This window comes from Equus caballus, chromosome 21 (genome assembly GCF_041296265.1).
Source record: "Equus caballus isolate H_3958 breed thoroughbred chromosome 21, TB-T2T, whole genome shotgun sequence".
Classification (NCBI taxonomy): domain Eukaryota; kingdom Metazoa; phylum Chordata; class Mammalia; order Perissodactyla; family Equidae; genus Equus; species Equus caballus.
Genome location: NC_091704.1, coordinates 32221690 through 32293778, shown reverse-complemented (window position 1 = coordinate 32293778; position 72089 = coordinate 32221690). Strand labels below are relative to the sequence as shown.

General features: G+C 43.1%; 2 long non-coding RNA genes across 2 annotated transcripts in view; one reads left to right on the top strand and one right to left on the bottom strand.

The window, feature by feature from the left end:
* Nucleotides 1-734, top strand: part of LOC138919797 (uncharacterized) — a 1587-nt gene extending 853 nt beyond the window's left edge. Inside the window, exon 2 of the long non-coding RNA XR_011430377.1 lies at nt 1-734. This exon is cut by the window's left edge and continues 44 nt beyond it. This is a non-coding gene — a long non-coding RNA (uncharacterized lncRNA).
* Nucleotides 735-24499: 23765 nt separating this feature from the next.
* Nucleotides 24500-62999, bottom strand: LOC138919796 (uncharacterized). Its single transcript, XR_011430376.1, has 2 exons — nt 62838-62999; nt 24500-25226 (listed from the first exon to the last, which is right to left on the bottom strand). It is a non-coding gene; the product is annotated as an uncharacterized lncRNA (long non-coding RNA).
* Nucleotides 63000-72089: the final 9090 nt, after the last annotated feature.

The following is a 72089-nucleotide window of genomic DNA, read 5'->3' as shown; positions in this document are numbered from 1 at the left end:
TGATGAAAGAAGACCTCATCCATGACAGGGTAACGTGAGCATCAACGCCTCCTGACGCGAAGCTCTGAGAAGGAGTCAGCATCTCTCATGGCATTCCTGCCCAAAACACACAACCTGAATCTGATCCTGAGGAGACATCAGATAAAACCAAGCTGAGGGACATTCCACAAAAAACTGGCCTGTTCTCTTCAAAAAAGGGCACAGTCACAAAAGTCAACATGACTACAGAATGGTTCCAGGTTAAAGGAGACTAAAGACACCTGATAACAATATGCTATGTTTTATGCTGTGAATTTCTTTTCTTTTTCTTTCTTTTCTTTTTTTTTTTTTTTTTTTTTGCTATAGAGGACATTATTGAAACAACTTGTGAGATGTGAATAAGGTCTACAGATTATGTAACATCATTGTACTAATGTTAATTTCATGATTTTGAAAATTATACTGTGGTTATAAAAGAGAAAGTCCTTGTTTTTAGGAAACATACACTGAGGAATTTACAGGTAAGGGGGCATCATGTCTGCACCTGGCTCTCAAAATTTCAGAAGTGTGTGTGTGTGTGCGCGCGCGCACGCACGCATGTGTGAAGAGTAAATGATAAGTGAAAGGCAGTTAAATAACTTTTGGGGAATACGGATGAAAAGTGTATGGGAATTCTTTGTACTCTTTTGCAATTGTTCTGTAAGTCTGAAATTATTTTAAAATAAAAAGTTAAGTAAAAATAATAATTTAAAAAAGTAAATCCTGTGGTGTTTTACTATATCATCTTCAAGAATGGATCAACAGTCCCTTTTCTCTGATGACCCAGTATACGCAGAATTGGGGAAGGAACCCACAAATGCCTTGAGCAATCTGAAAGCAACAAGTGGTCATTTCCTATCCTGATATGGTCCCCCCCACCTGCAACTTGGTCCATTGCTCTAGGACTTTAACAAGGCTGTATTCCTACCTGGCCTACAAATGGGTGGATATGTAGTTCCAAATCTTAGACCTTCTGATGGTAGTGCTTTCATTTAGAGGGACAATATAATTACATCCCTTGGCTCTCTGAGGTCTAAACCTTCTGATCTCATATCCTTGATTCCTATAGAACCACAAAGAAAAACATTTGTCAGAGGCAAAAGAGATGGATTTGGTTCTAAGAAGGCCAGGAGTCCTACTGACTTTTCTGTGATGGGTTAAAGTTGACAGCTGAGAGGCTGCTGAGATGCTCAGAGAAGTTGGGAATTTCGGGAACTCCTCTCCCTCCTGTCAATCACAGGGTAGTTGGTAGCAGAGCTGGGACCAGAAGCCAGATCTCTAGTCTTGCAGATAGGAGCTCTTTCTCTCACAGCACTTTACTGGGGCCTCTTCGGCTCCAACTGCCTGAATTACTACTCTTCTTTCTCCGAGGAGGAAAGGAATGCTTATGAATATGAAAATGGAAGCAGAAGAGTACAGTGGAATTTGAACCTTGGAGTAATCAGACCTAAATTCAAATATGAATGCTACCAACTTTCAGCTCTGTGGCTTTTATGCAAGTCATGTCATCGTTTTGAGCCTCCATGTCTGCATTAAAATATAGAATAATATCTCATTTACAGATATGCATTTGACCTAATCAGTCTATTCTTACATCAATGTACAAAATGGCAGGCCCTGGGTATTTCTAGGTCTTTCAAGAAAGCATATAAGTCCTCACTGACCAATTTCTTACTAGGACAACAGGGGATTCTGGTTAAGATGGAAGGCTATACTCACTTTTTTTTTTTTTTTTTTTTTTGATGAGGAAGATTGTCCCTGAGCTAACATCTGTGCCAATCTCCCTCTATTTTTTGTATGTGGGACTCTGACACAGCATGGCTTGATGAGCAGTGTGTAGGTCCTTGCCCAGGTTCTGAACCTGCGAACTCTAGGCTGCTGAAGCAGAGCACACAAACTTAACCACTATGCCACTGGGCCAGCCCTCCTATACTCATTTTTTATAGTGAATCATGGCTTGAGAATATCAAGCAATCGGGAAGTTCTAAAACATGCCTAATAAAATAAATATTTTCCCATTAAAAACAAAAGAATTTGTAGTCTGGAATCTTGGCACGTATTTCAGGAGCTTACCTCTGGTTGCTTTGTAGATAAGTATTAGCTCACCATCTATACTTGGCATTTCAATAAATATTTGTTTAATGAATAAATAAACTACTTAAAAAGTGCTTTACAAAATTTAATTATAAAGTGTATATTTATATAACAAAGCTGTAGAAATAAGTCAGTGCAAGACATTTCTTACCCATTTATTTAGCAAAAACACATGGACAGTACCTAAATTTATTGAGGTCTAAATATGTGCCAGGCACCCTGCTGGGCACATTATGTAACTCATTTGATTTAATTTTGTTTTAAGGGGGCCTGTTATGCTCAGTTAACAGATTAAAAAAAAAACCTGAGGCTCAGAAAATTTAAATAATTCACCCATAGCCAACAAGTGGGAGAGCCCAGTTTTTGACCTAGTCCCGTGTGACTCCAGACTTCATGCTTTTCCCATTACACTGATGCTAGAGTGTGGAAAACTCAGTGAGACTCAGGCAACCAAGAAATTCACAAGACATGCACTCCAACCCGAAGGAGTCTAATAACGTGGAACATCAGTTGGTAGGTAGAACTAGGGCTGACAAATGCCATTTTATGGTCTGGCCTGGCTAGGATACAGTCACTATTGGCCAGAGTTTCTAATGATTCAAAGAAATAGCTCATTCTCTATACTGTACTTATTAGAAATGGCAAGTTAAAGACAAGCAGTATTCCAGTTCTTCTTTACAACTGCCATTATAGATCAGATAGAGACTTCCTCATAAGACACTGGGGGAAAGAGGTTAGGATTGAGGGGAAAGGAGTTCTCACCTGGCTCCAGGCTGAAGGCAATCCCTTTCTTGGCCCAAAGGTGACTAGCAGATACCTTCTTTCTTAAGGCTAAGCTTTTTTAAATTCGGAGGCAGAGAGCTCAGGGCCATTACCAGTGCCCTTGGGTGAACCCAGGGATGAAGTAGGAGCTCTGATATACCACACTTGGTGGTATCAACTGTGACATGGAATCAATTTTTTCCCTAAAATCATGTATACATTCCACAGACCCACAAAATTACATGTGGACAGGACTGAGTGTTATGAGAATAAAATTGTCAAACTTGGCCAAAAGACAGGGCTAGAATGCTCTGGAGCATATCTTGATTCTGAGGGTCTTTTTAAATACAGCTCCCTATGATTCTGATAAGAAAACCGGAGCTTTATACTGATCCTTCCCACAGTGGGGTCTCATAGTCAACCACAGCTTTGAAACTCCCACTGGAGAGGAGAGTAATCGAATTATCCTAGGATCAGCTGGGAGAAGGGGAAGGCAGAGAGGGAGACATGGAGTCTACTCACTTGATTCTCCACAACCTGATGGCTTTGCCAAAGGTCCAAGTCTCTGGACAGGACAACGGTTGGCCAGAAGGTGCAGGGGAAAGGGAACTGGCCAAAAAATCTCTATCTTGAGCAGATATTCATGGGGAAAGGAGACTCTGGAAGGCCAAACAATTCAAAAATTTAGTCCCTAATGTTCTGTGTGAATTTACCAAAATGTCCTCACAGCTAAGATTCAGAAGACAACAAGATCCTGCGCTCCTGAAGGATGAGCTCAGAGAAATGCCTCCTCTCTATGCGCCCTTTCTTCTTTCCATCACAATGGGCAATATTATGTTTGCCGAGAGCAGCCTGGCATAGAGGGTTCTAGGTTCCTAGAAGAGGTCAGAAGTCCATGGCAGCCAGGATGCCACAGTTTAGAGGGTGCCCAGGTAGCACGCTAAATAAAGTGGGACTCGGTTAAGTCCCAGGAGTGATTCCTCTTAGTGGGAATGAGTAGCAGAGGCATTTTAGGAAACCTGAGTTCCTCAATGCTGATTTCTGCAAATCAGAAATGAACAACTGAAAACCAGGTCCAAATAATTATCCATGCTCCACCATGACTGGGTCAGTCTCTGCATAAAAATACTAAACAAAAACCTTTTCGAGGAGCCAGACAATACATTCATCTACAGCCCTACCTGGCAGAGAGGTCCAAATCCACATTTATATAGAAGTAAACAGAGATTCTTATGGGGCTTATGCCATTACAAGCATGGAGACCTTCCATAAAACTAGCAAATGATTGGGGGCCAGCCCACTGGTGCAGCGGTTAAGTGCGCACATCCCAGTTCGGTGGCCTGGGGTTCGCCAGTTCAGATCCCGGGTGCGGACACGGCACCGCTTGGCACACCATGCTGTGGGAGGCGTCCTACATATAAAGTGGAGGAAGATGGGCACGGATGTTAGCTCAGGGCCAGTCTTTCTTGGAAAAAAGAGGAGGATTGGCAGATGTTAGCTCAGGGCTAATCTTCCTCAAAAAAGAAAAAAAAAACCCTACCAAATGAGATTGTGTAAAAGGTGATTCATCAGGAAACAGCAGGAGGTAGTAGGGACATCTTGCCTGCGTTAGATACGAGTGTAGTAGGCTAGAAATGCCCTCCAAAGATTTCAGATCTGAATCCCTCAAGCCTGTGAATGTTACCTTATCCAGCAAAGACTCTGCAGACGTAATCAAGATTCTGAGATTGAAAGATTACCCTAAATTATCCAGGTGGGCCCTAACTTTAATCACATACATCCTTACAAGAAGGAGGCAGAGGGATGTTTGACACAGACAGAAGAGGAGGAGGCAATGTGACCACGGAGGCAGAGACTGAAATGAGGCAGCCACACGCCAACAAAGGCAGTCAGCACCACCAGAAGTTGGAAGAGTCAAGGAAGGAATCCTCCCCTCAAGACTCCAGCAGGACCCAGACCCTGCTGAGACCTCGATACCAGCCTGGTGAAGTGGAGCTCCAGCTTCCTGCCTCCAGAACTGTGAGAGAATAAAGTTCTCCTATTTTAAGCCACCATGCTATGGTAATTTACTAGAGCAGCCATCGGAAATTAATACAAGAAGAAAGGATAAACCACTCTCACTGAAATGGGAATTAGCTCTATCTGCTTTTTTCAAAGAAAGAGCCAACAGTTCTAAGAGAATGGGACATTTTTGGTTATTCAAAGCCGTTGGGCCAGGACCCATCAGCCAATTTCCAGTTTGAACAACGAACAGATAACTAAGCGACAATGCAATACAATAGTTCCTATACATGGAAAAATACGTTAGCACCTAATTCAGTGAGCTGTAACAGTCAAACCAAAATTGCCAAAACAAAAAGCTGGTGGAAAATGTGTGAAATGACTCCTGAGTCTGGTGGCCACTGAGCTCGCTACTGAAGAGACCCCAAGAAGCAGGGGTGGGGGTGGGGCGGCAGTGATCAGAAACACAAAGACGCTGATCCTTCCCTACTCAGAAAATTAAAGGACCAAGGTTTAATGACCCCATTGTGCTCTCCATTAAGTTGTAATAAATTAATTTCTATCTTATGGGAAATGTGTTCAGAGTTTCTTAAAATGTAGGTGTTGTCTTGAGCAATAAACCCAGACTCTGGGAGAAGAGGTAATTAGACAAAACTCCTAACCCAGAATCAATCGTACTATTTCCTCAGTGTGGCCCTGGAAACCTGTATCTCTGCGGCAGCAGCAGCAGCAGAGACTAAGATGGATGATCTTCCCCGACACCAGCACAATGGTTCAAATGCAATTATTGGCTTTAGGGAGAAGGAACAAGGCCAAGCGTCATAAACCTCAAAACCAGAACACTCCACTTTTCAATGATCCTGAATGATCTAAGCTAGCACTAGAATGAAAATCACTCAGTTAGCCTTGTGCTCTACTTGGCAGAGATCAGTGCCTTATAGAATCCAATTCTTACTTTGTTCATACATTCCTTGAAATGAACAATAATTTCTCTAAATCTGTAAAAAGCTTTCATTTCATTTTAGAACTTGATGATTCATTGTCTCTGTGGATTCATATGTTTAATTCTTCAGGATATAAAATTTTCAGCCCAAGTTTTTGTGGTTTAGCTTTTCCCTTTTAGATAGACGTCATATTATGGTGAAAAACAAGAATGTTACTTGTTTATCTTGGTAGGTCGACATGGTATAGTTTGAAAAAACAGTGAATTTATTCTGGAATAAGAAAATAGTTTGAGCTGTAATACAATAAATGTTTTCCCCACAATTATCTTGTCAAAGTATGATATTAGGCGTAACAGAGAATGTTTAGATTTCTTTCACAAGCTCTACCCATCCAGAGTCACTGATTAAAATGGTCATTTTTGTTTAGCCATCAAAAGCAAGAAAGGGTGTGGGTTTTTTTTGCAAATGACACAGTGGTTTTGCCTCCTCCAGCTGAGGATGGTAGTGGCTGGAAACAATTTAGTCCTTTGAGGTTAAGGTGTGACAGAAGACTCGACCATCAACTGCCTAAAACACTCTCTCAGTTGGATGCTTAGCGGGTTATTGGCTGGAACCGACTCTTGAAATTAGAAAAACTGGTTTAGGAAGCCAAACAAACAATCGCAGACATTTGATTATGTGTACAGGGCTGGGTAGTTCTGAACTCCTTTTACAATTGAAATCGATTCCTGAGTAATCTCTCTTTCCACCAACCAGATTGCAGAGGACATAACATATGCTCAATAACTGTCTTCACTGAGCAATTTCAGAGAGAAGGTTTTGATCATCTTCACCATCTCCAAAGCATGTCTCCACGATTTTTTTTTTGTTGTTTTTTTTTACTTCCTAAAATGTTCTGCAGCTGCTGGGTAGTAAATCTGAGGCATCATAAAACGGCTGAGAGTTGACCAAGCTCCTATTTGACAGAGGCCATAAAATTACAGATTTTAGCAAAAGATTCACATTCCATTTGCATGTGAAAAAGGAGACAGGCTCTGCAAAGGGGAAAGCCAGGACAATAAATAATAGGTTTCTTCCTCTTCGCAAGTCACAAATAAAAATGTGCGTTTTTGAACACACAAGCTAAACAGAATTGGAATGCCTTCTGGCTATCTCCAATTGTACTGAATTGAATGATGATACCCTGCTCTTTTTTAATATAAATTTATTGCTTTAAGTTTTACTCATTTTAGTTTCACAATGTGGTGTTCATACTCAGAACACACACGCTGAAAGTGCTAGAATTAGCATTTGGGTTTCTATCCTTGCAGAGTTTTCTCAACACACCCTCTCTTCTCCCCATGTAATGGATGTTCTTTATGACTGTTAAAGAGGAAGAGGAGACAGGGTATCCCAATGAAATTTATTTATAGAACTTTAGTCAAACATATCCTGCAGAAACATCTCAACTTTGTTACAGTAGCTCTCAGCTGCTCTGGTGAGGAGTCCTTCCAGTGGGGCCTCCTTGTTCTGAGCCACTGGGGCGGGTTTTTGGAGCCCCCCCCCAATCCCAGACCTCCTTCTGCCTCCAGCCTGTGCTCTGCCTAAGAATGATGTGCTCGATGCAGGCATGAGGCCCCCTATCGTTTTCTTCAGCCCCCTCCTCTCATCCTCACTCAGGTAAATGTATTCCAGAACACCAGGGACTCTCCCCCAAAGGGAAACAATAAGTGGGCTACCAAGTAAAGCAAATGTCATTCTCCTCCACCAACCTCGTTTCATTTATTAAATTACTGCAGCGTATTAGGGTAAACGGCGGCCAGTCCTAGTGTCCCAGAAAATTGCCTTCTCCTGTGAAACTAGTCTTTTGGCTACTATAAGAGGGAAAGGACCTCTCACACTTCCAAGAACAAAAAGATAATAATAGCAGCCTTAGCTACCATTTGGCTCATGTCTGCTATGTGTGGAGCAGTGTGCTAAGCATTTTGTATTCATTATCCAGGTTAATCCACACACAATCCCCATGAGGAAAGTACAGTCTAGTGGACAGGAGCATGACCTGGAGTCAGAGGCCCTGGGTTCAAATCCTGGCTCTGCTACTTCCAAGCTGTGCAACTGTGGGTAAGTTGCTTGACCTCCCTGTGCTTTAAGGTCCAAGCCCGTAAAGTGAGATAATGAGTAGTACAGAAAAAAGCTTAGAACAGCACCTGAGACACGGTGAATGTTCAAAATGGTTTCAATTATCTTTACTACTATTTTCCCCATTTTACAGATGAGGATACTGACGTTTAAAAGATGTGTCATTTGCCGTAACTCACGGAGCTAATCTAGATCTTCTGACTTTAGAGGCCAAGGGACTTGTCCTCAGTCACGAGTAGTCAGCAGTAGATCAAGGAGCAGCAACAGGGCACCTGGTCCCTAAATGATATGCTGTCTCCACACTCACACCAGAGACAGAGAGTGCGGGCTGCTAGGGTGAATTTCTATAGACTCTAAACACTTCTTAGATGCTGCTTTAGGGGCACAGGAATTGTCACATTCAGAAGTGTATTCACATAAAAGGCAAGGTACACAGTCTGAGGCCTTGTATACAACAAAAGGAGCTCTCTTTTGTCCTTTGAGTCAGAGCACTGGCCAGGCCACTGGCACAGTGGGTGCCTGCTTTGCAGAGGGAAGGGCTGTGCGTGGTGAGAAGAGCTCACCCCGAGAAGGAGGATGGAACCCCTCTCTTACCACACCTGACTTGTGGCACTTCCCCTCCTTGTGGAGCCTGCCCCTGTCTCTACAAGGACCAATAGTTGGGTCAAAGGTCCCTCATCCCAGACACCCCTGTGCCAGTCCCTTATGTAAGACATCACCTGTTATGGCTAATACCTGCCATTGCTAATATGTTTTCTTGATACTTGCCTCTTTGTTCTTAAAGTAGAAGGAATAATGAAAGAAAAAAGAAAACCTTAAAATAATTGGATTTTAATTAATCAGTTAATTTAATTAATCAATTTTGCCTTCCCTGGGCCTTATAACTAGCTTGGGGTTTTAGTTCCTGTTTACAAATGTGTTGTATTATAACAGTGGTTTGTTTTCATAGGAAAAGTCACACTCTAAATGTATTATAAACAGTTTCCCGATTACCAGGCTGTGGCAGATTGTTCTCTTGTTCCAATTACTCAGGGCCTCCTCCCTGTGAGACGATTATCCTCCCCCAGCCCACTGACATCAGGCTTGCTCACGTGACTTTCTTTTGTCAATGAGATGTGAGCACAAGTGATACATGGCACTTCTGAGCACAAACTTTAAGAGTCATCACGTGATGTCTTTTCCCTCTGCTGCAAACACAGCAGCGCCCAAGAGAGGAGCTGCTCCTTCAACTTGGATCACGGAATAAAGGAGAGATGTCGAGCAGACCCACAGCCGACCCACAGCCCACACACAACAGGAGTGAGAAATACACTTTGTTACTAAGCCCTTGAGATTTGAGAGTTGTTTGTTACTGCAGCACATCCTAGTGGATCCTGGCTACCATATCCACTAAAGCCTATTTAGACCAAATTCATCTAAAATACTGTATATTTGCAATGAAAAGTAGTGGAAACTGATGCTTGAAATGATCACTGTTAAAAATTTTTTTAAGAACTAGGGCTAGAGGTAAGGCATCTTTACATGACCAATAGCATTCTTGTCAGTTTGTATTTTGGTTTTGATGCCTTGGGACACATTAAGCTCCCACAGAAGGTAGTTTCCATCCTAATCCTTTCTTTCTTCCTCTATGGTGCATCTGTGAACTAGAGAATTCACCCTTCCTCTTCTCAGTGTCACACTCAGAGCTTTTGCTAGCCTCATGATCTGCTCCTTTAAATGCATTCCGGACAGAAGCGATTGCAAAGCAAAAGCCAAATTCAATCCTGCACATCCCACTGCAGAGAAACGGCTCAACGGTTAAAGGCAGACATGTGGTTCACTCTTGCTATTTCCTCTAAACCCGACTTCAGATTTTTTTATTCCTTAGTCATGTAAAGCTATAGCCAAATCAGCTCTCAGATCCATGGACACTGTTTAGAAAAAGAAGGTGGAATGGCAAACGAGAAACAGTTATATTCAAGAAGACCATTGGGAAATGTAGACTTTTAGAAAATGAAATCACATGTAAGCAAACATGCTCAGTCAGTCAAATTCCTAGGATGCAGGAGGAAAAAGATCGAAAGGTTTGAAGGTTTATCTATTAAAATAAATAAGGCATGTGGAAGGTGGTGGGGGTAAAGTACCAGTGAAGTTTAAAACTGATGGCTCTGGATACAGATTAAATACACACACACATACATATGTATATATACACATATAACTACAGTATGTTAAATAATGGATATAATTTTATGTACTAAATCTAAATGTACACAGACATATCCTGCAGGATTTACTCATGCAACTCTGCTTTGAGTTTCCTTTTAAATCCATCTTTAGTGATAAAAGGATCCCTTTTTATTTATTAGACACAGCTTGAATTTGCTTAGTGTTTTCTGACAATTGTGTCTATCCTGTGCTCACTACAAAGTGTCTGGTTTTAAAACCAGCAGTACTGAAATGAGTAACTGCCTGGGCAAAGGAGCACGTCTGTTTGGCTTAACAGGATGAAGACAAGCGAGGGGCTGGCCCCGCAGAGACGCCCAGCTCTGCCCAGCTGCGCCGACAGCAGGACTCACCAGATTCTGAGTAAACACGGAAACGTCCTCCGTGCTGTTGTCAGAATTCACGCGCACCAATCTTCTAAGTCTGGCGGAACTTAAAATCGTAAAAGTTATAGTTCTGTTTCCTGCACTGTTCACGTCATTGGTCACAGTTCTCAGGCGGTGAGATGAAAGGGGCTCCATGGAACCTAAGTGAAGTTTAAAACACACACGTAAGGAGAAAGCATATGAAGGCTGCCAGTTAATGAAATGATCTTTATAGACCCCTGAAAACTCTGGAAAACACACATGGTTACATATGGGTGGACTGGCTAGCTCTAATTTGAAATTGGGCTGTGAGGCGCTAGTGATCCTCAAGGTATCTATTTATGGGCGTGATTTACTACTGGGGCTGGAGAAGGAAAATCAGAGGAGGTGGGGTCCTCAACCCCTACCCGGTCTTGGGTATCTAACTGATTCCAAGAAAGAGAAGGCAACGCCCGTGCATGAGGCTCCCAACTCAGCAGGAAGTGGAAGCTGACTGTGTGCACTGAGAGAACTAGAGACAGCACCCTCCCCTGGGAGGGCACGCGCGTCCTGGCCTGATGGCGGCTGCAGGTGCTCAATGGAGCGTCCATCTGGGGACTCCTGGGGGGAGAGGTTGGCTCTTAAGCAAACGTGAGACGTCTCCAGAGGACCCCCAGACATGCAGGCTGCACTGACATTGTGGGGAGGGAAGGGCTCGTGTGTGCTACTGTGACCTCATTGGCAACCAAAGGCCAGAGAGGCTTGAGAACCCTCAGGTTAGAGCAGTACTTCTCAAACGCTCGGGGAAGGATCAGTGTCCGCCCTCCAATCCATTGTGGGCTAATTTTACAAAATACAATAAAATGCTGCAGCAATGTCAAATTGCTATAAAACTTTCTAAACACTTCTTTCACTTTCCGTTCTTATCAGTTCACAGACCAGAAGGTCTGTGGACCACAATTTGAGGAGCACAGGTTGGAGTACACCTCCCTTTACTCTGCAGTGATTCAGGGAATATCCCCAACCTTATAGGATGGCAGGTGGGGGGAGAGATTCACATAGTCACCTCGGCCCAGAATCTTATCTTTTCGGTTTTGGCCCTTGCTAAAGGGCTTTAGCATTAGGCCTCTGCAGGGCAGCCCTTGGAGTAAGCCCTTTATAAATTGTTTATGAAGTTGAATCAACCACCCAAAAATAACTAAGCCTCCTGAATGACATCCATTTTGCTTTCCTTACTCAGCCTCTGTAGCTTTGGAGAGCGAAGGCCACTGGTTGTGGTGTTTAAACCACATTAGGCACTTAAAAGTGGGACCCAAGGGGAAGCCAGCTCTGGGTAAGATTTTCAAATGTCCAAGGATTGTTCTGAGCCTTCAATTAGGAGGCTCCATTTAAAATTCCTAACAACAAAAACAAAAACAGACAAGTAGGACCAAATCAAACTAAAAAGCATCTGCTCAGCAAAGGAAACCATCAACAAAATGAAAAGGCAAACCTATGGAATGGGAGAAAATATTTGCAAACCATATATCTGATAAGGGGTTAATATCCAAAATATACAATGATCTCATAAAACTCAATAGAAAAAAACCAAATAACCCAATTAAAAAATGGCTAAAGCACCTGAATAGACATTTTCCAAAAAGACTTACAAATAGCCAGCAGATACATGAAAAGATGCTCAACATCACATCATCAGGGAAATGCAAATCAAAACCACGATGACATAGCACCTCACAGCTGTTAGAATATCCATTATCACAAAGACGGGAGATAACAAATGCCAGTGAGGGATGTGGAGAAAAGGGAACCCTTGTGCCCTGTTGGTGGGGACGTAAATTGGTGCAGTCACTATGACAAATAGTATGGAGGTTCCTCAAGAAATTAAAAATAGGAATACCATATAATCCAACAATTCCACTCCTGGGTATTTATCCAAAGGAAACAAAATCATTATCTCAAAAAGATAACTGTGCTCCCATGTTCATTGCAGCATTATTCACAACAGCCAAGGTATGGAAACAAAGTGTCCATCAACAGATGAATGGATCAAGAAAATGTGGTAGACGTATACAATGGAATATCACTCAACCTTTAAAAAGAAGGAAATCCTGTCATTTGCAACAGCATAGATAAACCTGGAGGACATTATGCTAAGTAAAACAGCCGGACAGAGAACTGCATGGTGTCACTTATATGTGGAATCTCAAAAAAAAAAGTCAAATTCATAGAAACGGAGAGGAGAAAAGTGGTTGCCAGGGCCTAGGCGGTGGGGGAAATAGGGAGATGTTAGTAAAAGGGTAAAAACTTTCAGTTACAAGATAAATAAAGCCTGAGGGTTTAATGTACAACATGGTGACTATAGCTGATAACACCGAATTATAATTGAATTGTGCTGAGAGATTAGAACTTAAATGTTCTCACCAAACGAAAAAGAGTAAATATATGAGGTGATGGATGTGTTGATTAACTCCATGGGGGGAATGCTTTCACAATGCATACATGTATCAAATCATCACATACGCGTTGAATATCTTACAATTATATTTGCCAATTATGCCTCAATAAAGCTGAAAAATAAAACAAAACAAAATAAAATAAAATGCCTGAGCCTCTGGGATGGACTGGGTCCTGGGGCTCCTGGCGGTGAAGTAGGAGTGCTGGGAATGTCAGCTTCAGGAGCACAGCTCTGCCCCTGGTTCAAGACTGCCTTGGCACAACTCTGGTTGTTATACAAAAGGACTCATGTGATGTGTGTAAATGTCTCCCACATTTCTCTCACTTCTTGCTGCGGAAAGTTTTGCAGTCACTGCCACCTTCCAGCTTCTGGAGCTGGGGACCCAGGGTCTGAGGTCAGCCGGAGCAAGCCCAGAGGCATTATTCTGTAGTCTTAGTCAGTGTTACATGAAATCAGGTGGATTCCTGTCAGGTGGGTTATGTCTCTCGTGTGTGTAGTCTTTGGGTACCCCAACATCCAATTCCTCTACCTTCAGTTTTTCTTTAGAACTTTCTCCACTGTGCCTTCTTAATTATTTCCTTCTTATAAAGGACCCTAACTCTTCACTTATTCCTTCACCTCCAGGGTTACCTTTGGTGGATGGGAGGGTGGAAGGGATTCTTTTTTTAAAATATATCATTCCATTCATCTTTGGGGGTAGAGGACCCAACAGAGATGTTCCAGACCAAGAATCCTTTTCTCTCAGCCAAGGTCCATCAATCCCTCATTCCCTCCTCCAGCTACCTAACCCAGCAGGGTATCGAGGGCTTAATTCCTATTCAGCAGTCACCCTGGGCATGCTCAGTTGGCAAGAGTAGCTGGCCGTACATTGCAAATGCCTGACAAGCGTCTTTTACTGTCCAGCCCTATTCACCAAAAGCCAAATATCATTTTCCCCCCACCCCGCCCCATTTCATCCAAGCATTGATATTTTCATCCATGAACTCCAGGCACTAATTTGGGAAGAATTTCTTTAAGGTCCCACCCAAATCTATATCCCACTGAATGTCTGGCTGTCCTCCAGGGGTGCGGTAACAAAAGAGCTCTAAAACCATATCTGTTTGGCGAGCTCTCACTCCACATGCACTTCTTAGAGATTTGAAGAGCAAATCAGACTCTAAGTCTTGGAGTAAAGAAATCTGTTTAATCCTCCTTTTAAATACAGCATTTCTCAAACATACTTATATCTTATTGTGTTTGTTTCATGAAAAACAACCACTACCATAACAGCAAGAGTTTCATGGCCACCAGGCTAGGAGGCCTTGTGCATTTCTTCAACAGACATTATTAAGTGCCTCATATGTGACAAGCCCTACAATAAGGAGTGGAGATACACCAGGAGACATAGTCCTGCCCTTTCTTTTAGACATCATGATAATGCTAAGAAGTATATATTTGTTTCTGCATCACTAAGAAGGGATGATAAAGTTCAGAGAGGTTAAGCAACTTGCCTAATGGTCAAATGTAGGTCTCACTGACTCTGAAGTGAGTATTTTTAAGGTTGACACTGTCTTGCCTCCACCGTACTAATTGGAGCTCAGGGCCGAAATGATATCTGAGTTTGAAAAGAATATGATGGATCATTCAACAAATCCAACAGACTCTCCTCTTCACCTTCCAAACACACCCTACCTCTTCCCCGGTCTTACCTTCTGCAGCTATGCTGTCCTCTCTGGTATGCTCACCCCTCTTCATTGCCACACATCGAAATGCTACTCATTCTGCAGGGGCAGCTCAAGACCTGTTTTGGCCAACACGCTCTCCCTGACCATTCCAGCCTACGGGCAATTTCCCTGCCCTGAACTCACAGAGCTCACCCGGTCTCCACCACTCACCAGACACTCAGCATACGTGTTTTGCAGGATTAGCGTACCTTTGAGTGTAAGTCTCTTGTTTCCTTGAGGATTGACAATCTTTTCTTATAGTCCTTGGTTACTCTCACTAAGTCTTAGAATATTCAGTTGGGTGTTTTAAGACCAGCCGACTAAAAGGTTTTACAAATCTCTGCTCTAAACCCTTTAACAACATGCCGTGATTTCCTTCTTTGTCCTTTTCTCCTTAATTCCTGCCATGGAGGACAGATGGCCTATTGGTAAGACGCCATTGCCTCCATATCACGACCTAACCCCAAGGGGATTGAAGTCACACAGTTTGTTATGAACGCCCTTCACTGATGGACTACTTAACTGCGGTCTGTGCAAGCTTATATTCTAGACCAGTTTGACAAAACTCTCAAGGTCAACCCCTCTTCAACACTCTTTGTGAAAAAGCCAAGTACAATTTGTATACACAGAAAAATTCAGTTGTGAGGCCGCAGTGTGTTCTTACATGACACCACTAGAGATAAACACATTCAGTGGAAGCACTCAAGGTGAAAAACTGGTTACAAAACTCCTTTCCGGGGACTAAATGTCACAGAAACAAATGGGACCAACTTCGTTGGTGGCTGCTGCAGAAGCCGGGCTGAGCGAGGCTCAACTGGGTCCCTGGAGAGAGGACGAGGAAATGTGGTCATCAGAACCACACACACACAGGGAATTCTGATATGGAACAGGGCGGGCCACTGCTACTTGGGGATGTTAGGATAGGAAAAAATGCCAAGAACAACGGGAGCAGGAGACCCATAAGGTCCATCCTGACTCTAAAATCTGTGACTCCACAGCTCTCATTTCCACACCCACCCAAGTTGAGAGTTTGCCAAATATAAGAGCCACCTAACGGAAATGTACATGAAGTCTATCTTCCTTCCTACAGGCCAGGAGCTGGAACTGAAACAAGTCACAGTCTGGAGATAGAGAGTGACACAGAAACCAAGAATAACAGACCTAACGTGCGTGGGGGAGCTAGGAAAAAGGAGTGGCTCACTTTGAGATTTGACGATAATGTGCAAGCTCCGGTGGAGGGTTCTCGGACACAGGGAGGCCTGGTCAGGGCGCAGGGCACGTTGGAAAGGGAAAAGAGAAGTTACTCGGGGCTGTGTTCAACTGTTAAACAGAGGGCTATGAAAACTCGATGTTTTACACCGTTCTACAACGGTGACGGGAATTCTGGCCACTTTAATATACTTTTCATGCTGAACTAATATTCAGCAAAACAGGCATCAGAAACTCAAAACTTTCTAGGCTGTGGTGGCTATAACTCTAATACAACTGTCTTCATTACTAAACCAGAGTTTAGCCAGTGGAATGAAAGATATTTAGTCTTCTGTAGCAACCAGATTTACTCTGATTTTAGAACTTTTTATTTCACAGATTACTATATTTTTCAGATTATGAGGGTGCAGTAGTTTGCTTACTTTTTAAACTCTAAATGGCACCCTAATTGCCTTGAAAAATTGATAGAAGCATCACACTTATTCTCAGAGAAATATTACGGAACATAAAAGGTTTTGGAATAGAAGAATCTACGCTAATATATCTTTCACTGGATTTCGATAAAGTTTCTTTTCATGAACTCAAATGCTTAAAGCAACTAAAAATTTCAAAATGTCTCCTAAAACTTGTTGGATCTTTTTTAATAGTTACAGTGATTTCTTTCTAGGTCTAGTATAGAACAAGCGAGCTTTATCCATCGTTTACTGGTTGCACAGCCAAATTACATCATCTCCCTAAGCCACAAATCCTGCCAGCTTCCTGTGCCTATATCACCTACTTCACTTAGATGGAAGGATTAAAAGATGATCACAGTGCCTAGCCCATGGCTCTCAATCTGGCTGTACTTCAGAACCACTTGAGACTTAAAAAGTATTATGATGGCCAAGGCCCCATCCCAGAGACTCCCATTCAAGTGGTGTAAGGTAAGGCCCCGGCACTGGTATTTTTAAAAGCTTCCCAGTGGTTGAGAACAATGAACTAGAGTGACCATAGAGTAACCATAACTAATAAAATGCATAGTGTCCTTCTCTATCTATGTTTCGCTGGTAATGCATATCAATTAAATGAGTCATGATGCACAGGGGTGTTTTTTTATCTGTAATAGAAATTTTATTGTTTCATGTGTTGTCTACATCAGTGCAGTTTTTTCTGGAAACAATAAATTTAAATTTATTTTCCTCCTTTTTTATTACTCCTGCCACTGAGTAAATCTTTCCTTATTCCTGCAAAGAGAGTACCGAGCCAGAGATGCTCATTTAGATCTTTCTATCTCAGCCCGGCTGAGATTCTTGGCAAACAGCAGTACGGAGGCTTCAGGGCCCCGAAGCAAGCACTCAGGGGAATCCTTACAGTCCCGTGATGCACAGGGTTTTTATATTCAGAAAAAGAGAACCCCAAGATCTGGATGGTCACTGCACAGCCTAGCTCTCCTTGCTTCTCAAGGACCCTCGGGAGAGAGCAAGAAAAACGTGTACATGGACGAGAAAGATGGCTGCTCCAGTGACTCCTCCCCCCTCGCCCTTCACCAACATGCCCTCCGCTGAGGAACCGCAGAGGGGACAGAGAGAGAGGGTGGAAAGACCCAGCCTTGCCTTTGCTAAATTCCCACTAAGAGAGCATTCTCTCTGGGACTTTAGAACTGCTCTTGGTACCCCTCTCTGGTAAAAGATACTTTATACCATGCAGGTAGAACTTTCTAAATAAATTGAAAAACAGTTAAACCGAAACACTCACTCAAGGCAAAAAATCTCACCTGGAAAGATGCTCAGTCCTCTGTTTACTTCTAAGCTAATGATCAGAGCTTGAGCTGTGATGCTGAACTCACATCAAGGTGCAAAGTTCAAACCGTCAGTGACCTGAAAATGAAAGCTTTCTGACATCGCTCCTTCAAAGAAGAAATGACACTCGGGTCAATCTGGTTGTTCTGCAGAAGCCGCCCACTTTCACCCTCTCTCCCACCTGACCCCCTGCCCAGCGACCCTAACAACTGGAGAGCGTATTAATATAGGCGCTGAGCTCACCAAATCACATATTGCCAGAACACGAAATCAAACGAACATCAATAAAAGTCTAAAATGCATTTTCTCCCCCACCCCTCCCCCATGACACAATAAAAGAAAGCAAAGATGTCACCTCCAAGAAATTCTTTTTAAATTTTAAAACATATTCATCATCCACATTTTATTATTTTGGAATCAATTTATAACAGGAAAAGTAATGCATGCATGCAACACACACACATACGCACACGCCCTAGCAATTTCTGAAATATTGATCATACTTATTTGATAAAACTGAAAATCAAAACTAAAGGAAAGTAAATAAGACTTAGCCCCTCCCCCAAATTAATTTCTAATATGCATCTATCTCAAACTAGCTGTTTTCTGCTAAGAGCGGAAAGAGAGAATGGGGAAAGAGCCAGCTCCACTTTTGTTAAATTTCTGCAAGAGGAGAATTCTACTCTCAGGCTTCTGTCAAGGGATTAGTGATATTGGTAAAGTTATAAATTCACTTCCGTGCATAACAGAAATTGAGGCAGGCTGCCTATCGATCCAGTTCCCAGTCCAGTTACCAGTCCGACTCACAGAGCACCGGGCAAGATCACCATGTACAGAGCCGATGTCCGCATTCCCATCACCCTCTGAAAATGTTCACCCAGCAGTGAATCTGGAGGCCCAGAGGTTTTTGCATCATGTGATGGGTAGAAATGTCTCTTTGTCTCCCTCAGGGATATGTGGCAAGGAACAAAGAAGGCATGGTCAGACTCTGCAATTACAGGCAAGTACTCCCTTAATAACACCATTAAATAAAGGGTTGATCGATAGCTTAACAGTCTCACAAGTCTCTGTTATCTAAGCAAAACCACAGAGTTCTGATTCCTCACAAAAAAGGGTTACAGACTTCAAAAAATTACCCAATACACTCAAGAGTCGTCATTTAAAATGAGAGAATTCTGAGTCTGCCTGATTTAGAGTAGGGGCCTATCATCAAATTTTTGTTTTCTTGTTTTTGCTGAAAATAGCACTTCGAAAGTTGTATTTACTGAAACGTGAAATTAGGGAGAGAATGCTTTCTGCCATTAGGCCCTTTGAACATTTCATGAATCCGGAAATGATAGAAATGGAATCGAAAGGAATATATCAAAACAAATCCTAGAATAGTATACTGGGTATGCCCTGTCATGCTAGTTATGAGCAAAGAGAAGAAAGGAGGGAAACATGAAAGTCGGGTGACCTGTGGATGTTCCCCTGTGCAAGCTCGGATTCTCCTGACAGCACTCTCAGAGGGCAACCTTAAATCACTTAGCCTCTCACATCATGGCTGTATCAACCTACTTAGGTTGCTATGTGGAATAGTGAATGAGATTAATGGCAGAGCACTTTGCAGATACAAAATGCTAAGAGACTAATTAGACCTAAGCCTTTGTTTGGGGCTGACGGGGGTGGGGGGACAGATGTAGCAGGAGGACCAGCTGGTTCAGCATGTTACAGACCCATCTGCGGCTAGGCTCCAGCCACGCTGAGGGCTATTACTGCCTCCACATCCATTTAGAAAATGTAATGGATTGGCTCTCCAAGAGCTTGCTTTGAACACTCCTTCCTGCTTTTTTAGAAGAAATTATTTTCTGTACTCACCAAAAGCAAATATTGACCTGGTAGTTGACAAATAAATCAATCCAGAGAGCTAATTTTTATTTTAATCCTTGATTGCAAACAGCGACTTCAGTTCCTCAGCCTCCTCTGCCCTTCAGCGGGTGGCAGCTGGTGGAGAAAGGCCAGCTTTAGGGTCAGACCAACTTACATCCTTCTGATCCTAAACTCCTTCATCTCTAAAATGGGGTCATTACTCCCAACACACTAAGAGAAGTTCCGCAGATTAAATGAAATGGATCATGTGGTTGCACCTCCTGGGGCCTAGCAGGTGCCAGAGAATCAATAATTCCTTTCCATGGCAAACTGCATACTTTCAGAAATTCGGAATTTCCCTTGTGCAAGTCTCTAGAGCAGTTTTCTCCATTTTGAAAATATGGTAATCTTTTCATAAAAATAAAAAAACTTTCTAGTCTTTCACCTAATAATACTTGGAGTTTTGGTATCTTCTAATCAAAACCACACATAATGGGCAGAAACCTCCTATCCACTCAGTGCCTCTTTAAATAAATTGTCTTTTACTAATCAGCTCATCTGCACACATTTAAAAAATGGGAACACAGATATATAGAAAAGGTCACTCAGTCTAGAAACCATGCTTCAGCACATCTGTGAGTAGATTTAGGATATTGTTGCAATAAAAGCAACCCCATAGGTCCCCAGGCTACAGGTTCATTACCACTAGATGAGAGCATCACATAGTAAATTATTTTCAAATTACTTGGGGATTCTTTGCATTAACTGCAAAGACAATCAGGAAATTACTGCATTTGGATTTAGAAGATGTTTTATCTTTATTTTCTTCTCTACATTTTCAAAGAAGATAGTTCAAAATGGCTGAAAAGATATGACTTTTGGCTTTCCCATTCTATGTGCCTTGCTCATGCTCCCTCCATTTCCTCCCATGGGCTGGGCAGGGGCTGTTTCCTGCCAGTCCACTGACAAGGGCAACCCAGACACAAAGCCAGGCTGGACTGCGCCTTCTGCAGATTTACTGCGGCTGTTTGGCTTATTGATTTTTTGATTAACAGAAGGAGGAAAAAAAAGCCTTTTAATATCAGAGTCTCTTAGAATTATGGTTATACTCATCTGTTCATTCATTCATGTCGTCATTCATTCAACAGTTATGTTTGTTTTGTTCACTAATGTATCACTAGCACCTGGAACATTACCTGGCCCATGATAGGCATTGAATATTATTTCATTCTTTCGACAAATTTTTATTAAGCCCTTCCCATGTTGTAGTCACTGTTCTAGGTGCTGAGGACACCAGAGCAAACAAAACTCAGCTTCTGCTCCTGTAGCACTGACACTCATGGGGAACACAGACAGCAAGCAACATCAGTGTTGGGTCGTCAGGGTAGGGATGGAGAGCACCAGAGGACAAGGTGCTAGTTTATCGGGTGGTCAAGAACAGGCTCCCTGAGAAGCTTCTATTTGAGCATAGACCTTATATGACAATGTGAGAATGCCATGCGTCGGTTACAGCTACTCTCTAACGTCTGCTCTTATTAGCCTTAGTAAAACGTGCCACTTTTTAAAAAATAGAGTCTGGAAAGTTTTTAGATGGCTTGTGGTTTTCTGTCAGCAACTCTGAGGTGTGACTATCGTGTTAACCTCTGATTGAAATGCATTTGAGTTTCATGGTGTTTTTCTCTGTGACTGAATGGTGTGTACAAACACCAGCTGGCCCTCATTGATTTGAGCCTGGGTGAAGTTCTGGATGCTTCATCCAGGAAAGGACTTGAGAGCCAAATGCCCATTGCTGGGTGGAGTGACCCAGCAGGTGAGGTCCTGTGGGGAGGAGTCCCCATCCTCTACACAAAGGTCACCACTGGTAATGTCAGTGACAGAATTCACCCACACCTTAAAAAGAGGAGAAACAATTCCAATTGCAAAGACCAATTCACACTGGTAAACTGGATAGCAATGATATCCTGGACCTTGCAGGAAGATTTAAAAACTAAAGGCATTCACCAGTGTTTTTAAAGCATGAAGTTTTTTAATCCAAAACAGACACATAATTAATGCCAGATGAAATGCAGGGCATGTTGCAATGTTTGTTTAATTTATGGGGTCTATGAGGATTCAATAAAAAATACTGTTCATAATTATTTATTCAAAATTAATTACTTAAATTAAATTAATACTTAATAATTAATTGAACTATTTAATGCATATATAATGCATTATATAAAGTATAGTAACAATAAAAGCTGACGGTTACTAAGCACCTTCTGTATGCCTGGTGTGTGCTAAGTATGAAGCATATGCTAAGATTCTATGTGGAATCTCAGAAAATCACAAAATCTACTTCATAGGGCTGATTTAAGGATTTCTATTGATTGTTTTAAGAAGCAAAAGATTTCATCAGTTTATAAATATTTGAGGGAAAAACACACATTGCACATTTTAAAAATTCTCCTTTATCTTACTTTTCTTGCAGGAAACCAAAAGGCTGGCTTCTATGGCCTTGCAACATTGGCTGTGCCGATAGGTTATCTACAATAGTTTCAGAGTAACAGTCTCTATTTTCCAGTTACATTTAAAATCTATCTAAATTGCCTAAATGTCTTAATTCAACAATTCGTCATTTATTGAGCATCTACTGTGTCCCAGGCAATGTTCTGGGTGCTTGCAATCCATCAGGAAACAAAACAAAGAGTCCTGCCTCGTGGAGCATTCATTCCGGCAGGAGAGGATGAAGGAACACAGGGATGAAACAATGGGCACAATAAAGAAATGAATGATATAGTCTGTTAGAAGGTCACAGGCACTATGAAAAAATTTGAAATAAAGCTAGATAAGGGGCTCAGGAGCGGGAGAATGTTAAGTAGGAGGCTCATTTGAGAAAAACTGGAAGGTGTTGGAGGAGCCACATGGATATCTGGGGAAGAACATCCAGGCAGAGGGAACAGCCCTAAGGCAAGAGCAAGTTTCATCTGTCTGAGGAGCGAAAAAGAGGCCAGCATGGCCGGAGCAGGAGAAGCAAGATGAAGAGTAAAAGGAGATGAGTCAAAAATAAAGGAAGCTCTTGAAGGCCACTGTAAGAGCTCTCGCTTTTACTTGAGTGCAATGGGCTATCATCGTATGGCTTCAGGTGAGGAGTAACCTGGTCTGATTTAGGTCAGAATCCTTGTGGCTTGTGTGTCAAGAATAGACTGTGGGAGGGCCGGGGTGTTAGCAGGGAGACCAGTTACAAGCTAATGCGAGATCCCGGAGAGAGATGAGAGAAGAGAGTGGTCAAAGTTGTAGAGGTGGTTAAGAAGCGGTCAGATTCTGCGGGTATGTCGAAGGTAAAGCCGACAGTTTCTGATGACTTAGATGTGGTGAGGTGTGGGAGAAGGAAAGGTGGCAAGAAGGACTCCGTGGTTCAGGCCTCAGCAACCAGAAGGATGGCGTTACCATCAACTGAAATGAGGAGAGCTGCAGGGAGCGTGGCTTTGGGAAGTTAAGATCAGGAGTTCAGTCTTGAACACGCTGAGTTTAAAATACTTACTTAGACATCCAAGCACATCTGATGGAATTAGGCTGTTTTGAGTTTCTATAATCATGCAGTCACATGATATTTCACTAACACTAAAAATGGGCGGCTTTAGCACTAACTAAATTTTTACATTGCTATCTGTATTTACAAACGTCTTCCCCACAGAAACACTATGACATTCCTAAGCTTGTGTGGCATTCTTTGCTTTCTGACTAGAACCTTATTATCTCCCGTGCTTGTTACCAAACTTGTTTAGAAATTCAATCCTAAAGGACTTAGAAGATCATCTTTCTGGTCTAAGGACTGTTTTCCTCAGTAGAACAGGCATTTTGCGAAATAATTTATGCCCACTCATCATCTGATAACTGTTTAAACAGAATTTGAGAAAGGGAGATCACAAAGTATATAGGGTTCCTACATTTTCATGTCAGGATACACCACTTTAGCTATGTACCCTTGGGCACACTTTTTCATTTCTCTGTGCCTTAATTTCCTCATCAGTAAACCAGGAATGATAGAACTATTTTGTATAATGAGTGATTTAAGACATGTAAAGTACTTAGAACAAGCTTCACCTGGCACAGAGTAAGCATTCAATAAATATTAGCTTTATGTTACCCATCCTCCTCATCATATTTGGCTCCAAGGACGGATGTGATTTTTTTAATATTTCTTAAAAGTCATTCCGAGTGTGACGAATACTAATCTAGGGGCCATTCTGTAACGAGTACTGCAGACTTTGTTTAATCCCATGGCATTCCTCCACAATTTGTGGTGAGTAGTTATCTGTTTAGTCACTGTGTTGTCAGTGGATGCTCCTATATCTCGGCGTTTTGAATATGCCCACTCAGGATTTTTCAGCCCTAAACTCTAAGTACACCAATTTTTTAATATCTGTCAGAAATGCAAATCAACTTAAGGTTTAAATTATAAAATTTTGGCCTTCAGTTACTCCACGGAAAAGCTACAGTTTCTATAAAATACACAAATTAGACTGTTTCACAAAATTCCAAGCCCGCTCATTCTAGTTTTTCACTTTTTACATTTTAAAATCCATCCATGTATCTGAGTCTCATTTCTTCAAGAACTCAGACTGATTTGGAAATGTATCGCCATTCCTCTTCCCATGACTGGCAGATACTAATTTTTTCCAACACCATGCATACAAAAGCTGGATGAAACATGTTTTCCATTGTAGTTACTCTTCTGTGAAACACTGCTTTTGCCCCCTCTTGCCTCTGGAAAATACCATCTTCCAAAACAGATGGAAAACCTGCCACTCAAAACAAGAGCTGGTAAGCTCAGGTCTTCATTGCCACTCAAACCAAATTTAGTTCATTTAACAGCCCCGTTAGTTTGGGTGAGGCCTCATCCGGTTCCCAGTCATCGGTAATAGAAACTTCAGATAGATGGGGAGAAGAAAAACAACGGCCCCCAAACTTGAATTCAGAATTAAAAGTAATCCAAAACCAAAGAAATAATGGTTTAAGGAATAAATATCTGAAAAAATTAACACATTAATTGGGATAATATATTTTTAATTCACCTTTAACTTAAACAGCAGGTTAATGGGATTTATAAACCTAATTATAGTCCAGTATAATCCTAATTATTATCCATCTAAAAACCCAGACCGTCGTTTTGAGTTCCATAGGAGGGGTGCGAAATATTCATGAATTCACTACCCCATTATTCGAACTTCTGCTCCGTCAGTCATCATTTCAGACTGTGCTCCCCTAATTCTTCTACTGTCCCTAGCTCTCTTTTTACTGATGACAAGTGTTTATCAGAAACAAGCAAGTGTTTCTATTTTTGGTATAAAAAACACCATCAAAACAAAACGTACAGTACTATTGAAAGCAAAAGTTGAAAAGTAAGAAAATGAAGCCCCCTTGTGGACACACATATATTTTATCAGGTATGCACAAAAATCATTGGTCTGCCTGAACACAAAAGTACTCAGTAGAACATATTTCAAAGTAAAATGCAAAGGATTCACTGGAAGTGGTCTAACTCCAATTCCTAACTCCAGTTTGTCAAGATGGAAATGATCTCTCCTTGGGCCGGACCAGTGGCGCAGCGGTTAAGTGTGCAGGTTCCACTTCAGCGGCCTGGGGTTCACTGGTTCGGATCCCAGGTGTGGACATGGCACGGCTTGACAAGCCATGCTGTGGTAGGCGTCCCACATGTAAAGCAGAGGAAGATGGGCACAGATGTTAGCTCAGGGCTATTCTTCCTAAAAAAAAGAAGAAAGAAAGAAAGAAATCATCTCTCCTACCAGTGAATGGCTCTGGGGATCTGCCAGCCACAAGTCCTATGGCTTAAGGAAATGTGGTTTAAAGCACTTCAGAAGAAGAAGTGGACTTGAAATGCAGGGAGAGAGTGGGTAACATTCAGATTCTGCCTTTGAACTCCCATCCAGAGTCTGAGATGCTCTCAGCGGCCCTACCTCTTACACTCCCACTTCCTTCTCCCAATTAGACTGCAGAGGACCCTTCTTGCCACCTCGTCCAAGCTCCAATGACAAGTAAGGAGAGCGAGTGGTCCTGTGGGATAATCGGAAGGTCTTGAGAAAATGCCGTTTGAAAAATCAAAGACAGCATAGAATCTGGAGACCATGATGGTTAACTTTATGTGTCAACTTGACCGGGCCACAAGGTGCCCAGATATTTGGTCAAATATTATTTTGGGTGTTTCTACGAAGACATTTTTGCATGAGATTGACAGTTAAATCAGCTGACTAAGTAAAGCAGATTTCTTCCCTCACGTGGGGGCCTCACGCAATCAGTTAAAGGCCTGAGTAGAACAAAAAGGCTGATCCTCCCTCCAGCAAAGAGAATTCTTTCCTGCCTGACTGCCTTGGAACTGGAACATCAGCTCCTCCTGTTGGCCCACGTTTGGGAACTAAACCATTGGCTCTCCCGGGTCTCCAGTTGCTAACTGACACTATAGATCTTGGGACTTGCCCACCTCCATAATCACATAAGCCAATTCCTTATAATAAATCCATTTATACAAATAAAGGTATTTATTTTCTATATAAAGGGAGGTATATCCATCCATTTATATATTTATATAGATACAAATATATATATATATATCTCATTATGCACACACACACACACCCTCTTGGTTCCGTTTCTCTGGAGAACGCTAAATAACACCGAGACCTTATGAATTCATATTTAGAACTGCCTTTGCCCCAAACTCTGCCACTGTCTAACTTGCTTCTTTTGGGCAAGTCACTTAACCTCTGAAGCTTTCTTTCTTTTTTAAAGTGGGAATAAGAGTGATACTCATTTTATCTGCTTCACCAGGTCCTTGGGCTTCTGAACTATAACTGTGAAGGATGAGGGAGTAGAATGTCATTGTTACAAGCAAACTTTTGCCTCCCACCTCTGCCACTTCCTGCCTGCCAGCAGCTCCTCCACTGTTGACCTCAGGCAAGTGTCTAAGCCTCTCTGGGCCTCAGACTCCTCATCCTTACAATAAAAATTGTGTCCCATAGAGCTGTTGATGATGAAATGGGTACATACAAGTAAAGTGCTTAGAACAATGCCACACACAGAGTACATGCTACGTAAGCATTGGCTATCGTTAACGATCATGTAAATGATGGCTATTAGTACCATTTGATATGCTCTGAAATCTACAAAAACCACTGACTGAAATAATCCCCTACATCTGAACCTTTGCCTGGCAAGAAGTAACTAGGAACCATAGCTTTGGAGACACTGCCCGTTCTTGGAGAACGCACTCCCACAGCTCTGCTATTGTGATGACACGCGCTTTACACATTAGTTTTCAGAAAGTTAACAAGCCTGATGTGTGACAATTCTTTAATTGTATTAATAGCGACCAAGTTGTGAGAACACCTTGCAATATGTCCCCCCACACAGTATTTCCAGGAAGTTTTCTAGGCTCATCTGCCATAGTTATATATTCTCATAAATACGATAGAAATCTCATACTCCAATAAAAATAATTAAGGGAAGAAAGTAAAGGATGTCTTAGATTTCATAAACTGCCTATACAGGCCCTCAAAACTAGCAAGACCAATTCCTGGCTGCCTCTTGGCCCTTTTTCATCAAGTCTAAATTATGCTGAGATTGATAATAGACACTGTGATTATATCATAAAATTTCAGTGCACAAGATTTCATTATTCTAAAATCCTTAAAGCAATTTCATTCACATTGTACTATATATAAAAGGAAAGCATTATGGTAACTATATGCCCTAGTCCACACTCCCCCTTCTTCAAATATTTAGAATTTTATAATTTATTCTGTTCTTCCTTTTCTGTATTTCCCCTTCACACCATGACTTTGGGCCACAGTAGCAGATCGTAAAGTAAATCAGCCAGGTTTGCAGACAATGTACCTTGTCCTTCCATCTCAAATCCTTCCCTGTCGGAGAGAACACAGCAGCTGGGCAGCGTCTGGGCAGGCAGGTTAACCCGGCAGGAGGGGCTATGGTGCTGGGCAGTCACAGGGAGACTTCAAAGCTGAGGACAACAGTTCGACGAGCTGCCCCAACACAGAGACCTCTGACACATAGGAAACTATCCTGATAAAGGGGTATTAGGGGGGTTGTTATAGGCAACACCAATTCTGTTATAATCCTATTATACCCGTTTCTAGGGGCCCTGGTAAATATAAATTTCCGTAAACGAACTCCTAGGACTTTACTCAACCTGTAGGAGGTCCTGGAAACAAAAGAGTGATAAAAAAAAGTGATTTATCCATATAAAAACATCTAGCTTTGCTAGATCAGTGGCTTACAATATTTTTTAATTAGCACCCAAAGTAAGGAACACACTTTACATGGTAACTTACTACACATATGCATATTTGTACGTGTGTATGTTTAAAATCCAACATATTTATATATGCTTCTGAAGGAAAAGTTTCATAAAACAATACTTACTCTCATTACACACTGTGCATTCCAATAATATCTATTTTATTCTATTGAATTTGTTTTTTAAATAGTGGTCCTGACCCACTCAATTAATTTCATAGCCTACTAATAGGTTGCAACCTGAGCTTTAAAACACTGTTCCAGATCCCTCCCACTGTGGATAGCAGAGTGCGGACTCCATGCTCAGACCGCCTGGGCTCAAATCCCATTGTCTCTCTTACTAACTGTACGACCCTGGCAAGGCGACTTACCCTTTCTCTGCCCCACATCTCCCCACATCTACTGTGATCCTCATTCTATGCCAAGGGTTGTTGAGAGAAGTGAACGAGAAATCACATGTGATGCTTTCAGAACTGAGCCTGGCTTACAGCAGGGGCTCCATAAATGCTGGCCCACTTCCCACCATTATCTCTGGAGGGCAATGGAACAAAACAGTCAGGCGTCGGGGTCCTCATGCTCAGAAATCAACTCTCACCATGGAACCTAATATCTTACCACTCTCCACCTGGTCCAGTCACTTTGAGCTTTTCATGTCCTTGAACACACCAGGCCCTCTACAGACTCACTACTTTTGCTCTGGATTATTCTTTTGCTGGGAATGCTCCTCCCTCTAACATTCATATGGCTCCTTGCTCTCCCACCTAATCACCCCCACCCCCATCCTGTATTCAAAAAAAGAGGAAACACGGCAGACTTAAAACTGACTTTCCTTGGAAAGGCCTGCTTGCAAAATTGGCCCTTGGCTGGTGTGAGGGAAACAGTTTCCTGAACTGATATAAAACTTGCTCTGAATGATAAGAGCGGCTCACTGTATCTAAACCGTTTGCAGGAAGAATGTGGTTTGTGCTGGACACCTGCTTTCCTTCTGGGAGTCTGGGATTCTGGTACATACAAGGCAGCGGGTGCCCACCAGACCAACCCCCAATCAAAATCTTGGCTCTCAGTATCTAAGGAACTTTCTTGTAGGCAATACTTCCTGTGTGTTGTCACAACTTGTTCCCGGAGGAATTAAGTGCGCCCTGTGTGACTTCACTGTGGAGACTTGGAGTTTGCCTTAGTTTCCTCTGGGCTTCAGTCACATGCCTTTTCTCTGTGCTGATTTTCTTTGCATCTCTCACTGTAATAAATCTTACCCGAGTTTGACAATATGCTGAGTTCTATGAGTCCCTGGTAATCAACTGACCAAGGGAGGTCTCGGGAACTCCTGACACACAGGCCTCCACTCAAATGTCCCTTCCTTGGAGAGACCTTCCCTCACCCGCTCCCTGCAATGTCAGCATTCTCTAACCCATGACTCTCTGTCCCCTTAAATGCTTTGCAGAAAGACACAGCAGATCGTCACTGTTTATCACATCATTTCATTGCCTCCCCCCCTGAGCAGAAGCTCCCTGAGGGCACTTAGGCATTCAATACTTGTGTCCCAGGTACTGTGCCAGGCACTGAGGTACCACAGGGAAAACACAATGTCCCTTCCGTATGGAGCTTACACTTATGGGAGGAGACAAACAGTAGATTATTTGCTTAATATCAGACAGTGATGGGCAGTAAAAGGAGAATAAAGCAGGGTCACGGGGTGGAGAACAGCAGGCTCTCTCTGCTGCCTGTTCACGGAAGCCTCTGTGACACACCGCTTCCAGAAGCCTGGGGAGCCAGAGGGTGACCAGACCTCCCAGAGTGGGTAACACACCCACTCTCAAGGAGAACTGCAGCTACATTCTGCACCATATGACTGAAAATCAGTGAGATCTCGAAAGGCTCTATTCACAATTGCTATAATTTAAACAAAGAAAAATATCAGTTTTGGCAAATGAGCCGAACACCTGAGTATGGAGAGATTCTCATTGATAGAGCACCATGACCTTTACCTACAACTGAAGAAACAAATTCTTAAGATTTCTGCCATTTTAAAACAATCAAGCAAATCCTGCCAAAACTTCTACATCTTTATGTGACTAGTTAATGTGTTCCACAGTGGTGCCTAGTCACCTCCAGATTTCAGACCCACTGACTTTAAAACCAAAACTATTCATGTGTTTCTCAAAGAGAAGAGAAAAGGTTTCCCCTAGTCTAGACTGGAGTGAATCCATCCAGTAGAAAATGGCGGCCCTACAGCCTCTCCATCTGGCCAAGCGCAGCTTCCCCCGGAGAATATCGAGCAAGGTTTACAGTCCTAAAAACCAGAGGACATTAGAACTGGGAGGGACTGAGAGATGACCAAGGGAAACACACACACACACACACACACACACTCCTCACCCTGCAACCTGCTCATGGTTTTGCTCTTGAGGAAAGTGAGGCCCAGAAAAATGTTGCTCATGGTAGGCAGTTTATAAACCTTAAACTCTGGTCTCCTAACTTTAATCCAGAACTTTCAAGGCAGAGAATGAGTTTCTTATCACATAAATGAATGAATAAACTCAGAAAGAGCCAGTATCAAATGACTACATCCATCAAAATTGAGAAGTAGCCCACTTCCTGGCCTGGACCCAGCTATCCAGGGAAGAAGGTAGGAATAAAGGCAATAGCCCCTGCCCCCAGCTACTCTTCCTTTTTTTCTTGATAGAAACACTGGAATCAAGGATGAGGGAGGGAGTCTGGGCAAACTGCCTGAGCAAGCTCAACGTTCCTGGCAGAGACTGTATTTCCCTAATTTTAAGGAAAGACGAAGACAAAGACAAAGTCTAAGGTACACTTTTTCCCATCACAGTTTGATGGGTATATTTAAATTGATGCCTACATTTAAATGTAGTAAAGCTATTATTAAGTTGATGGTACATCTTCTAATGGATGGCACCTTAGAACCGAAAGCCAAGCCTACAATGGGGCTTCAATTCCTTTTCATAAAGAAGCTTAAGAGTTTACTACCTTATTTCTTGGTCTTCTCTCCTTCAGCCAACTCCAGCTCTTTTCCTGTATCTTTCTAGATCCTAGGTCCCTCCGCTGGATCTTTCTCATCTTGTGGTTCTGCATCACATGGCAAAACGCCCAAATCCTCCACCAAGGTTCCTGTGCAGATGCATATGTGTCAACACAGCTGCTGTGGGCCTCTTCCCTTAAAGTCCACTTTAGTAGGAGCAAGGGGCACAGCAGCTTTGGAGCTTTTTTCTTACTGTAAGGACAGCCCTCGATTACGTGATGCACTGAGAGAGCTTGAGTCAGTCAGGGGTAATGGGGGAAAGCAGCAGAGTATGGTGGAGAGAGTCAGACATGGACAGACTTGGCTTCAAGTCCACACGTTCCCTGTGCTCCCACTTTTCAAGGAGGAGATTAATCACAGCGGTTCCTTTGTAGGGCTACGAAAATCACACCAGTTATGGAAGATGTCCAGTACTCTACTCGGTAAGCAGACAATAAACGTAAACTTTTATAGCTCTGTACAATTCCTCACTCTATCCAACAACCTACTTCTCAGATCACTTTGCTGAGAATGAGTTCAGTAGGTATTAATACAGCCAAGAAATCAAGAGAAGACTGAGACTCGGAAGGGCAGCAATGAAAGAATTAGGAAAGATCATCAAGAGTAAGGAAGTGTCATTAGAGACCAAGGCCAAGATTATCCACGCCCTCATAGTCCCTGTTACTATGTATGGGTGTGAAAGCTGGACAGTGAAGAAGGCTGGCAGGGAAAAGCATTGATTTGTTTGAAATATGGTGTTGGAGAAGACGTCTATGGACACCCTGGACTGCCAGAAAGATGAACAAGTAGGTCCTAGGGCAAATTAAACCTAAACTGTCACTGGAGGCAAAAGCGATAAAACTGAGGCTGTCCTACTGTGGGCACCTCATGAGAAGGCAGGATTCTTTGGAAAAGACAATAATGCTGGGAAAAGTAGCAGGCAGCAGGAAAAGAGGAAGACCAAATATGAGATGGATTGACTCCATGAAGGAAGCCACAGGCACGAGTCTACAGGAGCTGAAGATGGCTGTCGACGAAAGGACATGGCGGACATCACTCACTCCCAGGGTTGCCAGGAGTCGGAGAGGACCTGACGGCATGTGACAACAAGGTCTTAACACAACCAGAATCTGTGTGAGGAGAGGGAGAAAAGGAGCTGAAAACACAGGGGGGTGCCTACAAGTTTGACCCGCTAGAACATACCGTCCCCAGGCTACCTGGGAAATGACTGTGAGGTACACTACAGATATAAAGTGACAAGTTCCAAAAGTATAAACACCACTAATTTTTCACTTAAAATGTAGAGGCTGAATAATGAGATAAGCTAGAAGATAACTAAAAGCACTAAAAAACCTATTCCTAGATCCAATTTTTATGAGCAAATAAAAATAGATCTAAAAAACCCCAGCGATTTTTAACAATGTAAAATTTTCTGCTTAGCTTAGCCCCAGGTGGGCTCCCGGGTGTGCCTGCGCAATCAGTTAATTGGCACAGGGGTATTTTATAAATTAAGGTCAAAGGCTTACTGCTCCTTATTGCCGGCTGTTCTCCTTGCTTTCTTCCTGTCCCTCGCTGTCACCTGCCTGGCCACCACTCTCACCAAAGGCCCTTTTTCTCTTTGTGTCAACCACCACCCAGACATGGAGGCTCTGCTGCACCATTTTGTAGCTCGGTGGTCTAGATTCTGTACCACTTAGAAAATAACATTTAAGATCTACTGTTTTAGACTAGCGCCAATCCTATCCATTGTTTTGTTAGTTAAATGGTTTATTTAACCACTCCCCGCTCCACCGCCCCCCACCCCCCCAAAAAAAACAGGGTAGAAGAAAGCAGGAGCAAAGGATTCTTGGAGTAGAAGTCAGGAGACCCTACAACCAACCAGTTACAGTACCTTCGGCTCCCCACTGCTCCCTGGGCTTGTTTCGTCATCTGTTAGGGTTCAACTTGATCCTCTGTTTTTCAACAGAAGGACTATATATAAAAATACGTAAAACACACATGATACATACAGACATAAATATTATATACACTCTGTAATATATAATACATAAATACGTTTCCTATAGCTCAACTGATCTACATTAGTTGGTTACTATGCAACAACTAACACTCATGAAAAACAGTGATGGGGTCTTTAAGACCCATGACTAAATTCAGCCACAAGGCCCTTCAGAGACTGCTACATAGACTTCCTATCCTTTAGCCACGATTATAATGAGCTTCAGAAATGGAGGGGGGGAGAACAAATGTACTTTAAAAGGCAATTCTGGAAAGAATCTGGAGGTAGACTCCAAAAAGAATGAGAGGCTGTCTGAAGCAAGGAAGAGGGACTCCCTAAAACAATGAACACGATATTCTGTTTTTCCTTTTTAAACACTATGAAGATAAAGTGGCTTTGAAAGTTCTCCATTCTCCCAGGCCTTCTAGACAGATAGAATATATCTGCATATTCTTCCCATGGCCACAAAATAAAGTCCAAATCCTTTCATAGTATTCAAGGCCCTCATTTCCAATCTTATGCCGTAAGACACGGATCTTCGACTCCAACTGGGTTGGTTTTCTCCCTATCCCCTGTACGTTCTTGCCTCTGCCTGTCAGAAGCTCCCCTTAGAGCCTGGAACTGCACAGCCCAATACAATAGCCATGAGGCACATGGGGCTATTTAAATTTAATTTAAATGAATTAAAATTATATAAAATTAAAAATTCCATACCTTAATCATACTGGCCACATTTCAAATACTTCATAGCCACATGTGAGTAGTGGCTACTGTGTTGAACAGCACATATACAAAACATTTTCATCATCACAGGAAGTCCTATTGCATAGAGCTGGTCTACAGAAGGGGTTGGCATACATTTTCTGGGAAGAACCAGAAGGTAAAAGTTTTAGGCTTTGTGGGTCATGAGGCAAAATTGAGGATAACACATAGGTACTTATGTAATAAGAAAAAAAATTAATTTCCACAAGTTTTTACTGATAAAATTCAAATTGTAATAATAGAATACAATTTTTTGCAATATGAGAAGAATGGAATTTCTTTTTGAGAGATAACATTTTGCTTACATGAGTTCAAAGTTAGTGTTCTCTACTATCAAATTGGTTGCCAATGATCGTCTATAAAAAGGACTCTTAGCTTGCACAGTGTACAGATGAACAGGCAGCAGTCTGATGAGGCCCATGGGCTGTAATCTGGCAACCCCTGGGTAACAGTGTTTCTCAACAGGACACTATCAGCACTTCGAGTAGGACATTTCTCCATTTCGTAGACTGTCCTGTACAGTGAAAGATATTAAGCATCCCTGGCCCTCAGGCATTAAATACAGTAGCATCTTTCAGTCAATCTGACAACAAAAAATGCCCCACTACATTTTCAAGCTCTCCTCTATCCAAGGGAGGTACCATTGATGAGGGGTCGGTGAGCCGAGGAGTCGAAAGAAAGATTTCTTAGACTCTTAAGATCTGGCAGTAGTGCTCTTTTATTTAGAGAATAGTGTAGCATGGGGACAGGACCCATGGGCAGTCAGAGCTTCCGCTGCTGCCGCTTCTGTTGCCCCTGCTGGCATGGGGACAGGGCCCATGGGCAGGCAGAGCAGCTGCTGCTGCCCCCGCTGGCATGGGGACAGGACCCATGGGCAGGCAGAGCTGGTGCGTGGGGACAGGACCCACGGGCAGTCAGAGCTTCTGCTGCTGCCCCAAGTTGAGGGTTAGGGCTAAATTTAAGGCATAGGTATATGATTCATCTCTTTACAAGACAAAGGAAAGAACATGAAAAAAAGTTAAAATGGTATCAGTGCGGGTGGGGTCTGGTCATTGGGTGATCCCATGACTTTTAGACAAGAATCAAATCGGATTAAGTAAAGGTTAGAAAGGTTAGACACCACCACCCTAAACCAGTTACATGAGATTGCCAGACAGCAACCAACTTAAGTTCTTGCCTTCCCCATTAAGAGCTTCTAGAGATAAGACCATTCCCCCTTCTTCCTGGCACAGAGAGGGAGGCATCTTCACAGATAGAGGTTTCCCTTAGAAATCTAAATGTTTCCCAACAAAGGGGAAAACAAATTCCACTCCTTGGAGCCTGAATCTCATCTGTAGTTTTAAAAGTAACCAGCCTAAAAATCCTCATCATAAGCCATTTTAAAATTAAGCAGCCTAAAAATCCTCATCACCATGACCAGGTGGAACCACTGGACCTCTACTCATATCTACCTCTTCTGCATCTTCTCTGGTCAATCAACTTCCTCTAAACTTTTAAAGAACCTATTATTAACTATTTGCCTTCACGGGTGGTGTAAACAAGGCTGAAGTTGCCCAATATGTATGTAGGAAGGTTTGTCTCAGCTAAATTTGAACGTGAACACATTCAGATTCCCATGTGTGGATATAGCTAACGAATGAATCCACTAGGGGCTGATTTGTGTGAGGGGTCAAGGATTCTCCCAGAAATGCAGCCATACCAAAGGAATAACAAGCCAAGACAAAAGCCTGGTCTCTGAAACATGGGCCAGTGTGGGTGAGGGGTAGGGAGAGGATTGACAGTTTATATTCTCATTTACTCACTGCCTTAACAAATATTTCTTGTTTCCTGTGTGTCAGACATTGCTGGACACCATGAACAGAAGCATGAACAAGCCATCAGACTCCCATGCTGTCACTCTCTCCTGAGCCTGTCATTCAGCTGTCATGCAATTCCCTCATCTGTCCAGTGAGGGAAATGGCGACACACATCTCAGCGAGCTATAAGCCCTTAGAGCGGTAACTGGCACATGATATAGCCAACATGTTTTGAGCACTTACTATTATAATAGTTACAATCATTCTCCAAGCTAGAATAGCGGATTCGTGCCCACGTCCTTAGAAGAAGAAACAGCAAGAAGTGGTGAGTTAAAACCAGGAAAATTTATTAAATGAAAGCTTTGGGATACTTAAGTGTAAACTGGCACAAATGGGTTCACTGGCATTGCCGCTGGTAGTGCTGGTATGGCAGGAGGTGGTGCCATCAGAGCCAGATGGCTTCCTGTACATCAGCCCCTTTGTGTGGGCAATGAAAGCCCCAACAGGAAACCAGTATAGGAGAAAACCAAAATGGTGGACATTATGTGGCAGCCAAGACATATTTATCTGCAAGTGCTAAAGAACCACCCCCAGGGGATTCTCAGAAAGAGTGAAGGGTGATAGAAGTTCCCAGAACCAGCAAAATACTGATGCATGACTGTATTGTGACTTTATTTTATTCTAAAACTGGTGTGGTCTTGGAGTTTTTTAGTAATAATAGCTGCCATTCATTAAGCCCTAACCAGCTGTTAGGCACTATGAAAGAGTTTTATATCATTTTATCATTTAATCCTCACAACTCTGTCTCCATTTCAGCCCACCTATACAACAGCAAATTAGGGCTAAATAACTTGCCCAAGGTCACACAGCCAATAGTGCGAGCTGATTCACACCCACAACTCTCTACCACAGAGTCCACTCCCTTAACCCCCGAGCTACCAGCCTCACAGCAGTTTCCTGTGTGCAAACACCTTCCCAACTGTCGAAGAAAATAATGCATAACCAATCTATAAATGAAAATTTGGGTGAGTTTATTCTGAGCTGAAATCTGAAGACCATGGCCCGGGGCCTTTCTTCCCAAAGGAAGAAAGGGCACCCAAGATGTGGGGTGCACAGAGTGGCCATATACCCCCAAACAGGGTGTTTCACATATGATTGAAATGTCCCTCCCACAATCATCACAAGATTGCCGTGTCGGCACAGCACTTGATGGACAAAGCAGGTAGTGGGTCTGCTATCTCAGAGGGCGTAGCAGGAGGCAAGTCTATTGTCTCGAGCTGGGCGGTCACAGGTGAGGGCAGCAATCAGTTTCCAGCCTAAGGAAAGAAGCTTAATCCTCAAGGAGACGCCAACATTGGGAGGGGGAGGGAAGTTGCACCTTTATCTCTAAGGGCCTTTGTTCTTGCCATAGGGAATATCTAAAGCAGATATACAATGCATGCTCAACAGCCAAGGTCAGGCCCTTTTGGAAAGACAAGGTCAGGCCAAATTAAGTTTATACCAAATGGCTTCCTCATATTCTCCAATATATCCTATTGCTTGCCATTTTTATTTGTCACAACCTAGTAGAAAAGGCCATGCCACAGGGAACACAGCGTGAGAGGTACCCACTCAAGAAATACAATATGACGGTAACTCATCGTGATTCATCATCTCCTGACAGTGCCCAACAGGATGGCCTGGTAATAACTAACATTTATGTAAAACCAGTAGGAATATGTCAACTATGCATACATAGTCATATGCTTTATTATTTAAAATTAGAAATAATACAAAAGAAAATCAAATCAGTAGCCCTAATGTGATTATGATAAATCAAAGAGCATGGAACACTTACCTGAAGGATTTTACTGACTGTTATTACTGGAGCCTCATCGTTCACTGATTCAACAACCACAAAAAGAGTTTGGGGCAAACTCTGTTTTCCAAGATCTGAGCTATTTGCAAAGATGGTGAAATTGTCAAGAAGCTCCTCACTATCATCATGAACATAGTAAATCAATTCATTTTCCACCTATAATCAACAATAGAAAAAATCACCGACTTAACTGAAATGTGATTTAAAAATATGAATAAATTGCTATAAAAGAAATCCTAATTTTGTATATCCCTCTAAAGCATAGGAGCACATGTTCATCTCATGAAGTTTGATTCTGACAATCACAGTGCAAACTACAATGGATGGTATAGTTTTTATGAATGCTGCATTCTAGAAATAAGTTTAAGGAGGCACAGAGTGATGGAGCAATGTTGGGTCATAAAGACAATGAGGGACGGGTAATCAGAAGACTCCAGTTCAAAGGCTATTTCTAACACTAAAATATGTTGTAGGTAAGTGATATAATCCAGCCTTTCTTCAAACAGAACGACACCCATTAAAATTCAGACTCTGTTTGTTTGCTTAGAGTGACTAATCTTTGAAGTTGTGGATTGCTCTGTTGGACAATTCAGAATGCTAGGCTTAGCCTCTGAAGCTTCCACCCACTTGTTGGATTTCCGATCTTTCGTCCATATGGAGATATATGGACCAGAGCAACTATTCAGTTTCCCTGAGCTTCTCTTTTCTGAGCTAAGCATGCATTATTGCATTAAATGTTCTTTGTATGAGAGGTTATACCTGCTACCTCCTAATCCTGCTCCTCCTCCTTCCGAATACAATTGTCTTTTGGTGTATCTTTAACAGATGCTACCCATGGCTAGCTACCATACATTGCCTGTGGGCAGAATATAATGAAATATATTGGAACCGAATTATTCCATCAAGGCAAATTTCCCTCACTCTGCTAAACCCGATGTAAACATTTACTTTTATCTCTGTTAGATTTCATCTTTCTAATTTTCACTCTGAAATGGTCATCCAACCAATTAGTTATTCCTCTTGGATTTGTAATAACCACAAATTTGATCAGAATGCCTTTCATGTCTTTAAGGCTCTGGTGGAAATACCAAAGAGGACAGGATCAAAATCAGAGACCAAGAGAATTTTAAAGCTAGAACAGAACTTGATTTCAGTGAGTCTGTGACCCAAACATACAATAGCGGAGAACTTCCAGAGCCCAACAGGAGTACTTGAACTTCTGAAAAAGTCTCTGAGGTTGTGTTTGTTTTGATAAAATACAGCCAAAATTTTTAACCGTTCAACTTTGCCCATTCTTATGGCTCATTTCCTTTGAGCAAAAACTTTTGATCTCTCAGAGGTGTTTCTGACAAGAGTTGAAAAGTTCATGAAGAGTCTCAAGGGAAAGTTGTGGCCACTTGTACACAAGTGTTATGAGAATTTCTTTTGAGTTCCATGGGCAGACAAATTTCAGACCTTAGGCCTGATCACGTGTTCCTGGAACATGCTGTTTTAAGCTATTTGAAAACAAACATGGAAGATAGCACTAATCAGAGGGTGGGAGAAATTTTAACCTAATATGCTTTAGGAACATGGCATTTGAATAGAAGTTGCCTCTTTAGTATCTTTCCTGGAGAAATGCATCGTTTCCTCAATGGAGTGGCACTCCCAAAAATTACATGTCATTTAAAAGGTATTACTCTAAAGGCAAAGAGAGGGTTTGGTGGGGATGTGTCCATTCCTAGACTTCTAACACTAGAAAAAATCTGCTGACCTAAAATTAAAGGATATAACAAACTTGTGGAAAACCTTAAAAGATTAAAAAGTATTTGGTTCCCCACCACCAATCATATTCAGGGCATTTTGCGTCACTCTTCTGCTCACTTCCTGCCTCCTCTATTGCTCCCCATCTCACTCAGGGTCAAAGGTGAAGCTGAAGGCCCTCCCATGCTGGACCTCCCTAACCTCATCTACTGCTCTCCCCCTTGTGTGCAGCTCCAGCCACACTAAACTCCTTGCTGTTCCCCACAGAGCTGTTTGCCTGCTCTTCCTCCGGCTGAATCCTCTTCCTCCATATCCACCTAGCTCATCCATCCATCGCCTCCTCCAGGTGTCTACTCAAATGATGCCTTCTCAATGGGGCCTTCCCTGCCCATCTTATTTGAAACTGAACATCAGTACACACACACACATGCACACACACACACACACAGACACACACACCACTGAAGACTCCAGCATGTCTTATCTCCTTTTCCTGCTTTATTTTTCTCCATAGCATTAATCTTCATTCAACATGCCACTTATTTCACTTATTTATTTATTTTTTGTTTCTCTCTGCCTCATTCTTTCCCCACCAGGAAAAAAGATGCATATGGGTAGGGATTATTGCTGGGTTAGTTCACTGCTTTGTCCGCAGTACTTAGAACTGGCCCGATAATAGACACTAAAAAACTACTTGATGAATGAATGAATGGCAAACATGGCCAGGGAATCTCCTTCTCCAAGCCACTAAAGGCTATAGCCACTTAGGGGTTAGTGTCACTGTAAGTGAAAATGATGATGTCTCAAAACTTGGAGACCTCAGGAGTTACATAGGAAGAGAAAGTGTGAAGGGGTCACCTGAAGAGCAGAGACACACAACCTTGACTGTGAACAAGGGTACATGATAACATAGATACTACAGGGAACACACATACTCCACCTACAGATCTCAGCCAACTATCCTTAAATACACACTTCTTACAAAGCACAGTCAAAAATGAATTGGCCAAGACAGAACCAAAATTTAGCACTCAGTCCCTCACTTAGAGTGCACAAGGTGAATGGTACTAAATTCAACTCACACCAGAGTGAGTGGTTATCTTGGGTGGTTTGTCCAGCCTCTGAGAGGGAGGCTATGATTAAGAGATGCCTGCATGGAGTCACTAAAGAATCACCTTCTCTGGGTCCCCAGTTGCGAAGCTCTTATTTCTAAGGTCTTTTCTAACCCTCAGAATTCTCTGCTTCTCCCCATGGCATCCTAATGCCACCTGGTTAAGTCTAACCCTCTTGACGTGTAATTCAAGACTCTCCACATTCTGACCCCAAGCACTCTCTACCACTCCTCATCTGCGAGCCTTGTGGACTAGTCCCCCGTCCCCAGAATGCCTTTCACTTCAATGCCTCCATGCCTTTGACCATGCTCTTACTTTGCTTGCATTGCTTTTCTTTCTGTTTCCTCCTCTGTTAGCTCCCTGCTCTTTCTCTCTCTTCTCAAAGCCTAGCTTGAATGTTATTATCTCGGTGAAGCTTTCCCCAATCTCTTCAATTGAGTCAAATGTGCCATGTCTGCACTCTCACAGCACCACTGTGAAAATGCTATGTGAAAGATAAGAGGAGTATACCTTACATTAAAGTTCATGTGCCTCACTCCCCACGGCATTCTTGAGGGAAAGGAATGTGTCTACTTGTCACGGTTTCCTCGCACAGTAACTTGAACAGAATAAGTGGTTAGTAAATCAGTTGATGAGTTGAAATCCTTAGAAGCAAAATGAAGCAGTGCACATGAGTTCTTAGCTAACTGGGCAAAGATACCCAAAGGTGCCAGGTGGTTGTTAATGGTTTCCAACCTGAAGAATGTGTATTCCTAGGAGCTTATAAAGGAAATGATGGGAATCTGCAAGCTACTTTTCAATATTTAAGAAGAAAGTAATGGAAATTGTTCAGAGAAAGCAAAGTCTCACAATAATACCATTCTGGCCCAAAGCAAAGAAACCTGACAGCAGCCTGGAGTTGACTCTGGGTATTTTATGCTGATTGCACACCAGACTAGCAGTTGTGTCCGGATGCTGGACTGCAGGGCCTGGGCCATTTTAGCCATTGATAGCACTAAGCTTTCTTGTTTTTGTTTGTTTGTTAATAAACTTTTTTATTGAAGTTATAACATGCGTACAAAGACCAGGTCTGCTTTTGCTCATTATTATATCCCCAGGGCCTAGCACAACACATGATGGGTAGACACTCAATAAATATTTGTTGAACAAATAAATGAATGCAGAAATACCCCTTATGCGGAGGTGTTCATAAAATTCACTTTAGGCAGGGAGAGGCTGGACTTTGGGGTCCACACTCCCCCAAAGGGCCCAAAACATAACAGCTTCCACGTATTGGGCAGACTCCTACTATGTGCTGGATCTTATGCTTCATCCTTTACACGAATTGTTAGCTCACTAATTCTTTATCAAAACCTAAAAGGTAGATTAGGTTTCCCCTTGCAGATGAAGAAACGGGGCTCAATTAGAAATGAGGCTCAGGAAGTCCAGCATCTCTGCGACTCCCGAGCCCAGGCGGGGCTGGACACCCTCGAGGCATGGGGCGGATCAAGGAGTGGAGCGCATGGGGGTGACCGGCCTCCCGGGAATGGGGACAGGCCCTGGGCCATCACAGGAGGAGAGGACTTAGCAGGTGCCGGGGTGCCGGCTACGGAGTAAGACCTTGAGGCCGGACCGGAGTCGCTTCCCAGGCCCAGAAGGCCCCGGCGGAAGAGGCCTTTGTGTTCGTTGCAAGTTCTACCTCATCCGGTAGTGAATGGCGACGCGCTCCCGGTGCTGGAAGCCGCTGCCATCTATGCCGGCCACTGCCCGAAATGCAATTGTCCCCGCCCCAGGGCTATGCTTTGGATAGGTCATGGCACAGTATGCACTCCAGCAGCATCAGAAGTTTCTAAGTGGCAGATTTCAGCTCAGCATAAAGAACTTTCTAACAATTGGAGTGTTTTTAAAATGAAAGGGCCCATCTCAGGAAGTAATGAGTTCTCCATCCCTGAAGATATTCAAACAATGGCTGGATGGCCTCTCTATGGGTGATTGGGGAAGGCCTTCTGGCATCTGTTGGGAGGTTGAACTACATACCCTCTGAAGCCCCATCACTCCCAAGAGTCTATGAATCTAAATAATAAATAGCCAAATTCCTTCTCTTATCCAACATACCCAAATATATTAACTGAGAGCTATTACCTGTTTCCTGGTAAATTTCCTTAGCTTTACTCTTGGAAAATGACAATTTTCAACATGACCATGTTTTGGTGGTTTGAGTTGAGTAGAGTCAAGTACCTCAAAATATTTGCTTGGAATTTTGAGGTAATCTTCCAGAAGTGCTTTGGACCCACTTTCTTGGACTGTGATATTTTGTACCTCCAGAGGAATCCACTTAGGGACGGATTTCAACTCCCCTCACAGCTTGGAAACCATTCATCACATCCAGTGAAAAATGGTCCTGTTGTTGGTCAAGAGCTGTCTGCACGTAACAAATATTACCATCATCAATACCTTATTGTGTAAATGTCAACGGGACTTTTCATCTTCACCCAAGCTGCTTTCTTCTGGTAAAGATTTTTGGAAGTATCCGTGCATTGGCAGAGTTCTGACAATGAACAGTGCCTCTGAAGGAATATTATCCTCACGCACAGCCTTGAGTTCACATACACAACACACAAACACAAAAACACATTAAGATAGGTAAGAGTCAAGACCCTTGATGAATCAAAGTTTTTTCTATTAATGTCCACAAATGGCTTAAGTTACAATCAGGGTTGATACACAGTTTAAAACTGGGTCTGCTCCGGTGATCATGCCAGTATTTTGAATTTCAGCCCTGGTCGTAAAGATGAGTAATGGTCAACAACACTTGAATAGCTACTAACGTATTAACAAGGCATCATTCACAGTGGCAATAAACCCAGGACTCAGAAAGATGAGGTGACAGAAATAAAATGGTCCAAGGAGAAGGAATAAAATATGGTGGACACAGCAATTGAATCACTAAAATTGCAAGACTCAAGAGGAAAATTTGTTTTTCTCTCCCACTTTAACTAGCTCGGCATTTTCAATATATATTGAATTTATTGATTCTGCAAAATCCATCTCAAAACTGTTCCCAATTTATAGCCACTGAACTAGACATGCCACCTTGTGGTGAAACTTACACATAAACTATCTAAGATCCTGAAAAAGAATTGAGAAAAGCTAGTGGGCCCGTTATTCCCTTGGTCAAAACTCATTATTTAGTAAACGGCTTCTGATCTGAATTGATTTCTGTTTGATGTTGTTGGCTCAATTTAGCAAACAAACTTGTTTGCAGTCCTGAAGGTAGATTCAGAAAGCCTGCATCTGTGGCCAGTTGTCATAAATCACATTTTATGCACCCTGTGTACAGTATTACCCTAAAAAGAACACTCTCTCCTAACTCTGATCAGCAGGTCTGGGCCTGCTGGAAATTTCCAAGTAGGAGCCCCAGGAAACCAGGTGGCCTCTGGTGTGAGGTCTCACCCATGGCTTTCCATTGGTCAAGGCCAATTTTATCCATCAGTTTCAGGAAACTAAACAAGGCCACATTCAGAGCTAAGGAAATAAACTGTGTAATGCAGTATCCTCTGATGCTTTAGGAATCCTCTTTATGTTTAAGTTACTCTAAGTTTTTCGACGCTGCTTCATCATGTTACGAACGTAACTCAGTTGAAAGGAAATATTGGCAGTTTCGCTATGATAAATGATCTCTTAATTTACTATAATATATACATCCCCTCCTCATTCCCAGTTCCTCCTACACTCAACATACACGCATATTCACATGCCCATGTGCACGCAGCTTTAAAATAAGGCTTAGTATTACTTATATTCCATTTCCAACTACAGGAAAATTGGTAATATCAGTGAAGTCTTCCGGCTTTTCTTCTCAGTGCCATCTACACTTTTAAAGAAGTCATTCCAAATACCAGGAGAGAAATCAATACAAAAATAACTTTCAGAAGCAAACAAATAGATCGTTCTCCTCTGTGGTTCTGAGAGAGTGAGAATGGTTGGTGCTAGGACGACTACGTCCCTAGAGCCTTCCTCTGCTCAGTTTTACTGGTTTTCCTTCTTCAACTACAACGGTCTTGCTGTGCAGAATCTGGGTGTGATGTCGGTGGCTTTCCAAGTACACTCATACATAGACACCCACTTGTAAATATGTGTCTTTAACTTTTACCATCACGTTGAACACATCAAAGTTGCCACTGCCATCATGCCTGTAAATCACACGTCCTTGCTTCCCGTCATGCTGGGAAAATGAGCGGGACGCTGAATTGTCGACCAGTGCTCTGCCATGCTTTGAGGACCACACGATGTGGAATTTGATCTCGTGGTCTGTTCTGACATCTTGGTTTGTGGTGACACTGAGATTGGCTGCTGTGAGGGTATTGTCCTTTCCTCTCTGTACCAGCATCCCTGTGCTGTTGGCTATCTGGACGTAGGGGTCTGACACACTGACCTCAAGAAGGGACAATGTGTAGTGGACGCCATCTGTCACAAACAGCACAAAGCAGGCCAACTCTGCACCCTGATGCCTGAAGAGCACACGTCTTTCCTGCAGGCTGTCTTGCCTAAACTGGTAGAGTTTCTGAGTGGGGGCACTGGCTCACACCAAGTCCCCATTTGGGACCCCCCACCGGGTGTAGAGCAGTTGCCCATCATCAAAATCTGAATCAGGGTCATGGTGACAGAGATCTGCCAGAGTCCATAAGCACTGGCCATTCTGCACAACACAGAAGGCCTTATCTACCATATGCACTGGTTTCTCATCATTCTTTAACTAGATAGAAATGGTGACTTTGATTTCTGTAGACAAATGCTCCGAGTCAGGATCCCTCATCATTCCCTCTTGGCCTAGTCTCATGCTGGAGGCCATAAGAAGGAATTCATCACAGTGAGCCTCAGAGTCCTAGTGGACATACACCAGCCTCTCGTTCACTATGTCTTGATCAATGAATATGGTGATATTGTCAAGACTTCCTAGAGAATCTGGAAAGTCAATCAGTTTCAGCTTCCCATGCTGAGGATTCTTGGTGATTTTGTATTGGAAGGTCTGATTATTCAAGGTTTGAGCAAATAATCCTGACTTTTCAATTAATTTCCCTTCTCTTTCTTTTAAAAATAATCCTGTTGGTTACAATAATATGCATCTTATCTGCTTTAAAGTTTATTATGAAAGTATAATCTTTCAATTCTATGTGTTTTGCGACAATCAAGAACCTAAAAGTATCTTGTGTGTCTTCCCTGGGCCTCTCCTGTGGCTCATAACTTATCTTACAGTCTGTAATGTTTTGGTGGCTGAACACCAAGTTTGTTTTTTAGAATTTTATTGCCACATAGCAATTTTCCTTTTTCAGGTAAGGTCAGTAACTTAAAATGTAATTCCCTCTCAACTGTTTCCACACCCTCTGTCACAGCCTGCAAATGATCGGAAGTCAATACTTGTCTGTTTAATTTACTGATCTCCAGAGGAACATTTTTCAGAAGTGTAAACTTTAGCTATTGTACGGTAACAGGAAACATCAGCTCTTCACTGATTTTCCCTTCTATGTTAACTTTAAATTTAAAGTGATCCGTTACATTTTCTAGCTGCAATTCTCTGAATATCTTATGGTACCGGACCTGACCCCAATCAATGGAATGCTGAGAAAAGGTACTGACTTGTTTCCATTCGCCACCCGACCCCTGCTACTGACTCTGTCAATATTGAGGTGGACAAGTGATAGTATAGTGGGTCTCCATCTCACGGCATCAACCATTATCTTCCGCTGACAAGTTACTCTGTGTAATCAGAACCATGCCACTCTGCGGTACAACCACACCAGTTCTGTTGACCACTTCAAAGTCCCAAGGAACAGCCATGACCCGTAGCATCACTGTATTGCTAACCAGCTCTCCATCACTTGCTCTCAGAAGGATCCAGGAGTTCTGACGGCCCCTGTGCACATAGAAAATATTGCCACCTCTTAAATCCCTGTGTGTGAAACCATTAATGGCTCTCCCAGGATCACTGATGTTTTCTAAAAACCCAGGACCTGAATTGAAGTTGCCAAGAACTGAAAGACTAAGACTCGAGGAGTCTGTGTCAGGGTCTGACACATGTATCATATTTGGAGTCAGTCTTCTCTTAGAGTTCTCAAATAGGAGAAGCAAGTTTCCTTCAGGAAGCACAAGGTACGGGAGATGATTAACTGGAATAACACACGTGGAACATGTCCTTGCAGATATAACAGCACTTCCTTCTTGCTGTTGGAAAAGACCAAAAACGTGAAATAATCCCTAGGTTCTTCTGAACCATCATGGACATACCAAATCTTTCCTTGCCCCAAATCTAATGTAGTAAAAGCCTTCTCCTTTTCTCACTCATGGGAAACATCTAACTGAAGGAGCCCATGAATAGGCATTTTCTTTATTTTAAATAGTATTTGAGAATGATGTACACCCAAATCCTTAAATTCCACATCCACCTTCACATGCCTTTGTTCCAGTAAGGCTTGCCCAGCTTCTTGAACCTCCAAGTTATTCAGAACCAAGAAACAGCCACTCACATCTTGCAGAGAAGGCTTGCTAGCTTCAGGAACAGCAGTGGAAAGGGGAACTTCCTACTGAGGTAGGTTTGCTGTTGTCGTTATGGAGTGATTTACATTCTCATTACTTTTGATTTTACACTCAGCAGATATATCTTTGGAAACAAGGGCATCCTTTAATGCTCTCTTCTCTGGGTTGGTTTCTAAGCCTCTTATGCACCCTTTGAAAGAGATCCCTTGAGCAGATTTCCTAGGCACACAGGCAAGTTCTAACCTTTTAACTTCTTCTCCCTTATGGTTATCAAGACCTCCCACAAAGAGGGGGCCTTCAGATACAAATAGTTTGCTGTGCAAAGGCAGCAACGTCCTCACCCCTTCTTCATCTATCATGGAGTCCAGATACTTTCCAGTGAATCTGAGTTGAATAACGTGCCACTTGTTGTCACTAAATAAGCTAAAGGAAAAGAGCCAAGTATTACTTTCACTCCTTCCTACATGAGACTTCAACAGACCTTTAACTATTCCCAAAGCAGCAAAATCTCCTCCTCTTCCTGACTGAAATAAAAGCAAGGCTTGTTGAGTTCCAGTCTGCAAAGCAAATTCCAGTAGCCCCTCCCCTTGCACCCTCCATTCTGGGAAGGTGACACAGGATCTGGAGCTAAAGAAATTGATGGCTTCATCCTCCCCTGCAAAAAATTCATCACTGCACCCTTGTGACACCTCACAAACCTTCTCAAAACCAGAGTAAGATCTAAGGGATGTAAGGATCTCCCTCTGGTTAAACACCACATCCTCCATACATTCACAGAAATTGGGGAGTGCTCCATCTAGGTAAGGGACATCAAGTCCACCTTAACCTGCTACGTAGATACCATATTGAAAGTGCAAATTGTGCATCCCACCAGTGATTTGGCCAGTTGTCTCATAATGTTTATCAATAACCAGAGAGAGATTATCCTTAACATAGTACAGTTCCACTATATGCCAAAGCAAGTCATTCATATGAAGCCTTTGCTCAGTAAGGAGCACTTGTTCACCTGGACTCAAATTCACTCTCACCTGAAAGAGAAAGAATCACAATTAATCAGTCTCATCCCATAGTGTTTTATTGAGAAAACAGGGCCATTCACAAAGAGAGAGAGAGAAACATGGGCATGAAAACTTTTTCTATATTTATGAACTACACATAGGAAAAAATTTCCGGTCCAAGCCTTGGTGGCCTAATGGTTAAGTTCAACACTCTCTACTTTGGCAGCCTGGGTTCAGTTCCTAGGCGTGGACCTACACCACTCATCTGTCAGTGGCCATGCTGTGGCAGCAACTCACATGCAAAATAGAGGAAGATTGGCAACAGATGTTAGCTCAGGGCGAATCTTCCTCAGCAAAAAGAGGAAGATTGGCAAGAGATGTTAGTTCAGGGTGAATCTTCCTCAGCACAAAAGGAAAAAAAAAGATTTCAGAGTGAGAATATTTAAGAAATGCTGGTAAAATTGGAGAAGATACCAACTCTTAGAAACAGCACATGATTTTATTTTAGTGAAATAATAGTAATCAAATGGATAGATATTTTGTTCTCTTTTTTCCTCCACTGTTTTTCTCTCCAGTAATTGAATGCTTATATGTTTTTAAAGACTTTTTAAAATCTTACCCATAAGTTTCCTGATAGAAGTTCTATTATACAGTAGTCATTTTCCCCAGCTACGAGAAAAAGTAGTCCCTGTGGGTTGCTGGTTTGAAATTTTAACTGAAGAGTTAACTCAGAGAAAATTTCTATGATGTTAAGCTCCACATAGCTTTCACCATAAAAAGATGCTAGGGAAAAACTTTTTAAAAGAAGTTTAAGTTAATAAATTTATTACATAATGACTATTTTACTTTATATTGTCATCTCCCTTCAGGGACTGACCCTCCAAAGAAAGCTGCCTTGCCCAAGACCACATCTGCTCCCTGAGGTGACCCACAGATCCAACGTGGGGCCTAAAGGCTCAGTGTTCTCTCGCCCCAACTCAGGGCGGCTCTGAGGAGTCAGTCCCTCTTCAGAACTCTCAAGAGGCATGGCTGAGGCTTCTGATGAAACTGAATTGCATCTCGACTTCTCCGTCTACCCAATAATGCTTCTTTCCTTAATTTCTACAGGGGTTAATCCCAAATTGCTGGTAGTAAACTGGTGTAACAGCGGAAGGGAACCCATTAGCCAGTAGGAAATATCAAGCCATGAAAAATACAGGGCAAATAATAACTCTGAGGACAATGCAATTGGGTGTCTATTGCTAAGTTTGAATGAACCTTTGGGAAAAGATAAGGAAAACCTAGGAGAGATTAACTGACTATTACAAGCTAAGTGTGAAAGCCGGAGGGCTTCCCTGGTAGCATGTAAAGTCCTTCTCACCTCCTATAGCGAGAAGGCAGAGGAAGCTGAGACTCCACCCAGGAGTCAGAGTCATCAGCTCCAAATAAAGTTCAAGTCCCAACCAAGACAGGCTTGCTCTAAGAAGGATAAGGACCTGGCTGGAAAAGAGTGGAAACCTGACATAGGAAAGAGGGGCATCTGGGTTGATGCATTCAAATATCGTAGGTCCCTAGACCCCTCTGAACCCTGCAGAAGGGGCCTATTTCTCTAGTAAGGCTGGCACGCCCCTTGCTTAGAGGATGCAGAGGTCTCTCCCCACAAGTAACAGGTGACCCCTGAAGATGTGTCTGCATCTCTCCTGCTGGCCGCTAGACAACAAACAAAGTTTAAGTCACCACGTAACCCGTTTAGGGACATGCTGAGCTTGATATGGGAGGAAAAGGATGAGACCCTACAGGAGCTGCAGGACCTACCCAGAAAGCACTGCCTGTAGCTGGGAGAACACACATGGGTCAAGGGGCCAAGAACATCAGGTTGAATAAGGGAGAGTTTATAGATTTGGAAGTCCTCTCCAGGGATATAGGATATAACACACTGGCAAAGACTCTCGGAAATGGTGTGAACTCCCTACTAAGGTGGCTCCTAGAAGCATAGAAAATGTACTGACCCACTCTTAAGTAAGGCAAACATGACACAATTGCTATGACAGATGGTGGAAGAAGAGATTAAAGGGATGGCAGTGGTACGTCTGGGATTAAGCATGAAGAGGACCAGAAGGCACAAGCAAGCTACATGAAAGGGTAGCCCAGACCGCCATGTCACCACCATTCTCGCACGAGCACCTTCCGCTCAGCTCACACCTATGGCTGCACGGAGGATCCCTTATTACCAGCTGATGGAGGAGCAAAACACCTGAGCTTGGTTCATGGTTGAATCAGCGTCATCATATAGGTGCAAGCTACAAACGGACTCAAGCTTTAATACAGCTCCTCTTAGGCGAGAAAAACACTAGTGAGGGAAAATCCTCCCAGAGGATTTTGTGGTAAACCTCATCATCCGCTTTATATGGAGAGAGAAGTGGCCTGAGGTTAGCATATATAAAGGCTCACAGGTAGTGGCAAATGGCTCGGGCACATGGACAGGAGCCTAGAACGAAAAAGATTGAAAGAGCAAGGACAGGAGGTCTGGGACAGATGCACGAGTGTCAGTATGAAGTGGGAAGATCTTTATACTGCATGTTGTCGACGAAAATAATCCATAACCAATATATAAATGAAAATTTGGGAGAGTTTATTCTGAGCTAAAATCTGAGGACCATGGCCTGGGGTGCAGAGAGTAGTTATATACCCCCAAACAGGATGTTTCACATATGATCAAAATGTCCCTTTTACAATAGTAGCGAGACTGCTCTGTCAGCACAGCAATTGATGGGAACAGCAGGTAGGTCTGCTGTCTCAGTGAACACAGCAGGGTGGCAGTCTGTTGTCTCGAGCTGGGTGGTCACAGGTGAGATGGTGGTCAAAGGTGAGTGCAGCAATCAGTTCCTAGCCTAAGGAAAGATGCTTATTCTTAAGGAAATGCCAATGTGGGGAGAAGTTGCACCTTTATCTTAAGGGTCTTTGTTCTTGCCATAGGGAATGTCTAAAGCAGATATACAATGCATGCTCAACGGCCTCGGTCAGGCCCTTTTGGAGAAACAAGATCAGGCCGAATTAAGCTTACACCAAATGGCTTCCTCATATACTCCAATATATCCTATTGCTTGCCTTTTCTATTTGTCAATGTTAATGTCTGCCAGAAAACAGCCACCACAGAACAGGCACCAAACAACCCAGCAGACAAAATGACTTGGTCAGTTGACATTAGCCAGCCTCTGTCAGCTGACCCTCTACTTTGGCACAAAGGGTGCATGATGAGGTAGCCATAGTGGCAAGAGTGGAGTCTGCGTGCACCCTACAGCATGGGCTCCCTCTGACCAAGGCTTTCCTGGCTGCCGCAGCTGCTGAATGCCCAACATGCCCCCCACAGAGTCCAACACCAAGTCCCCAGTATGTTCCCCTCCCTTGAAGAAACCAACTGTCCACTTGGTGGCAAATTGACTTCAATGAAACTCTTCCTCTTTGGAATGACCAGTGATTCATTTCGACAAACACGGACACATATTCTGGGTATATATTTGCCTCTCTTGCCTATAGGGCCTCAGCCAGCACCACTGTCTGAGAGCCACTAACACAAGATGCCAAATGCATCACATCAGTCCAAGACACGTCCTTCACTCCAGAGGAGGTGTGGTAATGGGCCTAAGACTATGGGGTCCACTGATCCTATCACCTACTACACCACTGCAACTGCGGGCCTGATAGAGTGTTGGAACAGCCTGATGAACAGTTGAATCACCAGCTCAGAAGCAATAGCCTATCAGGGTGGGGTTCTGTCCTCCAGAACATAATACACACTTTAAATGAAAGATCTTTACATGGTCTTTAAATTAAAGTTCTTTGTATACTTCCTACCATGTCTCCAGGAGGTATAATATATGGATCTGAGAACAAGGGATAGATTGGAAGTGGCCTTGCTCACCATCACTCTCAGTGACCCACTTGAGGTATTTGTGTTTCCATTCCCATAAACCATAAATCTATGGTTTCAAAGCCCTTAGTTTTCAAAGGGGAGAGCTTCCATCAGGGGACATGACAAGATTCCCTCTGTACCATAAGCTATAGCTGCTGCCTGAACATTTCAGTCTCCTTAGCAGACAGGAGTCATCCCCAACTTGGCAGGTAATTGTTACACAATGAGTCCACAGAGGCATATGTTGGGTGCCCACGTGGTCCCCTTGGATGCCTCTTGGTACTTCTTTGGCAGTAAATACAGAAGTGCAGTCACCCTGTCCTAAGAAGAGCGTGTTGACAAGAGCTCAGACCCCTCAGGAATGAAAGTCTGAATCACACCATCTGAGACCAGCAGAGTCTTCAGTTGAGGGTAAAGGGATCTACAATGGAGAAGGAGGAACATAAAGATTATCACCCAGGCACTGTTCCCTGGATTTACATGAGGAAGAGGATCCGGGTGATGCAAGGGGTAGACTGTGGTAGAGTCCGTGATGCACCACCCTTCAGGAATAAAGGGCTTTTTACACTGCTGATATGAATGCTGCTGGCAGATAGCCCCCAGCGTCCTCAGAACTCCCCTCAAGTTCAGCTGAGGTTTCCATTGAGACTACATTGCAGGTTGACTCCCCTCTCTTCCCAATCCAGCTCCCTTCTCTTTTCTTCCTTTCCCTTCCTCAAATGTTGATCCCAAGAACATTCCCAAATAAAGTTCCTGCATATTAATCACCATCTTAGAGTCTGCTTCCTGAGGAACTTGCAATGTCTGCATCTCCTCTTTGTTTCTACAACACTCTATGCATCACTTTATCCTAGCATTTATCATGTTGTATTGAAACGACTTGTTTATTCTTCTATCTTCTGCACTATTCCATGAGTTTCCTATGATCAGGGACCATATATCTCTTCTACTTTTGTCTCTCCGATACTTATCACAGTGCCTGGCACACTGTGTATAACAGATTCTGTTGGTGCCCCATTTAGATCCCCTGTAATAGGCATGTACACCCATCCTCCAGCTGATTAACCACATTATCGACAAATTCCAGTGAAGCTATACCCCCTGCCCTGGAGGGTTACCTATACAAAAACTGGGTTGAAAGGGATGTATGAAGTATGTAGAATTCAGTGTTGCCATTCATATTCCAGAGCTTTCTCTGGGATCTGGCTGAGATTAGATCAGCTGTAACAACATCTTTGCTTGGCTTCTTCCCCTGCCCTATCCTGCTTCCCTGACTTCCTTACTGCTCCTTGCTGGCAGTGCTCACTCAGTAATTCACTTGCACAGGAATCCCTGCCTAAGCCTCTCTCTAGAGAACTGAACCTAAGATAGGTAGGTAGCAAGCAAGCAAGCATTTACTGAACCGAACTAATCTAACCTAATAGACCCACATTTAACAGTTGAGTAAGTTCAGGCCTAGAGAAGCATAGGGACTTCTGTAGAGTCAACAGTTGGAAACAGAGTAAGACAAAAACCAAGCATTCCCAGACACTAGTCCACTGCTTTTACCAAGAAAGGAAGCTGATTCAGAGATGAATAGGATCCCTATGGACTTTCTCAGATATGCGTAAGCACCCTTTTCTCTAGTTAAAAACAGCCATTAATAAGTAAACTCAAGAAAAGCAGAATGTAGAGATATGGTCATAAAGCTGAAACAAGCAATTACAAACCCACTAGTTATCCATGTTGGTCCTCCTGGCCTTCCCATTACTGAATCCCCCCCGCTCCAATTTTGACAGACTTTGAGGTTGTATTGTTAAGTTTTCAAAACCAGGAAATGTTTTCTAAATCATAAACTCTACTGCTGAGAATGACTAAGTAACATTCATAAACAATATCCATATATTTTCCCACGTTTCACCTCTCTGGCACTAAATCAATTCCAGTCCCAGCGGGTGGCTAGAAATTTCCATTGCCTCAGGGGAAAAACAAGGAAGCAAGTTTAAAACTTCTAGTCTGATAGCCTGAAGCCAGTTCTGTCCTCACATACCAGCAAATTGCCCCCCACTTTTGTGGCCCCTAGTAAGTGCCTCAAAATAACAATAAAAAGCAAATAGAAGCACAAGTCAGACTTGTAGCTAGAAAAAGAAAGATCTCCACCTGCAGCAAGGGAAAGGGGGATTTCAGCATCATATGCATGTAGCAAAGCAAGTTGAACAAAGATCAGAGCAACTTCCTGGTTTTGTGTGCTTGCATGAAAGGTGAAACCGTTGGGTGGAAGCCACAGTTTGGCAGTAAGGTGGGTAAAATACATTTCATGGAAGGGAAGCATTTGTGTTTCTCTGTCATCTTCCCAGGAGACTGATTATTTTATTCATTTTACCTACCTTAGAATTGGTTCCTATTCCTTCCTCCAAACTACATCTTTCTGAGTTTTTGTTTGATTTTGGTTTTGTGGGTTTTTTGAGTTTTTGCTTTACTACACTTTGACCACCTACTGTGTGCCAAGTACAACCAGGAGTTGGAGGTAGGGAATTAATAAGACAAAGGGCTTGCAATCTATCAGAGAAAGCTGCTCAGAAAGAAGAGACATCCAAATGATATTAGAAAGTTGGTACAACAGAAGCTTATCTGGGGCCCAGCAGGGGTAGGAGAGAAGGAGTAATCTACCTATTAAGTGTCTCTCCTTGGATATAAGTGTCCCATCCTATGTGCACTTACTCTATCCACAAATACACCAAGTGTTTGGTTCTGGGGATTCAATGGTGAATGAGATAGACTGCTAAGCAAGCAATTATAGTTGCTTGATTATTAACTGAGAAATATTAACTGATGCACCTAGTCAAGGGGAGTGGAGTCAGGGTGATTCAAGGAAGATAATGGTTTCTAGGAAAAGTTGGTGAGGGATACGGGAGAGGAAGAGGAGAGAAAAAAAGAGAAGAGAGATAAGAGAGAAAGAAAGAGTTAACTGCAAGGAACCAAAGGTCCCTTCTGCCTGAGCACAGTGTGAGGAGTGGGCAGCCAAGGTAGAAGCTACAGAGGTTTGAAAGGACAGGTGGCAAAGGTAGAAGCTGCAGACGTGTGAAAGGCCAGGGGACAGTCAGAAGGCTAATGCCATTGTATTCATCTGAAAGGCCTTCCGTAAACTTTCAATTTAAAGTGCGTGTGCACACACACATGCTTGCAAATGCACACACCAGTGGCTGGCTACTCCTTTCAAGGCCCTTATCATAATCTCTAATTACCTTCTTTATTTGTTTTCCTTGTTATTATTCAGCCCCAATACCACACCACCCCCAAAAATGTGAGATTTTGACGTCAGGAGCTTTTGTGAGTCTTGATCGCTGCTCAGTTCTCAGTGCCTGCAATAGTGCCCGGCACATGTAGGCACTGAATAAATGAAGGCTTTGGAAGCCAAGTTGAAGAGTTCAGACTATCCAAAAAGGGCCATAAAGAGATCAAACAGAGAAATGACATGATCAGACGACAATTTAGAAGATGATTCTGGCTGAAATGCAGAGAATGGACTCAAAGGGATGGCCAGGGTGCAGGGAAGCAGACAGGGAGAAGTGGGTGGGTTCAAGAGACATTTTAAAAGTAGGACTATCAGAGAAGGGAAAAGTGGAGGACAAAGGGCAATCCAGATTAATTTCCAGATTTCTGGCTGGGTATCCACTTCCTGAGAGGGGCTCCCTGGAGGGAAGCTTTGGTTTCATTTGACTCTGTTTTGTGGGCGCATAGATGACAAGAAATTCTCAACAAACATTTGGGGAGCAAGTGGCTGACTGATCAACGGGATGCCCGTGGGCAGGGACCCATTCCACGGGGGGCCTTACAAACCATCCTAGGAAGGTTGAACCTTGTTCTGCAGACAGTGAAGAAGCATTAGTGGTTTTCAGTTGGAAAGAGACATATCAGTTCTGTGTTTTATAAAGACCAGTCTGGTAACTGTGCAAAGAAAGTATTTCAAAAAAGATTTCAGAACTGTTTGCTTTCACTGAAAATTAGAATTGCCTTTTCATAATGTAATATTTTTGGTAATTTTATATTGTGCCTTTTTATGTATTGTCTTTCTTCCAAATGTGTTCTACAGATGATATATCATAAGTGTAGAAGCTTATTTTTAAGATTAATGTAAAAAACAAAACTTCTCTGCTAAAGTATTTGCATTATACAAAGTCCTAAGATGAAGTTCGGAGAAGAGGCCTAACATTATAAAACAGCTCCTACTCACTCTGTCTTACTCATGCTGTATCATTTGAGTGGAGTAACTTCACCTGGAAAGGAAAGCCACATTTTGCCGTACAAATCTATTCTTAAGAATCTCTACAGTGTTTTACTATGATATCAACAGTGCATACTTTATCAAACTGAAGTTGAACATTTATTCAAGAGATAAGTAACTTTATCCAGAGCACTCCGAGAAAGAAGAAAACTTACAAGTATGAAATAAGTCAGCACAAACATCCAACATGCCCTGGGAGGACCAACCTCCTTTATTCATTGAAAGCAAACTCCAACAGAGAAAGTTCTAAAAGTCTCCTATAAGGTTAGGCCTTCTCTACTCACTGTTATACCTGGGAGCCCAGCCAGGCCCACGGGGCTTCTCTGGTCAGTCTCTGAGCATCCCTGGCTAGACACAGACTCCTAAGAATGAGCCATCTTTTATTTTTCCTTCAGGATGGAAGACTGTCTTATTTTCCTTCTGTGGGTTTAGCCATATATACTGCTAAAAACGGCTCATGTTATCCCTATTAGTAATCTCCAGCACCCTGCCACTGCCCATAGTAGTGATGATTTTCTTGGGCTGAAGAACCCTGGACTGGATGGGTGGGAGTTGTGGCTCTGCCCCTAGCTATATGACAAGTCACTTACCCTGTGCCAGCTTCAATTTCTTCCCCTATAAAGTGAAAGGGTTAGATTAAATGATCTGTAAATTCCCTCCAGACTCAAAATTTTATGATTCTAATTTGTCATTGTTGGCATCAGCACAGCTCTGCCCTTTACACAGAGCTCGTTTAATTAGCACACAGAGGAACTCGAAATGTTTGAATTTCTTTACTAACATCAGGGTGGTGATTGCGTGGTGATTGCTAATAAACTTGGAGCTTTTAATTTATAAAAATCCCTCGAAGTGTCAAAAAGAGACCAGGAATTATCTCCCTGTAGAATGCCACTTACTCCTCTACTTTAAATTAGTTCTCATGTGTCACTTAAATGCTTCAAAGATTGAATGTGGTTTCTAGCCAATTTCTGTAGCAGTTAAGATGGCTCTAGAATAATGAGAAATTAAGATGCTCAGTTAGGGAAAGCCCAGTTCTAAATATGATGACTCTAAGGATGTTTCTGCACAGTGTCTGGTCAGGAAACCTGCCCACATAAGGGTCACACTCAAATTAGTCATTTTGACTGGCACTCACTTGCCAGGGCCAAGCAACATTATTCTATTCAGGTATTAACCTGAAGACTGTTCACTCAAATATTAAGATACAGAGAACAGACGTTGAATATAGAGATGTGCCTTCATTCAACAAATGCTCCTTTCACTCTTCCAAATGCAAAAGGCACACTAAAGATGTCATGGTGCAAACAGACATGAATTAGAGCCCCTGCTTTCAAGGAAGTTACAATATAGAGAGGCATATAAAACATATACAGAACTAATTTTAGTAAAGGTGAATTAGAAGCTGGATCCAAAACTCTCTTTTCTGAAACTGTCTGACCCATAAGTCTTTGATGATGTGACCAGCTTAAGCAGCCACGTCCAATTTACGTGACCCCTCACCGTCCGACCCCATGTGTTTGGACCAGAGTGCGTTCTAGGTCTAAGGGGTGTGACCTTGGGGAATAAGAGTGTCGGAGTTAATCCTTTCTCAAACTATCAACCAGGAGATATTAAGAATGCAATGATTTTGTGGCAGTCATATGACACGTAAGTCATGTGGAGATGGTTCCTTAGTGAGCACCAGTAAAAGACCCATGTCTGCCAAAGTTATGGAGGAAGAGATACCATGAGTCAGCAGATAAGCAACTGCCTCTGTCTCAGTCTTTGCAGATGGAGATTGGCACCATGTGTCAGAGAAAATCTGATTAGAAGGGACAGTCAGAGCCATAGCCAGCAGCTGGCTATTGGCTTTCTTGTTCCCATGAAGCCCAGATGTACTTCCTGAATTTTGTTTCCATGAGATTCTTTTGGGTTCTTTTGATAAATCCACGCTTCACTACAGCTAGTATACAACTCTACGAATTCAGGTGTGCGTAAATGACAATTTTCTATATTTTTCCAAAACTCATCTTGGTTTCTGTTTTTACCTCTCAATTTGCTGTGGGTGCAAAACTGTATCTCAGTCAACTGAGGTTTTCTCCCCTGCATCTTCCACCCCCACGTTGTGTTGAAGTTCCATGGGACTTATATAGTGCCAAGACAGAGATGACTGGGAGAAAGAGTGTGGCAGTTATCAGCTCTTGATGCCCTATGAGACGTTCCTCCCCCCATGTGGTCTTTGGATGTCAGTCCACACAGACTCTATAGAGCCAGCCTCATTCCCACCTGAATGGCCCTGTCAGGTGCTAGCAACCTTTTCTGTTTCTCCCAAGCCACTTTGAATGTTCTCAGCCCACCCCTAGTGTAGCTATTCTCTGTGAGGCTGGGTAGGGCCTTGGCTGCCAAGACTAACCACACAGACATGTTCTCTCCTGGGGTCTTACTGTCTTTCTGGGGCCCATAAATCTAGATGTGGGGATTGTACTGCTTCCATGGGGCCCTGCCTTTCTTTAGGACCCACCAGTGTTATCACTCTGACCACTTCTCCTGGCTATCTGTCCCCAAACCCAGGAAGTCCTTTGCTGAGTGGTAAGACGGGAGGGACACTGAAGAGACCAAGATGGAGTTTTAGCCACACAGCAAAATAGGATATGAAATCATGAGTTTGATTGTTCAAAAATAAAGTTACCACTATTGCAAATCTGAGATGTAGACTGGGATTTGTATTGGCCACGTTAAGGGGGCTATCTAGGAGTGCTAAGAATTCTCATGGAACCTGCCCTACTCCCAGACTAGTTTAAAGATGTTTCAATTTGAGCCAATTTCTCTGAGGCAATGGCTGTGACCTCAGCAAGAGTTGAAGTTCAAAAATGAGGCAGACTCTCAGAAGTCACTGATAGTTTCAGAAATACCAGTAGTTATAAGAATATCTCAGGATGCTTCAAGTCTCCTGGGAAGTCAACAGAACAAAGGAAGAAGGGGCAAACAAAGACTCATTAGAGTTTCCTGCCAAGATTAAGAGCTCTGAGTTCTAGGAAGTTATCTAAGAGTCCAGGATCTCTTTAGGGCATCTGTCAAGGATTCTGAATTTCTTAAAAAGCTGAACATCTTTGTAAGGGGAGCAGCGCAATTCCAGCTCTTTTAGGTGTCTGCTCCCATTTCCAATATGTGTGGGGGTGGGGGGACAGGGGGATGGCGGAGGGCTGCTTCCCAACACCAACAAACAATTCTCGGACACCAGCAGGATGGTGTCTCAAGAACTCAACTCAATTCTGATACTATCTACCCAGAGTGGCATCAGTTTCCACAAGTAAATGGTTCAGTCCTACAAGACTGCCCCCACCTCCAACACACACACACTTATGCTTCAGATGCCAGTCTCAAGCCAGGCTGTTACCTGAACTTTGACCAGTTGGCGATAAATCAGAGGTTCTCACAACCTCCTTCTTGAGTTTAATTTATTTGCTTACAGCAGCTCACAGAACTCAGAGAAACATTTTAGTTACTAGATCACCAGTTTATTTCAAAGGATATAACTCAGGAATAGCCAGATGAAAGAGATGCACAGGGCAAGGAATGTGGGAAGGGGCAAGGAGCTGCTAGGCCCTCTCCAGGCACACCTCTCTCAGCACCTCCATGTGTTTACCAACCCAGAAGGTCCCTGAACCCCGTCCTTTGGGTTTTTATGGAGGCTTCATTACATAGGCACGATTGATTAAATCATTGGCCATTGGCAATTGATTCCAACCTCCAGCTCCCTCTCCTCTTCAGAGTCGGGTGTGTGGGACTGAAAGTTTTCAGCCTCTAATCACCTGGTTGGTTTCCCTGGCAACCAGCCCCCATCCTTAGGTGGGGTGCAAAAGTCACCTCATTAACCTAACCAAAGGCACCTTTATGGCTCTTATCACCTAGGAAAATTCAAGGGTTTGGGGAGCTCTGAGCCAGGAACTGTGGGTGATGATCAAATATATATTTCTTGTAAGTCACAATATCACAGCAGCTGAATCAACTACCTCCAGCAACCAGGAGGTCCCTTGTTACCCTGCAAGACCCACAAAGCTTGTGCCAGACTGACAGGAGTACAGTGGCCTGGAGCACATGCAGCATCTTCCATCTGGGCCAGAGGAGAGCTCTATCTAGCCCCAATGCAACTATTTCAAGACGGCTACTCAGAGTGGAAAAGGGGAAGTGTTCTCCAAGTCTGAAAGTGCAAATGTCTTCTGCTGTCCCTTGACTCATAGGAAGATATACACTTGATGGGAGAGTCTACCCCGAAAGAGAACCCTCCCCCAATACTTTTGAAGCCGGGGTGTATTTGCTGGGGGAGCGGAGGGGACTTGCGAACCAGAGGAGGATTGGAGTGGGGCCAGTATGACTCTGCAGGAGCCTAGGGTCTTTCAGTCCCCTTTCCCCTACTAGGTCAAAGAGCCCCCAAGGCCCAAATAATAACTGTAAGGAAGGGAGGGAAGAAGAATACAGCTAATGAGCAGTTTAGGTCACAGCCCGTCATTCAGGGAGGTAGCTGTTCACACAGGCTTTGTAACTCCTATTGGGTGAGTGGTGAGAGGTTCAAATCCCAGCTCCCCCATTCAGCAAGGCAGGTCACTTAACCTTTGTGCCTCAGTTTTATTACCTGAAAAATGGACATGGTATAGTACCTACCTCCATAGGGATGTTGTAAAGTTAAATGAGATCATCCCTGTAATGCACTTGGCACACGATGGTTGGCAGCATTTTGGACTGCTAACTATTCCTGTTGCCGTTAAGCAAAGGAGCTATCCCTTCCTTGAAGAATGCTGTTCAAAGATTCGCAAAGACCAAGAGGAAAAGGAAATAGCTGGGTATGGAGGGAGGCAGAGATTTGTTTCTCTTAAAAAAATATTACTCTGCCACACTAGTTTGTTTGCAAGGAAGAGCACCTCACTAAAACGGCCTTAACTAGAACAAAAGACCACATGTGATGAACGTGAGGAGAGGAAGAACCCTTTTTGGTATTTGAGCTGGACTTTGAAGAATGAATCAACGGAGGTGGTGTAAGAGCCCAGGAGGAAAAAGGACACAAATCCCTGGTGCTTCCAGCTCTGTTCTTTCCTCCTCTGGAGGCAACTGCTGTTCCAGGGATAAGAGGAAAAGGAAAGAGCTCTGAGAAGGAGGAGGGTGGTGTCTCAGAATGTCAGGAGTCTGTGTAACTTCTCAAGTTGTTCAGTTTATCCCCATCAAGAACACGTGGGCTTTTCCCCACCAGCAGCACCCTCACTCTGTGTCTAGTTCTCCACCCCTTTCTTGAGTTATGAGTGTCCTAGGAATTGTGAGGAAACAAATTGGGGGCCGAGTGAGGACCTCACTTCATCATGTCATTGGTGATTCAAAGTCCTCTCTTGACACAAACAGAGGGAAAAGTGAACTGGGTCTGAGCACAGGCACTGGGCAGGTCCTCTCAGGTGGAGGCTGGGAGGTCCAAGGACAGGCTCAGCTCCATGCAGCTCCTCTATCCTTGGCTAGCCTCCCCACCCCACCCCCACCTGGTGGTCCCCCCTCTTTTTTTCTCTCTCATCCCCATCTTTCCAGTCTAAGATAATCTCTCAGTCTTGAGAGGAATCTCCTCTCTCCGCTCTGCTTTGGGCTCTGCAGAGGGAGGCAGGAGAGGGAAGAGGACAGAGCCTGCCCATCACCGTAGCTTTTGTGTTCCAAAAAGCCAACACCCTTATGGGAATGGCATTCATAGGCACAAAAATAACTGCCTCCTTGAACGGCAAATGAAACGGTGCCCACAAAGACAGAAACTGTAAATTAGTATCTCAAACTATTCCTTCAGCCACCCTGGTAATAGGACAATATTGTGGGTCAGGCTGATGGCCTATCTTACACCTACTTCTAGAATCTAGACCTCAGCTCAGAGATTTGGAATTTAGGAGCATCCTGAACTTTGATTTCAGTTTATCCAGGGATTGGTCATGGGACCTAAATTCACTGGAAGTCTGGCTTATAGTCAAAGATAGAGAAGGACCAGGAAAGTGCAGGTCTCTGAAGTTAAAAGAGGGAAGAGTTTCAAGGAATGAGTGTGCCTGGGAAGAGCTTGTTGGCTCCAGCGTGAGAATGGGCTCTGGGAACGCCGGCAGAACGGTTCCTGCAGGCGGTGTGGACAGGAGTCAGTTGGCAAAGGGTTAATAAAGGAACGGGGGATGACCCGAAAGCTTAAGGTGTGATACACACATGAGGAATTTAGCTTCAAAAGACGTTCGTGTTATCATGTCTTATTTTGCTGTCAGCGACAAATAGTTTAACATTGAAGGAATGTAAAAAATTTTGAAATCACATATGTTGTTGTAATTGTGAGGGTCAAACCACCATCTGCACTGCAAACCCTATATTAAAAAAAAAATGAGAAGGCTGGGCTAGCTGGTCTCTGAGGTCCCTGCCAGCTCTGAGATTCCACAATGCCTTGGACAAACGAACTTGTACAGAGGCCTTTCAGTAACAGAGCAACAAAGGTGGCTCTTGTCTGCAGCCACAATGGGAAGTCTTGTAACCTTCCCACACTGGTAAACCCTTCACTTTGACTGCCTCGTCTCCTGCTTTGTGCTCAGAACAGAGTCTTCTTCAGGCCATGGGCTTTGACGTGAGCCACCCACCAAGTGATGAGGGGTCCACACAGCCAGCTCTGAGTGGTAAGCTGTTCCCCACAAGCCCACCCACAGGACCCGCGCGGAGTCACACCCCACACGGAAGCCCTGTGCTGAACCCCAAAGCTCCAGGGTAGTTTGTGGCCATTTAATGTGTTCACAGGACGCCTGTGGACTTCTCAGCAACTAGAAACTCAGAGATTGCCACCGCCACCCTTCCCCGCTGACAGCCCCTGGGGCTCAGACACAATACCAACAGGCACCAAGCCTCATTAGGGGAGGACACGTTTCTGCCAAACTTGCATTTCTAACACAAAGCCACGTTCTAGTAACCCTAGTTAAAGAAATACGAGAAGCCACAAGAAACTATTTTTGGCTATCTTAGAACAGAAAATTGATTTTAAATTGTTGAACTCTGATTTCCAAAGAACCATTCACTGCTGCATTTGGCATCCGCCTTACGCAATTTACAGATGCAACTCAGTCTTACCTTCGCCCCACAACTGGGTGAGACTTGAAAAAAATGTACGCTGAAAGACCCCTCTGCCACGTGGCTCCTCCTCATCCAGAGCAGCGAGGATTTTCAAGTCAGAAGTAAAGAGCATCACCAGCTTTTCCACAGCCCCTTCTTGGCCCACTCCCTCATGATCCTGTGTCTCTGGTGCCATCTGCAGGAAGTAGGAACAGCCAAGCATTTTATATCTTCATACGGTATTAGTTCATCGTAATGTAGTAGTGGCAATTGACCATGGAGGAGAGGACAAATGAGCAGCCTCAGAGAGGCACCAAGAGAACCAGGGAAGTCTAATTTCATGGAGGCTGAGGGAGACAGGAGAATTCATCAGGAATGCTCAAGAATGCTAAAGGCATCAAGAGAGGTCAAGTAAGATAAAGATGAAAATCGTCCAGTGGTTTTGGCCACTTGGATAAAGCTAACCTTGATGACAGTGTCTCTAATAACTCAGTAGGAAACAGAAATTATACTGTGCTGAATGGATGGGACACAAAGAAGAGGAGACATCATGTGCAGATGGTGCTTCAAAGGGTTTAGGTAGAGTAGGAATGAAGGTAGACTGCGTGGCGAGGGAACATAATGTCAGGAAAGGGATTTTTAGGATTGCAACTTGCTTTCAGGTGGGGAAAAATAGAGAAGGAGAGATGGACGATTACAGGAGAGAGAGGCGATGCTAGAAGCGGGTCCTGGAAGAGGCAGGAGAGAACAGGGTCCAGACACAAGAGGAGATTTGTCCTGAACAAGAGGAGAGGAAAGGTGGATGAACTTAGGCATGTGTCAAGTTTATAGGGCAAAGCGCAGGGAGCTGAGCTTCGGAGCCTCAATTTTCTCTGTGAAATGGGATGAAAGGTGTCTGCTAAGTATAGGTGGGTTCAACATGGGCCTAAAGATTTGGAATTATTCTTGGTCTAATTGTCCTTCCCTTCCCTTTGGTTATGTAAAATTGTTTATAAGCAGGTTGCCCATTACTCCTGGTGTGTCCAAGACAGTCCTGGTTTATGCCTATTGTCCTGGTATAATTATTCGTAGTATCCATTCATTCTCAACAATGTCCCAGTTGGAGCAATAAATTGTATGGTGACTGTATATTATATATTTATAGAGAGACAGATTGGTGTTTCTTCAACCTACTCAATTGTGTCATGTTCTCCTGCAGTGCAGACCACTGCATCAGACACAGAGGAGGCAAAGTACAGTATTGACCCAGGGTTGGGACTTTTCTAGTTAGGTGAAGTGGAAGGCTAGGATTCAAGAGATTTGAAAGCTTTGATAATTGGGTAGCATAGGGCCAATGACCTCTATCAGTGCTGCTTCTGGGATACACAGGTAAGAAGACAAGAATAGATTGCAATTTTAGGCATCTCTCAGAGGAAAGCCAACCTCCCAATGCCCTGCAAGGTCACGTGACCTGTGTCCACCTCCAACCCTCTACCACCTTCCTCTTGCTTACTCCTCTGTGGAAAAAAAACGACAGCCTCAGAATTTACCATGAGGTCTGCACTGCAGGAAGGAGGGAAGGAAGTGTCTAGAAGTTGGGTGAACACCACAGCCCAGATCCTTAACATGTCAAAATGACAGCCTCTCTTTTACATACCCCACATATCCTAAGACATGCCCCCTCAGCGCCTGAGAACTGCCTTATGCATCAGGAGGGGTGTGGACTTTGTGATACATTGATGGGGGTGGAGGGACCTTGTGATAGGCCAGGGAGGGGACATCTAGGGATTACTAGAGAATGAGAAATACTGTAGTCCTGCATTAGCAAACTTCAAAGGGCCATATGGAAGGAGTGGCAATTATATACTTTTCATAGAGATTGCAATGCTTCTTAGTCAAATGATAGCAACCTATCATTTTACTAGACTTTACTTCCTTTCTCTAAATAACAGTTTGTGAAACTGGAAGTTCTGAGGGTCACAAGACACCAAATATGAGTCATAAGGAAAGGTCAGCCCCAGACTAACTGACCACCCTGTGTGCATTCCCTCCTCAGGGTCTTGACACTCGCGGTTTCCTCTCCTATGCTGCTCCTCTCTCACTGCCTGCAGGTCTCTGCTTAAACATCCTCTAATTGGCAAGGCCTTCCACAGTCACCTACGAGAAATAACACCTGCCTCCCACTTAATCTATTTTATTTTTCTTCATAGGATTTGTCTCTACTTGATGTATATGCGTCCTTATTTATTGCCTGCCTTCCCATGCTATGTGGGAACTCCATGTGGCGGGGACTTGGTGTGGGCATCGCAGTAACCCCAGTGCCAATAAGAGTGCTTGGGCCATAGTAGGTTTTCAGTTACTATTTGTTGAATGAATGAATAAATGAATAAGTGGTTTCTTTTTTTTTTTTTAAAGATTGGCACCTGAGCTAACCTCTGTTGCCCATCTTTTTCTTTTTTTTTTTCCTTCTTCTCCCCAAAGGCCCCCACTACATAGTTGTATATTCTAGTTGTAGATCCTTCTGATTGTGCTATGTGGGATGCTGCCTCAGCACGGTTTGTTGAGCCGTGCCATGTCTATGGCCACAATCTGAACCGGTGAAACCCTGGGCAACTGAAGCGAAGCGTGCAAACTTAAACACTTGGCCCCAGGGCTGGCCCCGAATGAGTGGTTTCTAAGCGTATTAATGCAGTGTCTGTTTTCATGGAATTTTAAGAAGTCCTCATGATCAAATTGGGGATATATTCTAAGAGAGTAACTAAATCTTGATTCCTACGATACGAGTACGTGAGTTGGCTCTTTCTTCCTCAGGAAAATCTGTTGGGCAGGGAAGCTATGCTCAGTTTCTGAGATCAAAGACCTAAAAGGTATATTAATATTTTAAAACCAGAACAAAGACAAAACACCCTGTGGAACAGGCAATATTGTGGAACCACATTGCAGATGAAGAAATTGATGCTGGGATGTGGAACCGTATTTACTCAAGATCGTCCAGCTGAGGAATCTCCATCCTTGGATTCAAGTCCCCTGACTCCAAATTCCACCTTGTTTCTATGGCCCAGTGTGCCTCCCTTCCTGTAACAGAGAGAAAGGACATCTTTTGGGAAGAGTATCTCTTTTCGCTTTCTCCACCTCCCCACCTCGGAAACCCCTTTTGGTAGAGTCTCACCTGGCTTCCTCATCCCTGCTCCTCTGTTCTTATCATGGTCATCAGGGTCACCCATCCCTACATCCAGTGGCACATCTCCCTTCTCATCTTGCCCTACCTTCAGTGGCATTCAGGTCGACTCCATCCTCCTTGAAACCCTTCGTTTCTTGGCTTCCCTGAGGCACAGGCTCCTGGGTAGCCTCCTCCTTCAGTGAGCACACCTGTGCCGCCTCCTTTGTTGGCTCCTTGTGTTCTAAGCAGTCTCCATGTGCTGCAATGCCTCAGAGCTCAGCCCTGCCTCCTCTGTTCTCCATCTACAAACTCTTTCATCCCATGGTTTTCCCATCTCATGGTTTCCACATGGTACTATGTGGAAATTACTCCCAAAATCATACCTCTCCTCCCCCCTGGGTTTCAGCCTTATTTGTTTTTCCAAAAGTCTCGTTATGGACTGCATGTTTGTGTCCCCCCAAAATTCATATGTTGAAATCCTAACCCCCAACATGATGGTATTAGGAGGTGGGGTCTTTGGGAGGTGGTTAGGCCGTGAGGGTGGAGCCCTCAGAAATGGGTCTAGTGCTGGTATTAGGGAGACATGAGAGCTTGTCCTCCTCTCTCTTCCATGTGAGGATACAGTGAGGAGACAGCTATCTGCAAACCAGAAAGTGAGCTCTCACCAGACCCTGAATCTGCCAGCACCCTGATCTTAGACTTCCCAGCTTCTGGAACCATGAGAAATAAGTGTTTGTTATTTCAACCACCCAGTCTATGCTATTTTCTTATAGCAGCCTGAGCTGACTAAGACAAGCCTACTCGCCATCTTCTCTTGGATGTCTAATAGACATCTCAAAATAACACCCCAGGGCCCAAAATTAAGGCTCAGAATGCTCTTTCCCCCAAATCCCAAAGTGCCTTCCCCACCAAAGTGCTGTGTGGGGAAGTCGCCTCTCCCTCTTCATCACTCCCATACAGCTTATACTTTCCTCTACTTTTGTTACCAAGCCAGGTTCATTTTACCATTGCACAAAATGCCCATCACCAAGACAATGAGTTTGCAGCAGAGAAAGGGTTTATTCACAAGGCAGCCAGGCGAGGAGATGGGAGAACAAATCTCAGATCTGCCTCCCTGAAAATGAGGATTAGGAACACTTATGAGGAGAAGGGCAGGGTGGTATGAAGTATGGTGGCATTAACATGATCTGAGGGTGGAGATTTTAGCCCCCTGACATCAGGAGGTCACCTATCAGACACCTGTGCAGGCCCACTTGGAACCAGACAGAGGTCGACTCTTAGTTCCTGAAAAACAGCTCAAGCATCAGTTACTATGGTGACCCAGGGATCAGGGATGTTATCTATGCGGAAGCTAGTGAGAGGCAGGTAATATATTGCCCGAGCAGCACAGCTGACAATGGGCGAGTGAATAACTAAAGGCTACAATTAACAACTGCCCAAAAAACTTTAGTTACTAGCTACCTAATCATTAGCGGCTAACTGTCCACTGGTTTCACAGCCCTGCTGTGTCCTGATGATTTGAGTGCCTATGTCTTTATTAATTATACAATTATGTCTAATATTCTAGATAGCCTCATGGCACCTTACATGTTGTAGGTGCTTCACAAATCTTTGTTTCCATTTTCTCTATGGCTCACTCATTCATTTATTCAATGATTGTTAGACTCATTGAATGTTCAATGAGTGGAATATTCAAAGTTGACTTCAAAGGAGAATTTCAAGGTGGATTAGTTTTTAGCCTTGAGCTCTGCTCTGTGGGAGGGTCTGTTCCGGGTGTCTAGACACAGCATGGAGGTCGGATGTTAGAGACAAGGCTAGTTTAATGGGAAATCAGTTCAGGCAATAAGCTAGGCTACATCTTCCCAAACATGTCTCTTGGATAGATAATGAGAATAATAATAGCAATAATAACAACAACAAAACTAGTATTTTAAGGGTGTTTACTTTTCGCCAGGCATTGTTATAAGTACTTTATTCATTTAATCCATGTGATAACTTTATGAGATAAAGACTATTAGTATCCCCGTTTTATTGATTTCATGGTGCCTGAAATTCTGCTGTTAGAAATTCATCTACTAGATTTAAAGCACACCCTCTTTCAAGCAATTCTCTCATTTTAAATGTGCATCCTTCAGCCTGATAATGTGCTGAAGTATTCCAGATGAAAATAAAGTGTAGTGTAAATTAATTGACAAAATATCTCACCTCCTAGTAGTCTGCACTCTTTGGCGGAACTAGAGGAGGAGGCTCTGAAGAGAGGGCACAGACAGGTGCAGAGGGAGAAGGCAGGATGTACACCTGTATCATATCAGACTGGAAGCCTATCTGGAGTTTAACTGGGAAAGGATGGCAGATGTTGGTCGGAGCAATTTTTGTGTCTTTTGATGCAGTTGTCTATTGACCCCAGGCTAAGTAAGAGTTTGGGAAAAGAGAATTGAGCCTTAGAACAATGGAGTGACAGATGCCTAGACCCAACACTCCATACACAAATGGTTGTCAGTCAAGGGTGATTTTCCCCCCAAGGATATTTGGCAACATTGGGGGACATTTTATGTCGTGACTGGGGGTAGAGAATAAGGAGTCAGGGGCTATTGGCATTTAGTGGTTAGAGGCCAAATATGCTGCTACACATGCTACAGTGCAAAGGGCAGCCCCGTCACCAAAAAGATTATCTGGTCCAAAATATCGAGAGTGCTGATGTTGAGAAACCCTGCAATACATATGGAGCTGCATCTGTATGAATAGCAATCATCACTGGGCTTCTGGGTAGTGATGACTGCACAGGGGTGCCCTCCAGTGGCCAGTGTGAATCATGAGCCTAAATCCCAATGAGTGTCTCTGGGTCTCAATCCCTTCCCTACTGTCTGCTTAGCTTTTCGTGGAAGAGCTAGAAGGGATGTCCTATTCTTTACGGGTGCTGTCCCCTCCCCCATGCACACAAATTTATGTGAAAGAATGGAACAGGAGCCTTCTCCCCTCATGATGAAACCTCTCCTATCTTCCACTCTGTTAACTTTATGGAAACAACTTTGTGTGGCAAGAGAAGGGTACACAGTTTCTTTCCCTGAAGAAAGATCATGAGACCCAGGGAACTCTTTCTCTTTTGTGCCAACTAAAGACACTTAAACTTGTGTTTTCTCTTTCTTGGCTCTTTCAGCTTCCTTTCATCTACCTTTTCATCTACCAAGTCAGTGTAGCGACTTCTACTCCTGTAACTAGCGGAGTGGTAGCTTCTCTGCTCTCCTGGGAATAATAACGAGCTCAGCAACAATAACAAAACCCTTCAGGTGTCAATGAAACCCATGACCCTCCTTACTTGTGCATAAATCTCCGTGACACCCAATTGAAACTGATCCTCCATTCTCAAAACAATGAAGAGACATTATTAAAGATTTTCTTTCTTATTCCTATGGTTTTTAAGCTCTCAGATAATTGCTTTGACCCCTATGTGGGGTCTGTATAAAATGCAGAAATTATTGGGAAAGTGTAAGCCTGAGGCTCATTCTAGATTCTTCCCCTGACTGATGTGTGAAGCAATTTGCCCTCCCAGACCCCGGACCATGTGCGCACGTGCCAAGCTAGACCTCTGCTGACTTTTAACCAGAGCCCTCAGCCTGGTTGAGTGAGGGGAGGTGCAGAGCTCTAAGTCTCTAAGAAGCTGATGCTTTGGGCCAAGTGACTAATAAAAACCCATGAAACAGATACTGGACTGTCCAGCCGCAGCCCTTGGCTTTCCATCTCTCCTATCAGCTGCCTCACTATCACACTGGGGGATGTGAGGAGGTTAGTGAACGGTTTGCCAGCCTGTGGGAAGCTCTGACTCCATCTACTTAGAATGCTTCAAAGATTTTACGTTCAGAGTTAGCCTTGAAAAATAATGACCAAAGTGTTTCAATCATCCCACCAGTAACTTGACCACTGACGCTTCAGAGGAAACCAGAGAATTCAGCACTATTGACTACCTTGTGAAGTATAAATCATTGTGCCTTGTTGAAACTGTATGTGTAGGAGGAAGAAGGTCACGCTATGCTTAGTTTCAAAGCATTTACCTATTTTCTCAAGTTAAAATATGTTGCCCCAACATCAACTCATGATGAATCTCTGATTCTAAGAATGAACTCACCCTTCCCATGAGAATGTTCTGAGAAACCGTCAACCATGCTCTATAGCATCAGTGCATGTGTCCAAGTTTTTTTCTCATGGCAACAGGTAGCAAGAAACATCTCAAGTGCTCCAGGGGTCAAAGGCTAATAAAGAAGAATTTGGATAGTCATCTTAAAAGATAATAAGCCTAATCAATAATTTTGATCATTGAAAAAGTAATTTCTCTAATTTCTAAGGAACAAAGTTTCTGAAAGGGTTGACGTTAGATTCAGGATCTTGGAATGGGATGTGCCACTTGAGGGCGCCATTAGGTTTGAAGAAAAGAGCTTTCTGCTACTTTAAAGTGCCGTCTTTGGACCCAGACTATGTTCACGAAGTTCTATGAAATAAGACTGAGTTAGGCCTCACTTCTAGGAAAGGCAAGGGAAGCAGTAATCTAGTCTCTTTAAACTCAAATGAGATTAACCAAGATTCAGTTGACAAGTTCTAAATTCCCATTTACAAAGCAGCCTTTACCCAGCCAAACAAAATAAAAAGGGATATTGTGTTAAAAGATGCCCTGTATATTTTTATAAAACAGACAGTTATTTAAGATCAACATTCCAACGTGAAGTGAGAAAAATAGTGGGAACAAATTGCATAAGAGGAGCCTTCTGACTTTAAACTGGTAATCTAAGCTGTTTGGGTTCCCTGGGGAAAACTTTGCTTTACTTGGGTGTTTGAAAACTCCCAGAGAAAAGAAAAGCTGATCTGTGACCCCAGCTTCTTTATCAGGCTCTGATGCAGGTCCTATTTCAGCAGGGGACAGTAGAAAATGACGGGAGCTGAGATTCCCAAGCTAGGGGTTGCGGAAGGCAGGAGGGGGTGTGTGAGGGCTCTAAAATGAATTTTCAAATTCAATAGAGTATTTCAGTGTTGCTGCAGAATTTTCAGAATGAGACATTCAGTAGGAAAATAGACTGTAACAGAGAGTTAAAGATAACAGAACAGAGCATCATTGATCCAAATTGGAATTCCCTCTCTCCGCCTTCCACCTAGGCCAGTCTATTCAATCTGGTACTCAGTGCCAGTTCTGTGGTTTCCATAGAGCCTTCTTTTATTTTTCCAAATGCCCATCTCATGGCTTCGATTTTCTCCTGTGGTTAGAGTGCTCTCATTGATTCATATATGAACCCAGTCTCTCCTATTGGACTGCAAGGCCCTTGGAAACAAGGGACAAATATCATATCTTTGTAACTCCTATTGCCTTACCAAGGGCCATCTCAGGCACGTGATTAATACTTTCGACTTTACTGAGTTATCTAAAGAGAAATAAGAAGACGAAAAAAGTTTCCTTCCATTTGCTTGTCTTTAAAGGAAGACAAGGTGATTTCTATTGGTGAAAAGGCTTGAGGCTGTCAAAGACTTAAAAAGCAATCTGGATTAAAGTTTAAAAACACACATACATTACGTTCTCTACCCTGAGGCTTTTTTTTTTTTTTAAGGTAAATTACTATGTAGAGAATGTAACAATCCAAGAGCTATGTTTAAGGACTAAATCTAGTGGTATTGTAAAGGTTAATCAGAAGCGGGAAAAACTGGCATCCAATGTTCATTACTGGTTATCAAATGCTGACTCTGTGCAAGCCACTTTGTATTTATTATCTTTAAACTCCAAGAATCTTTCCTGGAGGGAATTAAGCAACTCATCAAAGGCCTGGAGTGAATGGGTGGTCGAACTGAGACTCAAGCTCCCGAACTATGTGAATCCAAAGATTACAGTCCTTCCACTACTACGAGTCCTGTCTCTCTGGGATCACGGCTGTGGGTCTTTTAAGCTGCAGGCCAAGGAAGACCTCAGCAATGCTGGGATAGAATAGGGATATGATATGGCTCAAGCCTTCCTCTGCCAGCTCAGCGTTCGTGGGTGGTTTGAGCACCAGCCCCCACCCCAGTGTCGTCAGGGAACTGGGGTCTAAGCCTTGCAGGTGCTGCTGTGTAACCGGCTGGAGGCTTCCTATCTCACCCTGGTCTCAGCTCATTATCAG